Raw genomic sequence first — 72,089 nt, 5'->3', positions numbered from 1 at the left:
CCTGGTGTGCTGCGATTCATGGGATCGCAAAGAATCGGACACAACTGAGTGATTGAACTGAACTGAGCTGAACTGAACATATAAGCAGTTTAATTAAAATATGTCTAAGGAAATCAATACACAATAGTACAACTAGCATTCTTCAACTTATATGCTTATCTTTTAAGGGAAAGCTAAAAATTACCAGGGTTTTGTATGATTTATAAAGAAATAACCGATTAAAAATTAAAACTGGATGTATACATGTGTTCATTTTATTAAAATTCAATGAGATATAGAATTAGGACTTAGTAGTTTTCAGTTTATTTCAATAAAAAACTTTAAACATTTTTAAAATGCTGGAACTCAGCCTCTTAATTACATCGATCAATAATAAGGTTTCTGTTCAGAGGCCATTGAAAAATTAACCGTGTCACAAAATCACATTATATAAAGAACTTGTGGTGCTCATATTTGGATAGATGTTAAAGGGTATAGATAATGCCATAGAGCAGTGAAATTACTTGCAAATGGCAATTATGTTTCATATGCAAAATTATGCTGAGAAATTTAGGATCTCTCTGTTGGAAACATGAAAATAAAAAAATTTCAGAGATTTCAATAAAAAATCGTCACCATACACCATATTGCAAAGTCACTACCATACTTCAGCTTAACTAAAATGATGTTTTGGTGTTAAACAAGAAAAAAAACACAAAGGTTTAACCCACTTTGGGCTGGGTCCTTGGCAAAGTAAAGAGTCTCTCTGTTGGATAGCTTCTCTTTTTTAAAGGAGGCTTAGAGAGGGAGAAGAGACCCATAAATCATGTTTCAGGCATGTTTCTGGCCTCAGAAGGGCCTTTTACGAAAAGTAAAAAACCCTGTTATTACTAGCAGAGAGCAGAGATAGTGGAAAATTATGCCCACATACATTTGAGTCAATCTGGGAGGGCTATTCAACTCGGACTTTACCGTAAGTATGCACTATTTAAGACTGAAGATCTAGGGTGCTTTCAGTGTGGGACAAACATCCCCATCTCTCAGGCTCCTTTCTGCAGTGGGGTCCAGACCAGTTTGGGGACTTGAGGTCATCTCTGCAGTCATCAAGAGGGGCGCTATTGCCCCAATCTGTGCAGGAGTTCTGGTCTCTTTATCCTCTCTGGATGTATGTGTAGACCAGTAGCCGCTTTGGATTGTTGTGTGAATGGCAACAGACACCCTGAGGTTAATTATGCAATACACCATGACTGAGCATGCATCAGCAGTGATTAACCCCATCTCAAACTTGTGCTGGGAAATAAGAGGTGAGACTGATGGACTCGATGTCCTGAAAGTGAGTTAATATCCTCCAAGAGCTGAGGTCTAAAATGCTACCTCATGGCTGGTGACACATACGGGGAGAGGCCGCTTGGTGGCTATTTCACTTCATAAACACATTTGCAGGAAGTATAGCATGCATGCAAGACCTTCTTGGAACTAGAATGAGTGTGCAAATGATGTCACACTGCAACAACTTTGGTGATGCTTTTCCTGAACAGTAAGGAAGAGCGGGCATCTATTATTAAGCACAATATATGGATGAGGGTATGAGAAATTAAGCGCCTCAACCAAACATTACACGCCACTAAAAAGGAAACTAACTGAAGAGATGATGAATTCACAGAGAGCAGAGGTTCACATAGGTAGCAAGATGGTGCCTCCAGTTAGAAGTTAAAGGACAATGCAAAGCCAAAGACTGAAAGTTTATTTTTACAATAATGGAAACTTCTGAATGTAATTTGAGCAAATTGACCTAGTGTTTAAAGGGGTTACTCTTACAGCAAAGAACAAGATTGGGAGAGAGAAATTACTACCTATACAGGTAGTATAAAAACTGGCAGGTAAATACTCTTTGGGCAGTTACTATAGTCCAAAACCTCCACTGTGGACTTTGCATGTATTGCCTCCATGTTAGCTAAAAGGGGCTTCCCTGGTGGCTCAGCCATAAAGAATCTGTCTGCCAATGCAGGAGATGTGCATTCAGTTCCTGGGTCAGGAATATCCCCTGGAAAAGGAAGGAAATCCCCCACTCCAGTGTTCTTGCCTTGATGGACAGAGGAGTCTGGCGGGCTACATAGTTCATGGGGTTGCAAGAGCTGGACATGACTTAGCAACTAAACTACCACTATCAAGGTAAAAGGGAAGTGATACTGACTCCATTATATGAATAAAAAAAAATAAAATTATTGGCGAAAGGCTGTGCAAGGTCACCTTTAACTAAGTAGCAAAGCCTAGGCTTCAATCCACATCCACAGCTGTCCAGTGGTCATGCTTTAGTCTCCATGGGGTATTCTCACAAAGAGGAAGTAAAGTTGTTGAACTTGAATATAGCGACCACTTTAAATCATTTGTCTGGACTACCGAAGGAACTTTCTACCATTATTTCTGTTTTTACCTCCAACATTATCTATTGCTGTGCTGTGCTTCATTGCTCATTCATGTATGACTCTTTGAGACCCCATATACTGTAGCCTGCCAGGCTCCTCTGTCCATGGAACTCTCCAGGCAAGAAGAATGAGTGGTTAGCCATTCCCTTCTCCAGAGAATCTTCCTGGAGAACCCAGGGATTGAACCCAATTCTCCTGCATTGCAAGCAAATTCTTTACCATCTAACCCACCAGGGAAGCTCAAGAATACTTGAGTGGATAGCTGTTCCCTTCTCCAGGGGAACTTCCCAACCCAGGAATTGAACCAGGGTCTCCTGCATTACTTTGCCAACAAAGGTCCGTCTAGTCAAGGCTATGGTTTTTCCAGTGGTCATGTATGGATGTGAGAGTTGGACTGTGAAGAAAGCTGAGCACTGAAGAATTGATGCTTTTAAACTGTGGTGTTGGAGAAGACTCTTGAGAGTCCCTTGGACTGCAAGGAGATCCAACCAGCCCATTCTGGAGATCAGCCCTGGGATTTCTTTGGAAGGAATGATGCTAAAGCTGAAACTCCAGTACTTTGGCCACCTCATGCAAAGAGTTGACTCATTGGAAAAGACTCTGATGCTGGGAGGGATTGGGGGCAGGAGGAGAAGGGGACGACAGAGGATGAGATGGCTGGATGGCATCACCGACTTGATGGACGTGAGTCTGAGTGAACTGCGGGAGTTGGTGATGGACAGGGAGGCCTGGCGTGCTGTGATTCTTGGGGTTGCAAAGAGTCGGACACGACTGAGCGACTGAACTGAACTGAACTCCTGCATTGCAGGCAGATTCTTTACCAGCTGAGCTACCTGGGAAGCCCCTGTGTAACAAGTTATCCCAATTTTTAGCTGCTCAGAATGACAAACACTATCTCACACAGTTTCTGAGAGTCAGGAATCTGGGCGTCCCTAAGCTGGCTTGTTCTGGCTTTGAGTCATTGGATGTTGGCAGGGATCATCTAGAATCATCTGAAGGCTTGAGCATGGCTGGAGGATTTGCTCCCAGCCTTGGTTCCCTCACAAGGCTGTGGGAGGAGTTCCAGTTTCTTGCCTCAAGGTCTTAAGTTCCTTATAACACGGCAGCCGGCTTCCATCAGAGCAAACGATTAAAGAGCATGGTGGAGGCCACATTTTTTTTCTTGACCTAGCCTTAGAAGTGAAGCACTGTCACTCCCATTATGTCCTACTCTTTAGGAGAGAGTCACCAAGCCCATCCACACCCAAGGGAGGGAGAATTAAGCTCCATTTCCAGAAGCTGCTGCTAAGTCACCCCAGTCGTGTCCGACTCTGTGCCACCCCATAGACGGCAGCCCACCAGGCTCCCCTGTCCCTGGGATTCTCCAGGCAAGAACACTGGAGTGGGTTGCCATTTCCTTCTCCAATGCATGAAAGTGAAAAGTGAAAGTGAAGTCGCTCAGTCGTGTCCGACCCTCAGCGATCCCATGGACTGCAGCCTACCAGGCTCCTTCATCCATGGGGTTTTCCAGGCAAGAGTACTGGAGTGGGGTGCCATTGTCTTCTCCATCCAGAAGCAATGGGTATCAAAGAATTTGCAGACATACTTTAAAATGAGCTTATGCCCATCTTCAATAGATTTCTGTATGTTGCCATCATGATATTTTACTAACAAATTTCTTCCTTATTATTATTAACCTTTCAATGGTATCTCATTGATTTAAAGATAAAAACCCAACATCTTTGGTTCTATTTGATGTGGCCAGTGCCCCACCCTCCAAACCCCTCTAATGTCATCTCCTATTTTTTCTTTGCTCTCCATTTTCTGGTCACACTCTCTCACTTTGAGCTCCTCCAATATGCCAAATTCCTTTTGATTCAGGGCCTTTGCACATGTTATTCCTGCAACCCAGAATGATCACCATTTTGCACTCACTTCTTCATCATTCACTTCTTAGTCCATAGGATCCTTCCTGAGGTGAGCTTCTTTGACTCTTTAGCCTTTATCGGCCACCCAGCTACAGCTCTTGTGATAGCCTGGACTTTTCATCCATGGGGCTGATCACAGTTTATGACTACTCATTCATCTCACTATTTTCTATGGCTGTAACAGACTACAGCTGTGTTCACTATGGAATCCTAGCACTTGGTATAGGGTTTAGCCAGTGTTGTGTATGTGTGTGCATGCTCAGTTGCTCAGAAGTGTCTGACTCTCTGCGACCCCATGGACTGTAGCCTACCAGGCTTCCCTGTCCTTCACTATTTGCTCAAACTCGTGTCCATTGAGTCAGGGATGCCATTTAATCTTCTCATCCTCTATCACTCCCTCTCCTGCCCTCAATCTTTCCCAGCATCAGGGTCTTTGTGTCCAAAGTATTAATATGTCTTTATCTCAAAACTTAAATAAAAATCAAAAGAAAAGTGTACCATAAATGTGCATACAGTGGGATATACCAACCATGGGAACTCCAGCAAGGGAAGTACAATTACAGGAAGATAAGGAAGGGGTCTCGGAGAAGGCAATGGCACCCCACTCCAGTACTCTTGCCTAGAAAATCCCATGGACGGAGGAGCCTGGTAGGCTGCAGTCCATGGGGTCGCGAAGAGTTGGACACGACTGAGTGACTTCACTTTCACTTTTCACTTTCATGCATTGGAGAAGGAAATGGCAACCCACTCCAGTGTTCTTGCCTGGAGAATCCCAGGGACGGGGGAGCCTGGTGGGCTGCCATCTATGGGGTGGCACAGAGTCGGACACGACTGAAGCGACTTAGCAGCAGCAAGGAAGGGATCTATGTAATCAGAATTCTGCTGGCTAAATCATTAAAGAGATATAGCCCTAATCTTAATCACACTAAGATTAGGAACAGCTTTGGTTCTGAAATTTTAGCATATATATGCACACTTCAAGGTGATTCTGCAGGTAAGAGACTCATTATCCTTAGAAGTTTTATTCTGGTGTTTTCCCCCATCATCTGCTTGCAACTCCATCACCCACAAACTGATCTTAAAAGATACACATATGGCAGTGGTCTCTGAGCTGTAAGCTGTGGACAAGAATAGAGCCTAAAAAGCATTACTTCCCCAGTCTCATCCTCTCAGTTAACGTGACAAGGGTGAGATTACTGGATTAGAACTATTCCAAGTTTGGGAGTGTCTTTTGCAAGAGACTTTGCTTCATCTAGGTGAGAAAAGGCATCCACTGCTACTCATTGTGTTGTCAAACCCTTTGCACTCCTGGGGACTAGGGTGCTTGCCTTTCAGAGATCCATTCACAGAGCCTTGCAAGTGAGAAACAAAAACAGCTTGCTGGGAAATGAGTTCAGTCCCAGCAGCGCAGCTCTGAGCCGGCAGGGAGGACAAACAAAGCTGCTGCGAAGAATGAAAGCAAGTTCAGTGTCTCATTATGGTTTATCTTGCCCCAGCCTCTCAAAAGCTCTTCTATTGTGTCCAGGCCTAAAAACCTCCAGTGATCTGACTGAGCCTCTCTAATTGGGTGCTTGCAGTTCATCTTATTTTTTATTAAAAAAAATAAGCTCATCAGCACTGTAGCCCCAGGTGTCCACATGGAACATGTTTATAAAGAGGTTTGTGTGTTTATTAGCATTACACAAAGCCTATTACACAAAAGCCTCAGAAACGCATCAGACTCAGCAAGCTTCCAAACATGAATACTTGGTGTGACGAGCCCTAAGGCATTACTAGTGACGGGCACCCGGGGCCCTGAGAAGGCTCACCTTTCCCTCAGCCCAGGTGACTTGAGTCAAGGGACTTGGAAGGGGACATCTCTCTAAAAAGTCACAGCCCTTCCTTTTGGGTAGAGGCTGTAGGAAACACATTTCCTTCGAAGCAAAACTTATGAAGCACCTACTATGTATCTGGCATGGTGAGTGATGTGAACATGCTGGCATGTGGACGCTCCCTGAGCACCAAAATAATCTATGAAGTAGACGGAGTTTCTGGTCCCACTAAGTCATGCTCATGCTCAGTCACTCAGTTGAGTCTGATTCTTTGCAACCCCATGGACTGTAGCCCACCAGGCTCTTTCATCCATGGGATTTCCAGGCAACAAAACTGGAGTGGGTTGCCATTTCCTTCTCCAGGGGATTTTCCCAACCTAGGGATCAAACCCGCATTTCTTGCATTGGCAGGTGGAGTCTTTACCGCTGAGCCACCTAGGAAGCCCTTCAGTTCAGTTCAGTCTTTACAAAGTCACTAATGTACAAAAAGATGAATGACTTCTTCCAGGTCCTACAAATAAGAGGAGCCAAAATTAAAAAGTATGCAAAACCAGATCTATTAAATCACGGAGTCTCTCTTCCTCCTACCAGAATGTATAGCCTCTTAAGTATAAATCACTACTTGAACAACAGCCCCTTTGAGGGTCTCATCCCAAACTAGGGTAGAGTAGTACAAGGAGACCAAGCAGCCTGCAGACCAGAGATTTGGTTCATGATCTGCCGGATCACCTGCCAGACCACCTTGCTGGGTTGTTTCTTCATTGGGATCAGGTTGGCTGTCCCGCTGAAGGAAAACTTTCAGCACAAGTCATGCATCAAGTGGGCTTCCCAGGGGTTCAGATGGTAAAGGATCTGCCTGCAGTGCAGGAGACCTGGGTTCAATTCCTGGGTCTGGAAGAACCCCTGGAGAAGAAAATGGCAACCCACTGCAGTATTCTTGCCTGGAGAAGTCCACAGACAGAGAAGCCTGGTCAGATACTGAGTGACTCACACACACACACACACACACACACACATACACAAACACGCATCAAGTAACCAACACATCAAGAACTAAGAAGATATAATGTTCCACAAGGATAAGCACAGTAGGAAGAAAGCCAAATTAATTTCAACTGTTGCCAGGGGTGTGTGGGGCAGGGGCGGGGGTGGGAGCGGGTGGAGACATCTCAGCAATTGCTATCAAAGGCCAACTATTATGAGACAGAGCACAAGAGCAAGTGACTTCTGGTTAAACCTGATCAGACTGATTCATAGAAACCATCAGGTAATTGTCTACTAATAGCAGCCACCAGAAAGGCAGTGGAATGCTTGTAAAGAAGTCTCAGTTGTATCCAGCCCAAGCACTTTCCAACACCAGAAAGGAAAGAACAGATTTTGTGACTATGCTAAATCTATGTAATTCCCATTTTTAATTATGGCACACAAGGGTGGTTGATTTACATGTTCTTCTTGGTCTTTTCCTACTCCTCCTGCCACTAAGGTACGTAATAAATGTTGAAGCAAGGCAAGGGTGAAATGCAAATAAGCAAAGATTGTATGACAGGGGCATGGTGTCCCGCTTCCTAAGGCCAACTGAGCCCATTTCACTAAGATAGGAAAGAAACATTTTTACCAGTAAGGTGTAAGTGTGTTAGTTACACAATTATGTCAGACTCTTGGCCACCCCATGGACTGTAGCCCGCCAGGCTCCTCTGTCCATGGAATTCTCCAGGCAAGAATACTGGAATGAGTAGCCATTCCCTTCTCCAGGGTATCTTCCATACCCAGGGATCAAACCTGAGTCTCCTGCATTGCAGGCAGACTCTTTACCATTTGAGCCACCAGAAAACAAGACACAAACGGGAGCCTGATTAACCCAATGTTCACCAAAAACATGCTAAGGTATAAACCCATTCCTTGAATATTTCTTGCTAAATTGAGGTTCGGTTTTTTGCACTGCTTCTGCATAAATGAAATAAACATTTTTGAGTAGGCCACTACCATCGGTCATCCGTTTGCAATCAAAATAATTGGTACAGAGTCAAAATAGACTTTTCTTCATATTCCATATGCTAGTTGTATGTTAGCAAAAGCATTAGTCATTCAGTCGTGCCTGACTCCTTGGGATCCCATGGACTGTAGCCCGCCAGGCTCCTGTGTCCATGGGATTCTCTAGGCAAGAATACTGGAGTGGGTTGCCATTCCCTCTTAAGGGTATCTTCCCCACCCAGGGATCGAACCCAGGTCTCCCACATTGCAGGCAGATTCTTTACCATCTGAACCACCAGGGAAGCCCATATGTTAGGAGACCATCTGCAAATTAAGACGCTGGCAGCAGTCACTGCAGAGCAAAGCAGCAAATAATCAGCATAGGTGTCATTTTAAGGAGTCTAAATCCATTTGTTTGTTCCAAATGTGGGTTTGCCTTGGGAAAGACCCAAGGCATTTTTTTTTATTTTAAACCAAGATGGCAAAGTATAGCCCAAGGACCAAATAGAGCCCCCTTCATCTATTTTTATAAATAAAGTTTTATTGGGACAACAATGATACTCATTTGTTTTTGTAATATTATTATCTGTCTGCTTTCAAGCTATGAGAGCAGACTTGAGTAGTATTGAGAGAGATATGCAATGCTGAATGTATTTACTACCTAGTGCTTCATGAAAAAGTTTGTCTACTCCTAAACTATGCCCAATTCTGCTTCAAATTCTACATCATCAGTTCAGTTCAGTTCAGTCGCTCAGTTGTGTCCGACTCTTTGCGACCCCATGAATCGCAGCACGCCAGGCCTCCCTGTCCATCACCAACTCCCGGAGTTTACTCAGACTCATGTCCATCAAGTCAGTGATGCCATCCAGCCATCTCATCCTCTGTCATCCCCTTCTCCTCCTGCCCCCAATCCCTCCCAGCATCAGAGTCTTTTCCAATGAGTCAACTCTTCACATGAGGTGGCCAAAGTACTGGAGTTTTTCAGCTTTAGCATCATTCCTTCCAAAGAAATCCCAGGGCTGATCTTCAGAATGGACTACACCCAAACAAATAAACAAAGCTTACTGTTGTTGTTCAGTCAATTAGGTGTGTCAGACTCTGCAACTCCATGGACTGCAGCACGCCAGGCTTCCCTGTCCTTCACCATCTCCTGGAGCTTGCACAAACTCATATCCATCCAGTCAGTGATACCATCCAACCATCTCATCCTCTGTCATCCCCTTCTCCTCTGCCTTCAATCTTTCCCAGCATCCGGATCTTTTCCAAGGAGTCAGCTCTTCCCATCAGGTGGCCAAAGTATTGGAGCTTCAGCTTCAGCATCAGTCCTTCCAATGAATATTCAGGACTGATTTCCTTTAGGATGGACTGGTTTGATCGCCTTGCAGTCCAAGGGACTCTCAAGAGTCTTCTCCAACACCACAGTTCAAGAGCATCAATTCTCTGGTGCTCAGCCTTCTTTATGGTCCAAATCTCACATCCGTACATGACTACTGGAAAAACCACAGTTTTGATTATATGATCCTCTTATGGGCAAACTGATATGTTCACCTCTCACTGAGTCATGTTAGGTAGAATCTTCCCTGGTAACATCTAGCCAAGTAGAAATTACGAGGCTGGCTGCTTGCATAGCAGTTCCAGGGTCATGGCCAACACCACAATCTTTCATGCAGCAAATATGGACTCACAGCCCCTCTCCTATGGTTGTCTTCTCAGTGTTTTGGGCGATATATGACATATGAGGCTTAGTTCACATTATGACATAGCTGACATTCTGCCTGGACAAGACAGACTCATAAGAAACTAGTGCCTTCAAGATTTAAATTTTGGGATTAGCCATGCCAACAACCTATTCAGACTTACAAGTGTCTTGGGCTTAAAAAATATAACTATTATTTTGACTTGTCAGGCATTCTTTGCTTACAGTTACATGAAGACATGCCTACTTAAATGCTTTTCATACAGCAAGTTAATAATATATAAAATATATAAACAACTATTTGTATGTAAAATCAAGAGAATGTTCAAACATGTTTAGTCTATCTATAAATTTTCCAGAGTTGAGCGGAAAAGATGACAAACAAAAAGAAAACAGGTACTTTGAGATCCCAGAGTGACCGCTGGGCATACTCTGCTCTAATGCACTGTACATGTCAGAATTTAGAGCCCCAGAATATTTGCTTTTTAACAAAGAAATTATTTAGTATTAGGGTATAGGCTTCCCTGGTGGCCCAGGGGGAAAAATTCCACCTGCAATGTAGGAGATGCGTGTTCGATCCCAGGGTTGGGAAGATCCCCTGGAGAAGGAAATGGCAACCCACTCCAGTATCCCTGCCTGGGAAATCCTATGGACAGAGGAGACTGGAGAGCTACAATCCACAGGGTCGCAAAGTGTCAGACCTGACTTAGCGGCTAAGCACACATGCAGAGCTGATTAACAATGCTGTGATAGTGTTAGGCGAACAGCAATGGGGCCTCAGCCACACATATACATGTGTCCACTCTACCCCAAACTCCCCTCTATTCAGGCTGTCATATAGCATTGATCAGAGTTCCATGTGCCATCTAGTAGGTCCTTGTTGGTTATCTATTTTAAATATAGCAGTGTGTACATGTCCATTTCAAACTCCCAAGCTATCCCTTCCCTTCAATCCTTACTCCCCACCCTTCAGCAACTGTAAGTCGGTTCTCTAAGTCTCTGAGTTTCTTTCTTCTTGGTAAGTTCATTTTTCTCATTTCTTCTTAGATTCTACATATAAAGGATGTCATACAATATTTCTCTGTCTGACTTACTTCACTCAGTTTTCACAATCTCTAGGTCCATCTTTGTTGCCATGTGTAAATGGCATTACATCTGGAATGATTGTGTTTTGAATGATACCTTCATTACTAGGAAACGCTTACAACCAAGCAGGATATGACCAATGCTTCATATAATATTTTGACTTCTCTGTAATATTCTGATTGCACATTCGTAAGAAGATAAGGGCTCTTGTTCACTGAGAAAAAAAGAAACACGTTTAAAACGTGGCATGTTTCTGGCAGTAAGAATTCTACAAGGGTTCATGACATTTCCATGAAGCTGTCTATAAAGCATCACCTGTAAACCTCTTTGACACTATCTACATCCAAACATCCCAAAGGCAGTCAGAGGTGAAGGCTCTGGAGTCTCATTAACCGGACAGTGTCAGGTTTTCAAATTCTCTCCAACCTGAATATCCTAGGAAATTTCATGCATTCATTAATTCAACAAATATTTATAACATTTAAGGCAATGTTATGGATACAGAAATGGCTGGGAACAGGTCCTTGCCTCCAAGCACCTCAAAATCTATTTGTTTCATAAGGGCTAATTTGAGCTGTGGGTTGAAAAATTCAGAACCTTTCTGTAGGAAATCAAATTGAACTGATCAGAAAATCATTTCCTAGGTGAAAAGGATTTTCCTAGATGTAAAGAGATTTTGTGCTATTTTGAAAAGGCTGCAGTTTGTTTTTTGACCAATCTTCCTGAAATATGCAAGTTTAACATTTTTCATGATAAATTTCTTATTGATTTCAAATAGTTCAGCCTAATGCAAGAATTTAATACTACTTTTTAAAAATGATAGGAAGATATTAATAGCTTTTGATAATTGTGAAAGATCAAAGCTTTTAATAGTAATGCTGTGTTATTTAAAGACAAAGAGGGAAAAGCAAAAATTCATAGCCCCTAAATGCAAGTGGATCCCGGAAGAGAAAAAGGTCATTAGTGAAATAATTAGGGAAATCTGAATGAAGTCTGTAGTTTAATAGTATTGTACCAATGTTAATTTCTTAGTTTTGATAAATGTACCATGATTATGTAAAATGTAGGCATCAGGGGAAACTAGATGATAGAGTATATGTGTTAGTCGCTTAGTCATGCCTGACTCTTTGCGACCCCATGGACTGCAGCCCAGTAGGATCCTTTGTCCATGGGATTCTCCAGACAAGGATACTGGAGTGATTTGCCCTTTCCTTTTCCAAGAGTATATGGGAACTGTTCTATTTTTGCAACTCTAGGTAAATCTGAAATTATTTTAAAACAAAACTACTGAAGAATAGTGTCAAGTTGTTGTTCAAAGTTATTTAGATTTTCTCATACTTTAGAATAGATGTGACAGAACTTTAACAGGAGCACCTGAAATTGGCCAGATAGATAAGGCATGATCTGGACTTTTTTTTAAAGTCAGAGTATGGAAGTATAGGTCTCCAGGGCTCTTTCAAATGTAGAATATACTACTCTTCTATGAGATTTAGAGACAAAAGCATAAACTAGAGGGATCCTTTGGTTTATTCCAGTGCTTCTCAATTTATCCATCAATACATTCCTTATGGCCAGAGTTCACGTGCACCTCAGAGGGTATGGAGGTTGCCAGAAATGATACACCTCCAGACAGAAACTGTATTCGCCCAACTCAGGTTTAACTTCAAAAATTCATGAAACATATTATATTTTATATTATTTACTTATTTAACTGTTCTCTTGAAGTTCTTATAAAATTGATGCTCCAAAAAACCAAAACCAAAAGTTGATTCTCTTATATATATATTAAAAAAAGCTGATTCTATCATGTTGATCCAATGATATCATTTAATCTTTGCTTTACATGAAATTTGGTGAGGGCTGAGAGTGGGAAGAGGGGTGGACTACAGTTTCAAAAGCCTAGAGTTCCTGGCCTAATTGAGGTCATGCAATTTGCTAAACCTCCATCACCTGAATGAACACCGGCAATGGTTTGTGCATGTGGCTGTGCATGTGGGTCTGGGCCATGGAATGCCACACTCACTTTTCTAGTCACAAGATCCTTCAGTCAGGGAAGCTTCCATCCCAGATGGTCCCTCAGGAACTTTCCCTTTTTATGTCCCCTGCCCTTTTTATCATCTCTATTATTTTCCCCACAGGGAAAAGGGGAGGGCCTTTTTCAATACATCAGATTCAGTCAGTTGAGCAGTCCAGGGGACTGCCTTGCATTTATAAAATGTTTTTCTTTCATCTTGTTTCACTGTAAGACCATGGTTATGGGATCTGAAACGCTGAATGGAAACAGGTGCCCTCCAGAGTCCCACTTCTGTCGGGTCTCTGTGGAACAAGGGGAAGTGAATTCAACTGGATGACTTCAAGCAGTGATGATTTGCGTGCAGGACGTCCCTGCTCGTTCAGTGATTAAGGATCACCCTGTCAAAGCAGGGGACACGGGTTCAATCCCTAGTCTGGGAAGATCCCACATGCCATGGGGGCAGCTAAGCCGGAGCGCTGCAACTGCTGAGGCCTGCGCACCTAAAGCCTGTGCTCAGCTACAAGAGAAACCACCACAATGAGAAGCCAGCACACCGCAACTAGAGAGGAGTCCCTGCTCGCCGCAACTAGAGAAAGCCCGTGTGCAACAGTGAAGACTGAGTGCAACCAAAACTAAAAATTGAAAAATAATAAGATTAGAGTGAAACTCTGATTTGAGAAAATCAGTCCCTAAATTCCATTTATATAATTAAAGGCAAGCCAGCTTGAATTATTTAGATAATCCCCCAATTTATGGATTGGATTGGCTTAATCACGTGATCTGAGATTTATTTCTCAGAGACCGTTTCCATAATCACTCAGGAAGTTCAAGGTTTGCCAGTTTTTCTCTTCAATTTTGTTGGTGCCTGAAATTAGTATAGAAATATTCTACCTAGTACTCTGTCAATTAATTAGAACCGCAATACCATGTACATGGATATAAACTGCAATTAACCCGAAGAACTAAGCATCTTAAATAGTAAATTGTACATCTATGTTCTAAAAAGTACAACAGGAAATCTAACACCCTATTTTCTGGCATATGGTTAATTTTGTAACCACAGTTCCAAAAAGTAGGTTTTATTTTTCTTTTCTCTTTAGGGAGAACTGAAACAAACAAACAAACAAAACAAACAAGTCAGCCCATGCGGGAAAATCAAATCAGTCAACTCCACCTGTTCCCATGTAATTATACAAGTGATACCAAATCTGATCCTCAGATCAAACTTACAAGAAACTTTATACAGACACATTCAGGAGGGGCATGTTAATAAAAGTCATGAAAGAGGTGTTGGTGATATGGCACCGCACCATTTTAGAAGTGTCATTTATTTCCTGTTTTGTCACAAAGTAAGAGTGTTTCCTCTATTTTTCCACTGATGCCCTTCTGAATTCATTTTTAAACATCTTTTAGAAATTGGAAAAGGTATTTGCCAAGTTTACAATTTAATCATTTTCATGGGTTGTAAGTTTAAACCACAACTGTTTTTTCTACATGATATTATTCTAATCCTAGCACATAGTTGAAAGGAAATTGTTAGATTTATCTATCCCCAGGATTCATGGAATATTAATGCATTGGATTTGTCCTCTGTGGTTTTTCTTAAGTTTGTAGGAAAAGCAATGTGAATTTTAATTGGATCACATCATGTAGGAGATACAAAAGTTTTTTAACATTTCATGCTATTCGGTAGAGTTTATGCTTGTTTTGCTGGTGATAACATCTAAAATTGCTTTTGGAAGCATAAATGCAAAATAAAAATCTCTCACTTGATTTTTAAAACTCACCCTACAAAAGACTACAGTTTATCTTCTGGAATCTGAAGATGAGAAAAAATGTCGCCCCAAATTGAAGCTAAACCATAACACATAAAACTTGATTTTGTAGTCCAGATATTCCTTCTCTCCTTTGCCACACACATATCCCTAATTGTATTAGCTGAGGATCTCCAAAAAAAACAAGTAATAATTATATATATAGTGTGTATATATATATACACACTAAGTCATTTTAGTCGTGTCTGACTCTTTGTGACCCTCTGGACTGTAGCCCGTCAGGCTCTTCTGTCCATGGGATTCTCCAGGCAAGAATACTGGAATGGGGTGCTGTGCCCTCCTCCAGGGGGTCTTCCGGACCCAGGGATTGAACCTGGATCTCTTATGTCTCTTATATTGGCAGGCAGGTTCTTTACCACTAGTGCCAGCTGGGAAGCCTATACATACATTACACATATTCATAGAGGGTAGGGCAGTGCTCATGGGATTATGGAGTCTAAGAAGTCCCAAGATCTGCAGTTGGCAGTCTGGAGACCTAGGAGATCCAACGAACCCAGAAGCACTGAAGGCTGAAGGAGATGTCCCAGCTAAAAGACAGTCAAGCAGAAAGAATGAATTTTTTCTTATTCTGCTTTTTGTTCTATTCCAGCCTTCAACAGATTGGATGAGGCCCACTGACATTGGGGAGGGCAATCTGCTTTCATTCAGTGAATATGTTTAGGCCAATATCTGTGCACCCTATGGCCCAGTCAAGTTGACATTTAAAATTAACAATTCTACTGATCAAATCATGGTAGGATATTGTTGTCAAAGGTTGTCAGAGAGCTTGGAAGCTACCTTGATATCTAGTCTCAGAAGAGCTCTAATGAAAGACAACTCATGTAAAAAACTATAGCATCTATCATTTCTATAGTTTAGCATACTTACCTCCTGCTGTCCTCTGATTCCTTGGAAAATACTTTCTGCACTCTATCTGCTTCTGATGGGATATCAGTTATGCTTTAGTAATGGTCAGCCTCAGTACTCCATTCTCCTGGGCACACTGAGTATAAACAGAAGCCTATTTTGAGAACAGGACCAAGGAGAGTCTTGCCTGGGATAGACACACATGTATAGAGAAAAATGTTGCTTTCTTTCTACTGGCTCTCAAACCAGGATGGTGTGAAGCTGTGGTTGCAAGTAGCCATCTTCTCTGGTCACATGGAAGAAACTGTAACAAAAAGTAAAGAGACTCTCATGCAGAGATAAGAAGAGACAAACAGAAACATGACATGGAGGGGAAGACAAACTATTCTGTCTGTCGTCCCCTCTTCTTGCAAGAGGAGATTTGAAACTCTGGGTACACTTGGGCCTGAAGGCATCATTCCTGGACTTTTTTGTTAAGTGAGCTAATAATTTTTTTGTTTAAGTTCATTTGAATTGTGATCAAGAGAACCCTGATGAATATAAACTCTGCTTCTATGCTTCTATAAAAAATTCTTTATATTGATGCTGATACCCACATCCTGAGGATCGTCTGTCATTTAGTAGATTGCCCTTGTTGACCCAGCATACAGCTTTGGGTGGTGAGAACTGAGAGCCACAGGAGAGCATTATGATACTTGATCTTCCAGCAGAATTGGTCTTGGAGAACAGTGGAATGGCATTGCCACAGCCCAGTTACCCCCTCCCAATAATAAGTCAACAAGCAACAAGACCATAGGAAGGTTGCCTGTAACTAACACGATTTGAACTGCCGACATTTAAAGGCTGTAAGCCAATGGATAAACCATTCATACTTCAGGAGGAATGATACCGAATCATTTCATACAAGGTAGCAGTTTTAGGACACAAATACTAACTAGATTTCTAGTAAGACTCCTCGCTACAAGAGGTCTAAAAGAGCATCACAGTGCCCCTGCTAAGTGTGATGAAAGATAAAATGCAAAAGGTGATTAGAGGCAAACAAACTTGAAGGCACTGTTGAGATCCTTTATGAACTCAGACCTCCACCAACATCTGAGATATAAATCAACATCTGATTCCATAGCTATATGCTATTCCAGGGCTGAGACTACATGTTTTGTAAGCAAAGGTGTTACAATAGTTCTTTTGCTAATTAAAAGTATTTTGTTAAAAAGAGGTTTCAAAAGGCACAGGATGTCATCTGGGTCCCACGGATGGGTCACCGCCTCCTGCCTTCTGTCCCCCACCCCACATACCCTGCATCACAGCATAGCCTTTCATTAGAGCACACATTCCTCAGTGTCCCAATTATAACATCAGCCACACAGCACAGTGTTCTGCAAATGGTGGGCTGGTTGGATTGTGTTGTCAGCAATTTAATATAAGAAAATACATAGAAATGGCTGTATAATCTGGAGGAGGGAGTCACTCTCTTTTGTTATAGTATAAAAACTGAAAAAATATTCTCAAGATAGATATTAAAAAGGAAAACGAGGAACCTCACTTCTTGGAATGACCATCTTCCCATTACAGATTTTGCTCTCTTATCCTTTTCAAACTTATTCCATATCTTTGCCCAAAAGGTCCCTGTGTAGTCAGACTAAGGAAGTCAAAGCTTGTCCATCTTCTAGAGAATCCTAGTCAGTAAATATAATGACATAAAAGTCATCATTAAAAGTCAGATTTGGGTCAACATTTTTTTTTCCCCATGACTCATATATTTTCTCGGATGCTCCGGATCCACAGAATAACCCCAAATACTACATCTCTCAGTCATGGCGTATGAATGGTACTAGCACAATTAGCAATCATCAACCCACGCTCAATTCATTCATTACAGCTGAACTCCCTATACAGATAGATGTTACGCTGAACAATGGCTTCACATATTCCATCAGCTCTTCCACAGCACAGAGCTCTGGCAATTCACTCCCTCCAATGAGGTCCTCAGTGCAACACAGATAGTCTACCAGACTAGGACTCTGAAGGAATGCTTCCTCACGGATTCACTGTAAGTGATTTGAGAAGAGGTTCCTTCTGAAAATGGGAAGATACATCTCCAAAAGAATTCACTTCCCTTTCTGTAAACCTCAGGATTTTCATGTGGAAATAATCCATACAGATTTAATGTCCTCAGCATTTATTCATGTCTGTGGATTTCCTTCCAACACCCACACACATTTCCCACATCCTGCTTCTCTGGAAAAGCAGAATATTCTAGGTCTGCTCAGAGTGGAGCATAATGGAGTAATTGTTTCACGGTTTCCATCAGTTCAGTTCAGTTCAGTTGCTCAGTTGTGTCTGACTCTTTGTGACCCCATGAACTGCAGCATTCCAGGCCTCCCTGTCCATCATCAACTCCCGGAGTTTACTCAAACTCATGTCCATTGAGTCGGTGATGCCATCCAGCCATCTCATCCTCTGTCGTCCCCTTCTCCTCCTGCCCTCAATCTTTCCCAGCATCAGGGTCCTTTCCAATGAGTCAGCTCTTCGCATCAGGTGGCCAAAGTACTGGCATTTCAGTTTCAACATCAGTCCTTCCAATGAACACCCAGGACTGATCTCCTTTAGGATGGACTGGTTGGATTTCCTTGCAAGGGACTCTCAAGAGTCTTCTCCAACACCACAGTTCAAAAGCATCAATTCTTTGGTGTTCAGCTTTCTTTATAGTCCAACTCTCACATCCATATATGACTACTGGAAAAACCATAGCCTTGACTAGATGGACATTTGTTGGCAAAGTAATGTCTCTGTTTTTGAATATGCTATCTAGGTTGGTCATAACTTTCCTTCCAAGGAGCAAGTGTCTTTTAATTTCATGGCTGCAATCACCATCTGCAGTGATTTTGGAGCCCAAAAAAAATACAGTCAGTCACTGTTTCCCCATCTATTTGCCATGAAGTGATGGGACCAGATGCCATGATCTTAGTTTTCTGAATGTTGACCTTTAAGCCAACTTTTTCACTCTCCACTTTCACTTTCATCAAGAGGCTCTTTAGTTCTTCTTCACTTTCTGCCACTCAGGATGTACTCTGCATATAAATTAAATAAGCAGGGTGACAATATACAGCTTCAACGTACTCGTTTTCCTATTTGGAACCAGTCTGTTGTTCCATGTCCAATTCTAACTGTTGCTTCCTGACCTGCATACAGGTTTCTCAAGAGGCAGGTCAGGTGGTCCGGTATTCCCATCTCTTTCAGAATTGTCCACAGTTTATTGTGATCCACACAGTCAAAGGCTTTGGAATAGTCAATAAAGCAGAAATAGATGTTTTTTTCTGGAGCTCTCTTGCTTTTTCGAAGATCCAGCAGATGTTGGCAATTTGATCCCTGGTTCCTCTGCCTTTTCTAAAACCAGCTTGAATATCTGGAAGTTCATGGTTCACGTGTTGCTGAAGCCTGGTTTGGAGAATTTTGAGCATTACTTTACTAGCGTGTGAGATGAGTGCAATTGTGTGGTAGTTTGAGCATCTTTGGCATTGCCTTTCTTTGGGATTGGAATGAAAACTGACCTTTTCCAGTCCTTTGGCCACTGCTGAGTTTTCCAAATTTGCTGGCATATTGAGTGCAGCACTTTCACAGCATCGTCTTTCAGGATTTGAAATAGCTCAACTGGAATTCCATCACTTCCACTAGCTTTGTTCATAGTGATGCTTCCTAAGGCCAACTTGACTTCACATTCCAGGATGTCTGGCTCTAGGTCAGTGATCACACCATCGTGATTATCTGGGTTGTGAAGATCTTTATTGTACACTTCTTCTGTGTATTCTTGCCACCTCTTCTTAATATCTTCTGCTTCTGTTAGGTCCCTACCATTTCTGTCTTTTATTGAGCCCATCTTTGCATGAAATGTTCCCTTGGTATCTCTAATTTTCTTGAAGAGATCTCTAGTCTTTTTTCCTCTATGTCTTTGCATTCATCCCTGAGGAAGGCTTTCTTATCTCTCCTTGCTATTCTTTGGAACTCTGCATTTAAATGGGTATATCTTTCCTTTTCTCCTTTGCTTTTTGCTTTTCTTCTTTTCACAGCTATTTGTAAGGCCTCCTCAGACAGCCATTTTGCTTTTTTGCATTTCTTTTTCTTGGGGATGGTCTTGCTCCCTGTATCCTTACAATGTCATGAACCTCCATTTATAGTTCTTCAGGCACTCTGTCTATCAGATCTAGCCCCTTAAATCTATTTCTCACTTCCACTGTATAGTCATAAGGGATTTGATTTATGTCATAGCTGAATGGTCTAGTGGTTTTCTCCACTGTCTTCAATTTCAGTCTGAATTTGGCAATAAGGAGTTCATGATCTGAGCCACAGTCAGCTCCCGGTCTGGTTTTTGCTGACTGTATAGAGCTTCTCCATTTTTGGCTGCAAAAAATATAATCAATCTGATATCGGTGTCGACCATCTGATGGTGATATCCAGTTCCTATAGACTCTGCTTTCCAGTGGGCCCTCCAGCCCACTCTGCCCTTCCACCAAGTGGTGGCTTGCACTCTCTTGTAGTCCAATTGGACTCAGGTTCTTCCTCCCTTCCTCTCATATGGCTGGGTGCCTAGACCCTGACCCCTGCCACTTCTGTTTCCTCTTTCTCTTTTCTTATATGAATACCTTCCCATTGTTCCTTATGCTTTATGTCCTTTTTTTTTTTTAAAATTTATTGTGTTTTTTGGCTGTGCTGGGGCATCGTTGCTGCATGGGCTTTTCTCCAGTTGCAGTGAGTGGGGACTGCTCCCTGTTGCAGTGTGTGGGCTTCTCAATGCCGTAGCTTCTCTTGTTGTGGAACATGGACTTTAGGGCACACAGGCTTCAGTAGTTGTGGCTCCCAGACCTTAGAGTATGGGGCTCAGCAGTTGTGGCACACAAGCTTAGTTGCTCCTCGGCATGTGGAATCTTCCAGAACCAGGAATCGAACCCATGACTCCTATATTGGCAGGCAGACTGTTTACCATTGAGCCACCAGGGAAGCCCCTGTTTTGATCATCTGCCAGTTCATCACACATGGTTGAATTCTAATCCTCTCCAGAGTTAAACTAATAAATGTGTTCTCTCTTTTACCACAGAAGATAAATTATTTTTGCCTTGACATCAAATGCCTTAAATAGCTACTTCAGAAACCCAAAGGGATAAAAGTAAGAACCTAAGCCAAGAAAACCCACCAAAACCACTCCCCACCAAAACAACCCAGAAACACTGTTACAAAGGGTCAAAATGTTGTCTCTCTCCTACTGAAACTTATTTTTCTATTTTCTCATATATTTGAATCTGATTTTTTCCCCTCAAGAGGTGGGCGAGCTTTCTACACTTTGAATTTACTTCTAAAGTATTAAAGTCAATATTACCAAACATTTTAAGGCTTGCTTTATAAACATTACTGAATTTAGTATACACATATGATTCAAAAGTACTTAAGTAGACCCCAGATAAATATTCATTTATTCAACAAAATATGCCCTTACACCAGAGGAAGGGATACTGACAAAAGGCCAGCAATTTTTGAATATTCTATGGGAAATGGATGCTATGGTGCAAGAAGGGATATGTATAAGACAGAAAGCTGGAATGGTATAAGTATGGAGTGGCATGGTCTAGATATAATGGTGGTGGAGGACAAGAGGAGAGGGATTTGAGAGTGGGTGTAAAATCAACAGCCTATGTTGATGGACAGGATCTTGGGTTTGGGCAGGATATAATTTCAAAAGTGTGAGGTGTCAAGGAACTGGAAGTTTCTGGATGTGTTAACTGGATGGTGAAAGTACTGTTCCTGAAATTAGGAAAGGGTGGAAGAGAGCATTTAGGGGAAGTAGGTTAGGAGTTTGGTTTTAGACAGGTTGAGTTTGAGATTCAGCCTCAATTCATCCCAAAGGAGATATCAGACAGGCAGTTGGATGGATGTACACGTCTGGAAGTCAGTTGAGTGGTCTGTGCTGGAAATACAAATGTGGAAGTTGCCACTGTGTGGTTGTTAAGACCATGAAAATAGATGTGGCCATCTGGAGTGGAGTTGTAGAATGACAAGAGTCCCTGGGAAAGTGCTTCTGGAAGGAGAAACTATCAAAAGGGATGAAGAAGCTAGGGCCACACAGCTAGAAGGCATTGGGGGAGATTGCAATAAAACAGATAATAAAACAGATGCTCTAAATATAAAAGCAATGCAAATATGGCTAATGATACTACAAAGTCACATAAAAGCTCTTTGTACTTATGGACATGGACTTAAAAGCTGTTTCTGTGCCTAGGTGATTGAAGTTACAGGAAACTGGAAGGGAGGTATGGAGAGCAGAGTGGTTGACATTATCCCAGTGCTTTAGAGACCTCACTGTATTTAACCCTCACAGTAACTCTAACGAATGAGGATGCTAACATTCAGGGAGGTAGACTAGAGGACTCACCCAAGTTCACACAGTGCTGGGAGGCAGCAAGAGCTAGAACTCAACACCCAAGGTTAGCGAGAACGGACTGAATTTTGTTGTCGATAATATTTTCCTTAAAAATGAATGATGAAAATACTCTTTTTAAAAGTGGCCTCAATAAATTTGCAAGTCACCTCCGAAATAATCAAAATAAAGAAATAACACATGATCATCTTCAGTTAAAGACATATTTTACTGATGTATGAACTATTTTGAAGGGCCGTTATAAAAACACCTGGGCTTCCCTGGTGGCTCAGAGGGTAAAGCGTCTGCCTGCAATGCAGGAGACCTGGGTTTGATCCCTGGGTCAGGAAGATCCCCTGGAGAAGGGAATGGCAACCCATTCCAGTACTCTTGCCTGGAAAATCCCATGGACAGAGAAGCCTGGTTGACAACAGTCCATGGGATCACTGAGTCAGACACGACTGAGCAACTTCACTTCACTATAAAAACACCTATACCCTTCCACGTGGTCGCCCTGCTTCCACTTTGCAGAGCCGTCACTTTGAACGCTTTCAGCTGTATGATTGCTCTTGGTTATGCTGTTGTATTTATTTTCATATTTCTAAATGATATGTGGGTGGATACAGCCCAGTTACAGATGCTCATTGCCCCTCTCTTCCTAACCAATACAATTATATCATGATTTTATAGAAAACCATGTTATATATCACCATAACTTAGTATTTACTGTTCATTAGAGACAGATGTAACATATTTATATTTTCTCTTCAGTTAATAACTGCCTCATTTAACTTGCATGCTTTTTAAGAAACCAATTCCTTTTTTAAGTCTTTATTGGATTTGTTACAGTATTGCTTCTGTCTTTACGTTTTGGTGTTTTGGCCCCAAGGCATGAGGGATCTTAGTTCCCAGACCAGGGATTAAACTTGCACCCCCCTGAATTGGAAGGCAAGCTGTCAACCACTGGACCATCAGGGAGGTGCCTTAATACACCCATGCTTAATTTCCCAGCCTAATTACCTCCTTGGTGTTGCTGTAAGCCAATGACTCGTTGTTTCAAAACACTGAAGCTTTTCAGCTAAGTCCTGTTCCCCAGCACTTTCATGCCTTGTTATGTTTTTATTCTCCTCTATTCACCTTCTGTCTCCTAGGTTTTCCTGGAGGGGTGCTCTTCTCTTAGGCTCTCACTGCATCCTCTTTCAAATGGAATCTATTATCAGAGGATGGAAAGCAATCTGATACCTGTCCAGAGTCATTGACACTTTGAGCACTGGTTCCCTCAGCTGTGAAATGTAAGACTTGTTTCCTGCAGCAGGCAGGTGAATAAAGGACAGAGGGATCCTATTTGCACCTTGAAATCAGTCTAAGAGGCCATCGTGTGTCACCGTGGGTGTTGGAGTGTTGCCTTGTCACTCTCATAAGCACTGGCATCTTGATTTAAGACAATAACTTAACTTTCCACAAGGACCTTCCCTCCAAAAGACGGGTACCAGAGTCATTCCTAGCTACCGAAATATTCAAGTGAAACTGACTTCAAAACCATCTGTAAACTCTATATATTATGAATCTTTTATTAAACCAAATCATTCCTTAAAATGTAATTTATGTTCAGTAAGTTGTTTTTCCTAGTTGTTTAAAGCACATTATTAAATATTTTATAAGCGACTGCTGTCACTATGTCAGAAATATAACATCAGGGGATTTTACATTCATCCTTAGGAAAATCATTACACAGTAAGTTTTGGAGCCAAGCAAACTGGTTTACAGTCACTATTCATTCATCTTTGAAAGGACCGTTGTGACTTTAGAAAAATCAAGCAATTTTAACTACGTAAACTGAAAAGATGTGTTTAGATTGGATTTCAATTGGATTGTTCAATCTAATTGTCAATCACTCTAATAGAGATCTAGGCCGGACTTTATAAGGGAGCACATTGTCTTGATCTAAAGACAGTGACAATCTCTGGCTAAGGATGGCACACAGGCCACAGAAGAGTAGGTGGATAAAGACTAAGTTGTCAGATCTCTTCTGATCAAATTCTACTGACAGAAATTCCCTGGCCTACCCGTAGGCTAGGTCAGTTACTCTCACACTGAGGTCCCAGCCCTGGCAGCATCAGAATCTCTTAAGAATTTGGTGGGAAAGTTCTGAGGCCCCACTGGAGACCTCCTAAGTCAGAAATTCTGTGAGCAGGGCCTGGAGCCTTCATTCTCAAATTTTAGTACATGGCATCATCTGGACACCCGTTGCAGGGATTGACCCTAATGCAATAGTTCCAAGGCGACACTGGAGCTGCTGGGTCTGGGGACCACACTTTTTGAACTGATGTCCTAGACAAACCAAATACCATATGAATTAAATGGGTTACTAAATGCAAGATGACTCTCTTTGTCCCATGAGTTTGTCAGGGGAACTTATCTGATTTCCTTTGGATGTGTGCGCACTTAGGGAAGAAAAGGGGAGAGTCAATCCTGGAACACACACTTATATGACACCTACTCTGTGGCAAGCACGAGACAGACAAGGACCATATCCTGGAGTTCACACACCAGCAGGGGACAACGACTATATATATATATATATATATATACACACATACAAACAATACAACAATACATTTCTTTTACTTTTCATTTTATATTGGAGTATGGCTGATTAACAATGTTGTGACAGTTTCAGGTGTACACTGCAGGGACTCAGTCATACGTATACATGGATCCATTCTCCCCCAAACTCCCCTCCCATCCAGGCTGCCACTAACATTGAACAGGCTTCCCTGTGCTATACAGCAGGTCCTTGTTGGTTATCCAGTTAAAATACAGCAGTGTGTACATGGCCATCCCAAACTCCCTAACTATCCCTTCTCCCCATTCTTTCCCCCATGGCAACCATAAGTTTGTAAAACAATACATTTTAGTTATGGCTATTTTACAAGCTTCAGGGTGTCAAAATGAATAAGTGTTGTGCTAATGCGGTGTCTAAGAGGGGAGCCTGGCCATCTGGAGAACAGACTTATAAGCATGACTGTGGTGAGGAGGAAGGAGAGGGTGGGAAGTGTGGAGAGAGCCACATGGAAACACACATCATCATATGTAGAACAGATAGCAAATGGGAATTTGCTGTATGACTCAGGGAACTCAAACAGTGGCTCAGTAGCAACCTAGAGGGGTGAGATGGGGAGGGAAGTGGGAGAGTAAACTATGACTGATTCCTGTTGGTGTTCGGTAGAAACCATCACATAATGTTTTATTGTACAGTTCCTTAGGATAGAATTGCCACATGGATCTCACAAGATAAAAATCAAAGCATTAGCAGAACTCGACAAGACAAGACTCTACACATGGCCATCACCAGATGGTCAACACCAAAATCAGATTGATTATATTCTTTGCAGTCAAAGATGGAGAAGCTCTATACAGTCAACAAAAACAAGACCAGGAGCTGACTGTGGCTCAGATCATGAACTGCTTATTGCCAAATTCAGACTTAAACTGAAGAAAGTAGGGAAAACCACTGGACCATTCAGGTATGACCTAGATCAAATCCCTTATGATTATACAGTGGAGGTGACAAATAGATTTAAGGGACCAGATCTGATAGAGTGCCTGATGAACTATGGACGGAGGTTTGTGACATTGTACAGGGGACAGGGATCAAGACCATCCCCATGGAAAAGAAATGCAAAAAAGCAAAATGGCTGTCTGAGGAGGCCTTACAAATAGCTGTGAAAGAAGAGAAGTGAAAAGCAAAGGAGAAAAGGAAAGATACAAGCATCTGAATGCAGAGTTCCAAAGAATAGCAAGAAGAGATAAGAAAAACTTCCTCAGTGATCAATGCAAAGAAACAGAGGAAAACAACAGAATGGGAAAGACTAGAGATCTCTTCAAGAAAATTAGAGATACCAACGGAACATTTCATGCAATGATGGACTCAATAAAGGACAGAAATGGTACAGACCTAACAGAAGCAGTAGATATTAAGAAGAGGTGGCAGGAATACACAGAAGAACTGTTCAAAAAAGATCTTCATGACCAAGATAATCATGATGGTGTGATCACTCACCTAGAGCCAGACATCCTGGAATGTGAAGTCAAGTGGGCCTTAGGAAGCATCACTACAAACAAAGCTACTGGAGGTGATGGAATTCCAGTTGACTTATTTCAAATCCTAAGAGATGATGCTGTGAAAGTGCTGCACTCAATATGCCAGCAAATTTGGAAAACTCAGCAGTGGCCACAGGACTGGAAAAGGTCCGTTTTCATTCCAATCCCCAAAAAAGGCAATGCCAAACAATGCTCAAACTACTTCACAATTGCACTCATCTCACACGCTAGTAAAGTAATGCTCAAAATTCTCCAAGCCAGGCTTCAGCAATACGTGAACCGTGAACTTCCAGATGTTCAAGCTGGTTCTAGAAAAGGCAGAGGAACCAGAGACTAAATTGCCAACATCCGCTGGATCATCAAAAAAGCAAGAGAATTCCAGAAAAACATCTATTTCTGGTTTATTGACTATGCCAACGCCTTTGACTGTGTGGATCACAATAAACTGTGGAAAATTCTGAAAGAGATGGGAATACCAGACCACCTGACCTGCCTCTTGAGAAACCTATATGCAGGTCAGGAAGCAACAGTTAGAATTGGACATGGAACAACAGACTGGTTCCAAATGGGAAAAGGAGTAGGTCAAGGCTATATTGTCACCCTGTCTATTTAACTTAAATGCAGAGTGCATCATGAGAAACGCTGAGCTGGAAGAAGCACAAGCTGGAATCAAGATTGCCAGGAGAAATATCAATAACCTCAGATATGCAGATGACACCACCCTTATGGCAGAAAGTGAAGAGGAACTAAAAAGCCTCTTGATGAAAGTGAAAGTGGAGAGTGAAAAAGTTGGCTTAAAGCTCAACAGTCAGAAAACGAATATCATGGCATCTGATCCCATCACTTCATGGGAAATAGATGGGGAAACAGTGTCAGACTTTATTTTTTGGGGCTCCAAAATCACTACAGATGGTGACTGCAGCCATGAAATTAAAAGACGCTTACTTCTTGGAAGGAAAGTTATGACCAACCTAGATAGCATATTAAAAAACAGAGACATTACTTTGCCAACAAAGGTCCACCTAGTCAAGGCTATGGTTTTTCCAGTGGTCATGTATAGATATGAGAGTTGGATTGTGAAGAAAGCTGAGCGCTGAAGAATTGATGCTTTTGAACTGTGGTGTTGGAGAAGACTCTTGAGAGTCCCTTGGACTGCAAGGATATCCAACCAGTCCATTCTGAAGGAGATCAGCCCTGGGATTTCTTTGGAAGGAATGATGCTAAAGCTGAAACTCCAGTACTTTGGCCACCTCATGCGAAGAGTTGACTCATTGGAAAAGACTCTGATGCTGGGAGGGATTGGGGGCAGGAGGAGAAGGGGATGACAGAGGATGAAATGGCTGGATGGCATCACTGACTCAATGGACATGAGTCTGAGTGAACTCCGGGAGTTGGTGATGGACAGGGAGGCCTGCTGCTGCTGCTGCTAAGTCGCTTCAGTTGTGTCCGAATCTGTGCGACCCCATGGACTGCAGCCCACCAGGCTCCTCTATCCATGGGATTCTCCAGGCAAGAGTACTGGAGTGGGGTGCCATTGCCTTCTCCGACAGGGAGGCCTGGTCTGCTGCAATTCATGGGTCACAAAGAGTCAGACACGACTGAGCAACTGAACTGAACTGAACTCTTCCCTGGAGGCTCTAAGAGAATCTGCATCCTCACCCTTCTCAGCTCCCAGAAGCTGTGCTCATCCTTGACTCACAGCTCCCTCCCTCTGGAGTCAACACCAACAACACTGTATCCTATGCGTGTGCCTTTCTTTAAGGTCTCATTGTCCTCTGACTCTCCTCTTTCTCCTCCTTCATCCACTCTTAAGGATCCTTCAGATTACACTGGGCCCACGTGGATAATCCAGGTTAATTAAGGTCAGTTGATCAGCAACTGTATTCTATCTGCACTTATACCCTTAAGTGCACACGAGTACACACACACACGCACACACGCACACACACACACACACACACACACACACACAAGTTCTGGAGGTTAAGAATGTTGTCCTTTAGTTGCTAAGTCATGTCAGACTCTTGCAGCTCCATGGACTCTAGCCCGCCAGGCTCCTCTGTCATTGGAATTCTCCAAGGCAAGAACACTGGAGTGGGTCGCCATTTCCTTCTCCAGGGGTCTTCCTGACCCAGGGATCTAACCCGCGTCTCCTGCATCATCAGGTAGATTCTTTACCAGGGAAGCCTGGAAGTGAGGATACTGTCATTTTGAATGAATGACATTTTGCTTACTACAGACGGCATGAACTTAGCAGAGGTAAAAGAACAGAAAGAACACTCTAAACACGTGTTGTTCCATAAACAACATATGCAGGTGGAGACCCAGGGCATGACAGGAGCATGGCATTTAAAAAGGTGAGCCAACTACAGTGGGATCTGAGTAAGAAAGTGAAGGAGAATATGGTGAAAGAGGAGGATGGCATTCAGGAGACAGGGTCGCCAGAAGACACATATTTGTAAACAAATAAATTATAATCGTAATTTTGACAGAGGAGATGAATGAAAACAAAAATAAGCCACAAATATATGCTGGGATCATATTAAAACGAACATCCTCCAAAACTTTTAAACAGGTAATGGGCAGACATACCCAACTCTCAAAGTGTACATTTCACTTCCTAATAATGATTTATCTATTGCTGGGAATACTTACAGTTAGACTGAGGTTTCCAAGATTTCTGCCAGAAATATCAATAGAAGAAAGGTCACTATGCTTGAAAGCTACATGATAGATGAAGAGCTTTTAGTAGGAGAAAGGAAAGTTTCCATGTTATTTTTCTTACCCAGGCAAACTACTTTTTATCTATTTGATATGATAATAATTTTTAAAGGATAATTTATCATTATGAGCAAACATTACACAGAAATTGCAATGCAGAAATATTTCCTCTCTGGCATCTAAAATGTTCTGAAAGACACCCAGGAAGATCACTGGTACATAAGATAACTTGTCTAGTTTGCCCTTGGGAAGACTCTAGAAGGGACTACTATTTGGGGTTTAAATGCAGTTCTCTGAGCTAGTGCAGAGGTTCTCAGACAGCCTGAAATTCCTGACATTACCTGAAAAGTTAATGTCCATGTAAGTCCATTTTCCAGGTCCATTGTTTTGAGAGAAGGAGATTGTGGCTTTAATCAAAGAATTCTCACTTTAAAAAGCATAAGCTTCTTCAGGCAGTAAAACTGTATGATAGTGAGCTAATTCCTAGGCAGACTGATAAGAAGTCTGGGGTCCCCCGAGGAGGAGAAAGGGGTCTGGGGCTCTAGAAGTGGAGATAGGGGTCTGGGATTCTCAAGGAGGAAGAAAGGACAAAATCTTTTTTTTTTTCCCCCCTCTACATTCCTTAGTCTTAGTCACATAAAACGTTTTTTCTTTAAACCCAGAACTGATGATTACACAACAAACAACTCAGTTTAAACTCTGTACTGCTGCTGCTGCTGCTAAGTCGCTTCAGTCGTGTCTGACTCTGTGCGACCCCATAGATGGCAGCCCACTAGGCTCCTCTGTCCCTGGGATTCTCCAGGCAAGAACACTGGAGTGGATTGCCATTTCCTTCTCCAATGCATGAAAGTGAAAAGTGAAAGTGAAGTCGCTCAGTCGTGCCCGACTCTTAGCGACCCCATGGACTGCAGCCCACCAGGCTCCTCCATCCATGGGATTTTCCAGGCAAGAGTCCTGGAGTGGGGTGCCACTGTACTAGGTATTATATAATAACAATGTATCCTGCTTGAGGACAGTTTCTCCTTCCTGAAAACCTTCTGACTAATCCTGATGTCTTAAAATGTATATTATGGGAGTGGGTCTGGTAAAATTTTCACAAACTTGAGACTTTCTTTTCATTTATTGTAAAAATCAAAATCTTTATGACTCCTTGGCTAACACTAGCGAGGGGGCACTCTCCGTTCCCCTTCTGATATCTGTGTCAGAAGCTTTCTCTGTCCCCTTTTATACTTTAATAAAACTCTGCTACACAAAAGCTCTTAAGTGATCAAGCCTGGTCCTTGGTCCAGAAGCTAAATCTTCTTCTTCGGAGATCACCAAACTGACATTGTACACCATAAGCATCGATAGTATAGTGGCGGATCCATGTCATCATACATGTGTCCAAGCCTACAGACTGTACAACACCAAGAGTGAACTCTAATGTATGTTATAGACTTTGGGTGATAATGATGTGTTGCTGGAAGTTCAAAGAGGTACAAGCATGAAAGCAGGAACACCATCACAACTGAGAATCACCATACACATTTTGGTAAATATCTTTCAGATTCTTACATCTCTCTTTCTATCTCTATACACACTCACGTGTACACACACATACACAGAGGTGGTGGTCGTTCAGTTGCTCAGTCACGTCTGATTCTTTGAGACCCCACGGACTGCAGCATACCAGGCTTCCCTGTCCTTTACCATTTCCTGGAGCTTGCTCAAACTCATGTCCATTGAGTCTGTGATGCTATCCAACCATCTCATCCTCTGTTGCCCACTTCTCTTCCTGCCTTCAATCTTTTCCAGCATTGGGGTCTTTTCCAATGAGTTGGCTTTTCACATCACATGGCCAGAGTATTGGAGCTTCAGCTTTAGCATCAGTCCTTCCAATGAATATTCAGGGTTGATTTCCTTTAGGATGGACTGGTTTGATCTCTTTGCAGTCCAAGGGATTCTCAAGAGTCTTCTCCAGCACCGATTCGAAAGCATAAATTCTTTGGTGCTCAGCCTTCTTTATGGTCCAACTTTCACATCCATACAGGTTAAATGTATATATTTACATAAGAATAACTTTTCATAGAAAGAATACTCAAAATATGTTATAAATAAAATTTTATGATACTGGTATGATTTATATATGGTTGGTCTCACTAATGTTATTTTCTGTTGACTTTTTAAAAAAAATGATAAAATGAACATTATAGTGGCTACATCATTTTACAGTCATTTTTTCCTTCGGAAAAAATGTCAGGATGTTATTTCTGCTTCAACGTATAAAATCACGGGGACTTCCTCGGTTGTCCAGTGGTTAAGACTCCTCTCTCCCAATGCAGGGGGACCAGGTTCGATCCCTAGTCAGGGAACTAAATCCCCTATGTCATAACTAAGAGCCCAAATAATGGAACTAAGACCTGGTGCAGTCAAATAAAAAAAAATAGAAGTATAAAATCATTAATCAACATCATATATCAATATCAATAGCATGTTTCTGTTGGACATTTAACCACCAGCCACTTGCATTAAATTTTTTTTTGATAATCTCATAGGTTTTATACCAGACCCTGTTCTTAATACATGATATTAATCTCAATAGTTAGTTTGAACATCATTGTTAACTTAAAAATGCCTTCTTTTGATAAGTGCCTCTATTCTAATCTTTATTGAAATATTTCTTTTATTAATTGAATTTCAAGGCTCATTTCAAATTATAGCAAGTTATATATTCTGACAACATATATTTTCCATTTATAACTTTAACCTTACATTTTAGCTAGTATAGACTAAATCATTCTAACAACTAGATCTCTAAACTTATAATGGCTCTCCAGTGAAGTGATTTTGGGACCTAGATGCTTGGATCCTGTGACTTTACCGTCAGAAAAAGACCCAAGCATCTGTGACATCCACCTTAGCATCATCTACCTCCAGCTGAGGTGGGAAGAAAGCATGGGGCAAGTACACTGGCCTTTCACGATTCTTGGCCCAGAAATCAGCATGCATTGCTTTCACTTATATTTCACTGACCACATTTAGTGGCAAATGTGATGGGGAAATTTAGTCCCTGATTGGGCTGTTACATTCCATGTACAACTGTATACTATAGAAAGGATGAATAAAATTTAGGAAAACAGATACAATTTCTTTAAATTTTTATTTATTTATTTACATTTCTAAATTTTTGGCCACACTGGGTCTTTGTTGCTTTGAGCGGATTTTCTCTAGTTGCAGCAAGCAGGGGTTGTTCTCTAGTTGCAGGGAGCAAGCTTCTTATTGAGCCTCATGGGATTCTCTACTGTGGAACATGTGCTCTAGGCACACACGCTTCAGTAGTTGTAGAGCACAGACTCAGCAGTTCCGGTTTGCACCCTCTAGGGCTCAAGGGCTTAGTAGCTGTGGAACACAGCATGTGGAATCTTCCCAGACCAGGAATCAAACTCGTGTGCCCTGCATTGGCAGGCAGACTCTTATCCACTGTGCCACCAGGGAAGTTCCATAGATACAATTTCTGATATAACTCACTTGAACTATTTTGGCAAGCAGAAGTTTCAAAGTTTTATGAAGTTAAATCAATCATTCTTTTTCTTTGCAAATTATTTTCAGATTCACTGCATGGGAGCATGGAGACTGAGCCAAAAGTGGTAACCTAGAACTTGCAACGGTTTTCTCTCTCACTGGGCTGGGGAGACAGTAATTGGAGTTCAGAGCCTTTCAGGGCAATCAGGACTTGAAAGATCGAGATCCCAGGAAAAAAGGGAACCTACAGAAGAGGAAGTCCACCCTTCTTTAGATATCCTGCCCTCAGTGCATTTACTGACACCTTAACCAGTAAAAGCATGGTGAGAGGCTCTGAGAAACCACGCAGAAAACAGCTTCTTAAAGGCTAATCCTTTAAGCAAAGAACACAGTGATTAGATGGTTCCAGGAAGATGGAATTTTGAGCTCACCAGGGAGCAATGGCCCAGGTCCAGAAGGAATGAGAGCCTGAAGGGCCTATCGCTAGAAGTAATAGCAGATCTAAAACAGAGGAGCTTATCCAGCTATAACTGCCTACCAGAATAAAATTAAATTTCTTAAAATTAATATCTGGTAATTCCATGGAAAGCTCTCCATATCTATTTATGACTAGAGAGATAAACTGGTTACAGGGAACCAGGAATGATTCAATACTTTCCTTTCTCCTTCCTTCAATTTTTGGTTTTACTTGGAACACTGAAAGAATGCTGGCTAACTGCCTTGGAGATGTAAGGTTATTTGTTTTTGCTTATTTTTTTTATTTTCCAGAGGACATGATTTGCTTGTCCTACTCTGAGTTAAGCAGCCTGTGTGTATTGCATGCACTCCCCCCCACCCCAAAAAAGTGTTCTTTCTTCCTTTTTACCTTTTGTGGGCCCCAGAGACCCTACAATTCTGGGACAGTTGGTGGATCACATTTGATTTGGTTCTGGTTATAAATTGGAATTTTTACAAATAAAGAATTTATTACTGCCATTTAAAAACAAATTGTAAAACAATTATTTAGATGTTTGCAACTGGTTTAGGTATTTGATATGAAAATATAGTCCCATTCCTTTATTTTAATGCTACTATATAACTGGGGGCAAAAATGCATTCTCCTCAACTCTACATGTTCCACACTTGCTTTTTGTCATTAACACTAAATGTGCTAACTCTCTTGTTTTTAAATCACAGTTTTACTTTAAAAAGCTTATTTTTGTTATATTCTACAAATACCTTCCATTTACATGTTTTAGAAAAAAATCTGAAGAGGGTAAAAGCCATGGAAGCTGAAACCTTTTCTACTTCTAACAAATAAGCAGGGAATAAGTCTGCTTGTAGAAGGTGTTTTTGGAAAAAAAATTAATTTCTAATTACACCTCGGTAAATCAACTTTATTTCTTCAGCAAAATGGGTTTTTAAGAAATATAATAATGTGAGATTCTGGAAATGGAAGGCATGACAAAAAGTGCCAGGCCCTTTCTACACTGTATTGCCATCCTATTGTATTTCAGCTTGTGTACAGCGTGTTAGAATTACATTGTATGAATGCTGAACGAAAAGTAAGAGTCAATTTAAAATTTAAGGTCATTAGTGGTATCAAAACAAATTGTCTGGTCTAAAATAGAGTCCTCCATCTTCTCCCACACATACAGAAATTAAATGCATGTCAAATACAACTGAAAATAGCTGGACATTTCGGTAAACATAAAAACTGTGTCCTATAAAAGTGAACTAAACCCTGTGGGGCTGCTGGGGGACAAAATAACTACTTTTGAGTTTACTTTTGTCTTAAGGATTTTCATGAAAGAGGTTTTTTTAAATTTTGTATTTATTTGAAACATTTCATAGTTAGTTCCTAAACAGAACTGTTTGACTCACCATAAAGTAGAGAAAATAAATACATTTTTAAGGTGTGGATTTCTGTTCTATTTAGATTTTAAAAGTTTAAGGAAAGTTTGCTAATTTCACCCCCATTCTTTTTGCAACAGAACCAATTCAGAAATTTGTGGTGGATCAGTTTGAGAATCATTTTATTTTACTAGTACAGATTTCAATTTTATGGATATTTTACTTTTCAAATGTATAATAGATATGCTCTGTCTTTATACTAACTCATTCCATTTTAATTTTTACTGAGATTCTCATCTGTTTATCTAAATCTTTGATGCTTCAAGCCCATGCATATTTCCAAAGCAGAATTCATTTTGTGCTTTAAAAGCATTGAACAAACCAGAAAATGCATCACACCATATTCTGAGATGAAAAAGGCTGAATTAGTGTGATTTTTTTTCCAGTAAAAATATTTAAAATTTTATGAAGTGACATTACATATATTCTACAATTCAATTAAGAATTAATAGATATGCTAACAAGACCTGTGACTAAAAACAAAGAGAAAAAAGGGAATATAAACAGACCCACAGGTGATTCAGATATTGAACCCATGCATTAGTAACCCATAATAAATATTTTCAAGAAAACAGGTAAAAAATCATCAGATATTAATGATTTCACAATGACTTCTTCCAAATATGTGAGGAATTAGGCTCGCTTTGACAATAAAACCTGACAAGTCATAACTAGAAAGGAAAATTCCAGGCAAATTTTTCTCATAAAGATATATAAATTTTTAACAAATATTGTCAAAGTAAATTGTATATGAAAAAATAATACTATATCATGATCAAATTGGTTTTATTCTGGGAATGCAGAGTTGGTTTAACATTTAAAAATTAATTTAATTCACCACATTAAAAGAAGAACTCAAAAAGCTGATCATCTCAAAAAACTCAGAAAAAGAATATAGTAAAATTCTACAGCCATTAATGATTAAAAAAAAAATTGGGGTAATAGGAATATAAAATTCTTGAATCTGACAAAGCATTTATAAAAGGTATCTAAGAAAACATTTATATGCAAAGTTATAATACTGAAAGTCGTCACCGTGACTTTGGACATAAGTTCAACACTGTACTGGAGATCCTAACCAATAGAAAAAAGAAAAAATAGGGAAAGAGAAAGGATTAGGGATTGTAAATAAACAAATAAAATATCTACTTTTTATAGACGATGTAATTGTCTGAAGCAGTGGGTAATCTATCAGAATAACTTTATTGCATTTCTATACACTAGCAACAATTAGACATGAAATTCTTAAGAAAGATAGCATTCATAATAACATCAAAAATATCAATACATAGGGATGTATCTAGCAAAAATTTTTTGAAATGTCTACACAGAAAGCTATAGAACATTCTTGTTTGAAATTAAGGAAACTCAATATTATTAGAAAAGCACATCGCATTTAAGAACTGGAAAACTCAATGTTGACAATATCATTGTTCCCCCACTGTAATGCAAGCTCAGTCAAAATACCAATAGGATATTTTAAAATGAAACTTGACAAGTTGTTTCTAAAACTTACATGGAAATGCAAAGGGTTCTTAGTTAAAACATCCTCGATGAAGAAGAACATTGCAGGAGGACTTATTTTTATTGACTTCAAGAAGGCATTGGCACCCCACTCCAGTACTCTTGCCTGGAAAATCCCATGGATGGAAGAGCCTGGTAGGCTGCAGTCCATGGGATTGCTAAGAGTCGGACACGACTGAGCGACTTTACTTTCACTTTTCACTTCCATGCATTGGAGAAGGAAATGGCAACCCACTCCAGTGTTCTTGCCTGGAGAATCCCAGGGACGGAGGAGCCTGGTGGGCTGCCGTCTATGGGGTCACACAGAGTCGGACACGACTGAAGCGACTTAGCAGCAGCATCAGCAAGTCTTATTATAAAGCTATTTAAGAGAGTGTGTTCTCACTCCCAGTGCAGAGGGCCTGGGTTCTATGCTGATCAGGGAATCAGGTCCCTCATACCATAACTAAAGATCCTCCATGCCCCAGCTAAAACCCAGCTCAGCCAAATAAACAAATAAATACATATTTCTAAAAAAAGAGAGAATGTGTTGCTGAAGCAAGGATAAAAGAACAGGTCAAAGGAATAAATAGATAGCTGTATAAAAAGGCTACAGGAATAGGGGTGTTTGGTTTATGAGAAGGAACTGGGGGGGATGGGAAAAGAACAGTGTTTGTAATAATAATGATAATGGAAAAATCAGGTATCCATATAGGAAAAAAACGAACTTGATTACTATCTCATACCATACACAAAACTAATTACAGTTAAAGTAGAGATATGTGAATGACAAAACACTAATAATTTACAATGCCAGAAAGATTCAGATGTCTATTACATTGTTTCTCAAAACCGTGACTACTGAAGACCATACACAGCTACCACTTTCCGGGCATCTTCAGATAACTTCAGGGAAACTCAAACATAACTCTCCACCTCTCCCCCTAATAAATCCTGCAGAATTCATCAACTGCCATTACATAGTGGTAAGCCAGGAATTCCATGGCAGTCCAGTGGTTAGGACTCTGAGCTTTCGCTGCAGGGGACCCAGGTTCCATCCCTGGTCTGGGAACTAAGAATCCACAAACCATCCAGTTCAGACAAAAAAAAAAAAAACGGTAGAGGGAACAGTTGTAAGACAAAATTAGAGTCTGGACGTTTAAGTCTGATGTGTTTGAAGGGAGTGGACGTGAAAGCAAGGAAATGAAGAAGCCCTAGCAAGAGGTGTTTGAAATTTTAAATAATGTTGTTAGTTTTGAAATGGAGAGAAAGGTGCACACCAAAAAGACATTTCAAGAGGACTTGGCCATTGGGTTGATAGTGTTGGCAGAGTGGGGAAAAGTCATAGTGACTCAGAGGTTCTGAGGCTTAATGATATCATTAACAAGGGCAGAAAATCAGAAAGGCAAGCTGCTTTGGGGTAGATACTGATTGAGTTTGAGTTGATGGTGGGATATCCAAAGAGAAATGCTCAAAACGATGGTAGAAATAAGTTACTGGAAGTGAAGAAAGGGGCCAGGTCTAGAGTGATAGAGTAGAATGTCAGTAATGTCTGCAGATAAATGACACATGGCTGGCTACTCACTGTCTGTCCCAATTCTCTCCCATCCATTCACTGAGTGATGATTGTGGTGTCATCTGCGTAAGACCAGCTGGTTTTGGAGAGGAAGCGAAAGCTGCTGCTGCTGCTGCTAGGTCACTTCAGTCGTGTCCGACTCTGTGCGACCCCATAGATGGCAGCCCACCAGGCTCCCCCGTCCCTGGGATTCTCCAGGCAAGAACACTGGAGTGGGGTGCCATTTCCTTCTCCAATAAGTGAAAGCTAGTGCTGGTCAAAACGGAAACAGATAATTCTTCAGAAGGCTGCCTGTGAGTAACTCTTAAGTCCCACAGATACTGAGCAAAATTTTGAACTGACCTTGTCTTAAGGCCTTCCAGATAAAGAGATGTATTAATAGACTGGCAAACTACTCCATTATTCCACTAGCATTAGAGTCTGTCACGTGCTTTCTTTCAACAGTTAAGCTAACCCTCACCCAGCAGAATATTAACGGATGAAGCTTCACCTGTGATTCCCAGGTGGTACAGGGGTAAAGAACCCGCCTGCCAGTGCAGGAAATGCAAGAGACCTGGGTTCGATCCCTGGGTCAGAAAGAGCCCCTGTAGGAGGAAATAGCAACCCACTCCAGTATTCTTCCCTGAGAAATTCCATGGACACTGGAGCCTTGTGGGTTTCAGTCCATGGGGTCTCAAAGGGTTGGACACAACTGAGCATGCATCTTTTACCTTTATGAAGGCTTACCTGAAGATGGATCCACTTAGTTTCTTCAGTTGAGCTGGTCATCTGGTGTGGAAGAAAAGCTTCTTTGTAACTCCTCTTTCCCTATCCTCTCTGGTACAGGCATAAGGCACTAGATAAATATTCATAGCCATGCATAATGGATGTCATTGGTCACTAGCTAATGGATGGCACCTGTAGCAAAAAAAAAGTCATTATTTAATGGAAGAAAGTTCTAAATGCTCCAGATATCAGAGGACTGCATAATCATGAATATTTATGTAACACTATCATTTAGAAACACTTTTAAAAATCTCTCAAACTTTTCTAATTGAGCTAGAAAAAGTCACAGTAGCCTACAACTAGACATCCAGGCTAAAGGCTCAGAAGTGCCATATTCACAGTTTAATAAAGTTTGAGGTGTTGGGGGCTGTGAAGGCAAATTCTCTCTCCCTTGTTTCTACGAAATCAATTTTTCTAATTTTCTCTGTAAGAATTGTTATTTCCACATAATTCCTTGCTAATAGTTATTGTTCAGATTATGTTTTTGACCTTGAGGCCCTATTTATAGAGAGTTTTAAAGTAGGCAGTGGAGGGAGGCCTTTGGCAAGAGAAAAAATAAAATTCTTAACATCTCCCATAAAGATCTGCTTCAAACAAGATCAGGTCTTTATCCTTGCCTCCCAAGAGAAGATGGTCTTCTAATTGCAATAAAGAAAATTCAACAACATAAGATAAACAGGAGTGAAAGCATGTGGCCAAACACGTCTGGGTTCAGAACACAAATCATCACCCTAACTAACGAACCATAACTTTCATGGCCAGTTTATGATAGCGATAAAGGCCTCAGTGATGTGAGTGAGCACCTAGCCCTAAGCTATTCCATGAAACCTGTTTATTACTCAGAACAGAGATGAACAGCTGTTACACAAGTCCTCAAACCACACACATGCTTTAATGTATTAAGAAATAACCTTTCCCCCTACCCCCGCTTGCACTTGGAGAATCTGCTCTGCCCAAAATACTGGAATCCCTAACACTCAGCATCAACTGCTTGGACCAACCAGGGAGAGACCCCTTATCCATGGTTGACCAATCAGATTTTCTCTTCCAGAAAACTGGGACTGAGAATACTGTGGTACAGGGATCAAACTGGACCATCAAAGAGACATGATGCAGAGGCTTTTGTTCTATAACAGTTAAAGGAATCCAATGTTCAAAGAGAAGAGTAAACTAGGTGAGAGATACAGAGAGGAGGCACCACATAGCCCCAGAGGGACAAAATAAGCTGCATCTGGTCTTTCCACAAAGAAATTAGGTTGTACTTTGTGCAGCTGGATTCCAAAATGTCCACCTTGAAATTCTGTTTTCCTACCTGTCCCCAAATACAAAAAGCAAAAAACCCTGCAAAAAATATAACATCATGCCAACTTTACTCACTGTTAACTTTACTGTCCATTAAAAAATACTACCTTGTAAAGCAATTTGTAAGTTAGATACTCTGGTTTCTAACTTTGAGACATAATGCAGAGTCTTTTGAAACATACATTGATATTTTCTAAGCAATAGAAATTAAATCTATCATCTTTAACCTAAAACACTGTTTTATAAATGTTAAGAATGTCTCTAAAATTGGACTATCATAAGGGCAGCCTATGCAAAGTGCCATTTGAAATTTAGCTCTGCTTTGGGTCCAGATATTCAGGAAAAAATAAATCAAAGCTACTGATTCACTGACATTAAGGAAGGAGTCATTTCCCAGAATGAGGTCTTAGTAATACATCAGAATTGCTGGACGATTGAAATATCTCAGAGTGAAACATGAGAAAAAGTCTTATCTCTGCAATCACACTCTATCCTTCATGTTCTCTGATATCATGCCCACCATGATAAAAAATTTTTCTACTGCCTATACCCACCAAGTCACATGAAATTCACTCTCCTACGGTTCATTATCCACTTAAGACAAAAGCCAACCCAGCGGGTGGTTTGGGAAAATGGTGGAACTTACAACCCCTTCCATTCCTTCGTTCCTTTTGCTTGGGGCATCACATACTCTATTTTCTCATTTCCCTGAAAATTTCACTTCTCAGTTATGTCACCTTGATCAGTGTTTGTAATGGAAACACAAAAGACCCTGAATAGCCAAAGCAACCTTAAGAAAGAAAAATGGAGCTGGAGGAATCAACCTTCCTGATTTCAGACTATACCACAAAGCTATAGTCATCAAGATAGTATGGTACTGGAACAAAAACAGAAATACAGATGGAACAAGGTAGGAAGCCCACATATAAACCTATGCATCTTTGGGCACCTTATCTTTGACAAAAGACACAAGAATATACAATGGAGAAGACAGCTTCTTCAATAAGTGGTGATGGGAAAACTGGACAGCTACATGTAAAAGAATGAAATTAGAACACCTCCTAACATCACACAAAAATAGTCCCTGTATGGATGTGTATGTCCTCTATATTGCCTCACTCTCTTCCTTTTCATTTACCAATTCTGTCCCCATTACCTTGGAAGATTTATCTCCGCAGACAAGGGCCAGTGCAATATACATGTTTATCATTCCTTGCCATCTCATTCACATGTAACATACATGGCGCCCCATGAGCACAAAATGCCAGGACCCATAATGCATGAAAGTTCAGCAAAACTCACTTTAAAGTGAATACAGTGTGTTAAGTCCATGATTGAATAAGTGTGGGCCTTGACAACCCTGAAAGAGCACATGAACCAGAATTCTTTTGCAGAAAGGAGAAAGTAACCATTTGGATTTTTAGGTCACCAGCTCAATAAAAACCAGCTTTGCCTGTCTGACATTATATTCTTAGTACCTTTCATTATTTTATTTTTTCTCCCTTTTACATTTTATTATTATATCTCCCTATCAAGTAGGGGCAGGGGGCTTCCCTGGTAGCTCAGTTGGTAAAGAATCTGCCTGCAATGCAGGAAAACCCTGGTTCAATTCCTGAGTCAAAAAGTTATCCTGGAGAATGGATAGGTTACCCACTCCAGTATTCTTGGGCTTCCCTGGTGGCTCAGATGGTAAAAAATTTGCCTGCAATGAAGGAGACTCGGGTTGGATTCCTGTGTTGGGCAGATCCCCTGGAGGAGGGCATGGAAACCCACTCTAGTATTCTTGCCTGGAGAATCCCATGGAGAGAGGAGTCTGGCAGGCTATAGTCCATGGGGTTGCGAAGAGTTGGACACAACTGAGCAACTAAACCTAGCACAGTACCATGTAGGGGAAGCAGTTTTTAAGAGGATAAGTACTTTTGTAATTTAAACAGTCTGCTTTGGTAAACTTAACGCTCGATTTAAAAAGTTACATTAGCATAAGAAAGCTTTCTAAGTAAGATGATTTTTCTGACATGTTTTGATTATAGAACACATGTACTTCTTACAAAAGAAGGAACTGTCACAGACTGTAAGATAAAATGCCATCATTTCTCTTATTGAAAATTCAGTGTTTATTTGGAATAACTATTTCTGATAAAATCTTCATTTAATTCTCGTGTTTTTAGAGAATGGTTGTATAATTTTATGAAGACTGTTTTCCTCTCAAAACATTATTGGATTAAGCTTATTTCCCAGGTTAATAACTTTTATTAAAAATTGGCTTTTCTGACATGTACACAGTTTAAATCCATATATTTAAAATGGATAACCAACAAGGACCTACTGTATATCACTGGGAATTCTGCTCAACATGTGGCAGGCTGAATGCGAGGGAGCCTGGGGGAGAACAGACACAAGTATATGTATGGCTGAGTCACTTTGCTGTGTACCTCAACTATCACAACATTGTTAATTAGCTGTATTTCAATATAAAATAAAGTTTCAAAAAATGGTTTTGTGTGTGTTTTAAAAAAACAACCTTAGGGCAGAGACTCACTCTGCCACTACTATAGTCAATGTTCCTATTGAGAAACTATAAGGGAACACATGGAACAACAGACTGGTTCCAAATAGGAAAAGGAGTACCTCAAGGCTGCATACTGTCACCCTGCTTATTTAACTTATATGCAGAGTACATCACGAGAAACGCTGGGCTGGAAGAAGCACAAGCTGGAATCAAGCTTGCCAGGAGAAATATCAATAACCTCAGATATGCAGATGACATGACCCTTATAGCTGAAAGTGAAGAACTAAAGAGCCTCTTGATGAAAGTGAAAGAGGACAGTGAAAAAGTTGGCTTAAAGGTCAACATTTAGAAAACTAAGATCATGGCATCTGGTCCCATCACTTCATGGCAAATAGATGGGGACACAGTGGAAACAGTGGCTGACTTTAATTTTTGGGCTCCAAAATCACTGCAGATGGTGATTGCAGCCATGAAATTAAAAGACGCTTACTCCTTGGAAGGAAAATTATGACTAACCTGGACAGCATATTAAAAAGCAGAGACATTACTTTGTCAACAAAGGTCCGTCTATTCAAGGCTATGATTTTCCCAGTCGTCATGTATGGATGTGAGGGTTGGACTGTGAAGAAAGCTGAGTGCTGAAGAATTGATGCTTTTGAACTGTGGTGTTGGAGAAGACTCTTGAGAGTCCCTTGGACTGCAAGGAGATCCAACCAGTCTATTCTAAAGATCAGTCCTGGGTGTGCATTGGAAGGACTGATGTTGAAGCTGAAACTCCAATACTTTGGCCACCTGATGGCAAGAGCTGACTCATTTGCAAAGACCCTGATGCTGGGAAAGATTAAGGGCAAGAGGAGAAGGGGACGACAGAGGATGAGATGGTTGGATGGCATCATTGACTCAGTGGACATGGGTTTGGGTAGACTCCGGGAGCTGGTGATGGACAGGGAGGCCTGGCGCCCTGTGGTTCATGAGATTACAAAGAGTCAGGCATGACTGAGCAACTGAACTGAACTGAACTGACTGAAGTGATCAGAGATTTCCTTCTCAGAACTCTCTAATACAGAGATTATCTCACTGTCATACAGCAGCAATGATAAAACCGCAAGGATCCAATGCCTTTGTTCATGTACTGTGTATCAGATTCTTTTTTTAATTTCTCATTCAATCCTCACCATAATCCTCTGAGGTACAATGACATTCTAGGAATAACCACCATTCCAGTACTACTCCGCCTCCACCAACAAGCTTATAAACTCTTTAAATTGGCACCTTCAGTTCAGTTCAGTCGCTCAGTCGTGTCCGACTCTTTGCGACCCCATGAATCACAGCACACCAGGCCTCCCTGTCCATCACCAACTCCCGGAGTTCACTCAGACTCATGTCCATCGAGTCGGTGATGCCATCCAGCCATCTCATCCTCTGTCGTCCCCTTCTCCTCCTGCCCCCAATCCCTCCCAGCATCAGAGTCTTTTCCAATGAGTGAATTCTTCGCACGAGGTGGCCAAAGTACTGGAGTTTCAGCTTTAGCATCATTCCTTCCAAAGAAATCCCAGGGCTGATCTCCTTCAGAATGGACTGGTTGGATCTCCTTGCACTCCAAGGGACTCTCAGGAGTCTTCTCCAACACCACAGTTCAAAAGCATCAATTCTTTGGCGCTCAGCCTTCTTCACAGTCCAACTCTCACATCCATATATGACCACTGGAAAAACCATAGCCTTGACTAGACGGATTTTGGTATCCTTTGTCTAAGTTTAAAAGATCTAAGTAGGGGGATGTTTAACGGTCTTTCAGTCCCTTAACTAATGACTGTGATTCTTTCTAGAAATGCAACCAACTCAGTAAAGGAAATGAAACCTCCACTGCCTCTGAGGAGACCCAGTTACTAATTTGATTGACTAGTTCAATGGAGCAGGATCCTAGTACTAGGGGCTTGGTTTTACTCTACACCACTGGGTGACCCGGGCACCAACTGACTACCCCTCTTCCGTCCCTTCAATGGCTCTTAGATTACTTATGTGTGAGACCAGAAACTTGGATAAAGTTTTCTTTGACTTTACCTGAACTAACTCGTGGTGACAGGCAGTGAGAGGCGGAATCAGGAAAGAGAAGTTAACCATCCTCTCATGGTCTGGGAAGGACAGATGTACTGATTTAAATTCGGGGTCCGGCAGCTGAGAGAAAGAGCCAGTCCAGGAGCGGAGATCCAGCGTCCCAGGTCCGGAGTCTGAGTCCCAGGTCCTGAGTGGCAGCTGAAGCAGCACACGCCCCTTTGCCGGAAGCCCCGCCCACTTCTTCACCGGGTTCACTCCAAGTCTCGGCCTCGGCGGCGAACTATATTTCCCAGAATGCCGTTCAAGCCGCTGCGCAGGGCGCCAGTAAGCGCCTTGGGTGACGCCATCAGCCAGCGCGGTGTTTAGAGTCTACTGATGTCGTGGCGCACTGGTGGAAGAAGTTGCTGTTTCGCCGGGCCCTGGTCCTGAGGACGCGGTCCAGGTGGTCCCTGGCCTCTTCCTACCCACCCCTCTGCCCGCCTTTTCCCCCGCTCCTCTGGCAGGATGAGGCGTGCAGGCCTGGGTAAGAAGAGGCTGAGATTCGAAGTTCCGGGACCCTAGAACTGGTAGTGCTGGGCGCAGGGGCGCGGGGGGGAAATCGGACTGGCCCCTTGTCTCTGGAACCTGAGGCAGAGAGCAGGGTGTATGGAGGAGTCTTTGGAAGTGGTGTCAAGTGGAAACACCACCGCTTGTTCCAGATCCTAGGGGGTTCCTTAAGTTTGGTTCTGTCTCAAGTTACGGATGGTAGGTTTAGATGGAATAGTGGAGAACTAGGGGTGAGGTATGTACAGGTACCAACGCAGTGAGGAGTTTTTTTTTGTAGTGTTACTGACTGAGCGCGGTTATGGAAATTGGTGAGTTTCCATAGTTGCTGAAGTCTGTCTTCGCTTCTGTCTACTGGACCTAATGTTAGTTTCTTCAGAAGTGAAGTTTGAAGAGTGTTGCAAAGCACACTGATAATAATCGTATTAGCCTGGTAACAGTGAGTTTCACAGGTAAACCCAAGTGTCATTTTTGTTAAAGGCCGTGATGTGGATCTTCGGAGTCAAAGGCCATTTTACCCAGAACATTTCTTATCTGACCCTTGTTCCACTGGTAAGACGGTAGAATGTAGTAATACCTGGTGACTTAGCATTTGTTCTTGACTTTTGGCCTAGGAAGTAGTTCACCAAGCAGCAGAACAAATTTAGGCACAAGAATTTACAGTGGGCTGTTATAGCACAAATCCATTAAAACAGCATTTTCTGGTTCTGGAACTATTAAGAGATGACTGGGAAAAAAGAAAAGAAACATGCCATATTAATATACAGTATACCTGAGAAAATATATGAAATACTTGAAAAAGGATAGTGTTTGTTACCTTTTTCAATTCTTATAATTCGATGGAAAAAAAGTTTTTCAAAAGTGTCAGGTATTTAAAGTTAGTGAAAGTTGCCAGTAACGCTAGGCATGTAGATTGATTAGTACATTGTAGTATGAGAAAAAGCTCTTGAAAAATGTAGTTTTTGTGAATACTTGGGTCATAAAAGGAAAATTGGCTGGGTAAGTTGTAGAGAAAAAAATAACTCGTTTTGAACAAGTTTAGTTTGATATGCCTAAATGAGTTTCCTTTTTATCATTAATGATAACAAACATTTATTGTGTATTTGCATAAGCTCTAGGTATACAGTCCTTTGTGGCTTCCCTGTGGCTTAGTGGTAGAGAACCCACCTGCCAGTGCTGGAGGTGTACACGAGATGCAGGTTCGATCCCTGCGTCAGGATGATCCCCTGAAGAAAGAACCCACTCCAGTATTCTTGCCTGGAGAATCCCATGGACAGAAGAGCCTGGCGGGCTACAGTCCATGGGGTCACAAAGAGTCGGTCAGGACTGAGCACTCACAGGCAGTCCTGTGTAGCTCTGTTCATGCTCCCCAAGCTTCTCATCTAGTTGAGGAGTAGAAATATGTACAAAGATAAATTATAGTACAAGGTGGTAGCCATACAACAAAATACCAAATACGTTCTATAGGCCGTGAATGTCCCAGGGATTTCACAGAGAGCGCTTGGTAATTTGTGTGGACATAGAAGCCTCAACTGCAGCTTAAATAGCAAAGTGTAGGAGAGTTTGTTTCCAGTTGGAAGGGTGACCCTCTCCTTGTACCAAAACAATTGTAGGACTAGAATCTAGAATTATGATTGATGTGTTTAAGGGATTATGATTAAACCAATTCGGTTGAAGTAGGAGACATAGAACCAGAACCAACCACATTGTGGAGACCTTTGAGTACCAGGTCAAAGAATTTGGATCTCATCAGTAGGTCTTTGGGCCTTTTTGAAAGTTTTGTGCAGCAGTATGCTGTGAAAGTGCAGAGAGAGGAACTTGAGAGATGGTGGTTCTGAGCCCTGACTGTACACTAGAATCACCTAGAGAGCTTTTAAGGCTTGAATACCTGGACCCCAGCCCAGACCAACTAAGTTAGAATCTCAAGGATAGAGTGTTTTGGTTTTTTTTAGTTTGTTTTTAAACTCCCCTGTAGTTGAGAGGAGGAAAGATGATTCCTTAGGTGTCTGTTGTTGTAAATTACATTGGAGAGATGTGACATAATGTGACAAGAGCTTTTTTTCTAAGTATCAATGTGTATTGGGGTCATTAATCTGATAAATATTCATGTAGAGAAGCCCCCCCGCACTTCATCTGCATGCTTGGTGCCTCAGTCGGGCCTACTCTTTGTGACCCCAAGTCATATAGCCTGCCAGACTCCTCTGTCCAGGGAATTTTCCAGGCAAGGATACTGGACTGGGTTGCCATTTCCCTCTGCAGGCCCACAGTTCACATGACTGTCTAAGTGACTCGGTTCATTTATGATACAAACTATGCAGAAGAAGCATTTGTTTATGGACACAGTGTGAGGATTATCTTTGACACCCATTAGCTTTCCTACAAATTTTCATGCCAGTAAGTCACACAAAACAAGTGGCTAAACTTGGAATAACAACTCCTAACTTTTGATTTTTTTTTTTTTTAAATACTGGGAATGGATGATAGTGTGGGGTAAGATTAACTCTTTAATAGGAGAAGGTGCTTTGAAAGCTTTCTGGACAATAAATAAAATGGGAATTTCACTTTTAATAGTGGAACAGTGCAGAAGAACTCTAAAAATAAAAATAAGATATGCAAAAATAATAATGAAGGAAATGGAAACCAATAGCCACTAATTTAAAACTGAATTCCTTGGGGAAGTTGTCAAGTGGTTAATTCAACCAGTCAGTAATGACTTACTGGGTGAACATTATTTATGTAGCATATTAATCATGTAAAATATGAAGAGATTTTTATTTCCTTTAAGGATTTTGGTCTTTATTGAAGTAGACTTTGTATAGCATATCATTGGTGAATAGGATGAGAATGCATTTTTTAAATGATTCTTTTAATTGTTGAGTAGAGGGAAATATTATGTGTCGTCACTTGTCTTTACGTTGTACAATGGCACACTTAGAGAACTTTGTAGATGATGGATCAGCAATTGGAAATTTGAGGAAGGCAACTCTTTCTCCTCAGTAATATACTTGTTTAACATTTTGTTGTGGGTTTTGTGGTGGTAGAGATTGTGTGTCTCCTGCTTGAAGTACTTGTTAGATACAGGGATACAGAAACAGGCTGAGATGCCGCTTTTGTCCTCAAAGAAGCTTATGACCCCACTGTTGACAAAGGAAGACACATTCAAAGCTGAATAACTGAATTCAGATTCTGTTCATTAATTAGTTCATTTACAAGTATTTACTGGCTATGCCTTACTGTGTATATATGTTTGGGAGGGATCTATAGCCATGAGCAGAACAAATTTAGTTTCTGCCCTTGGAGTGCAGTCCAGAGCATGATATTAGTGTTATGTATAGTCAGAACTGTAAGAATTCAAAAGAGGGTTTTGCTTTTTAGAGAAAGTGAGAGTTTTACTATGCCTGGAAAGAGCTTTCTGTTCACTTTCCGACACTTCCATCAGTCACCAGTGTTGCCTGCTACTTTCTGCCCTTCCATCTTACTGTCAGCGCCACTTCATTCACTCTGAGTAGACGGAGGCCTCTAGTCTCTATTATCCCTTTCCTCCATAGAGCCGGGCTTCCATTGCCAGTACAATCCTTGTCCAGTCTAGTCCCCAGAATCCATATATATCACCTACTCTTTTGACAAGGAATCTCAACGTCTTGGGGCTCTGTTCTTCAGCAGCCCCAACACTGCACTCCAACTCTTGTTTCAGTCCAACCCTCCAGGTTCTCATGGGCTGATATAGGTTGATCAGTTTTTCTGCAGAAAAGTCACACATCCAGGTGAAAAATCACACTACAGTATAATTGCCTCAGCCACAATTGCTTTACCCCTGTAGTAATCCTGTACAACCCCAGTTATTTTCCTCCATTATTCTCTACAGTTTTTTTCCCCCAAAAGATCACCATTCTTCAAAGACAGGCTTTTCTCTTATTTCATTGAGAAAATTGTCAACAGTTTTTTTTTTTTTTTCTTTTAAATGCAGTTAGATAATACCCTCAGCTATGCTTTCCTTTCTCAGTCCTCCAACGTGTTAGTACATGTATTCATCGTTCAAGGCTCACTCCACCAGTTGGAGTGCCTGATGAATATCAAGTTATATTGGGCAGTGCCTGGGACTGTTGTCCTGTATCCCAATGCTCTTCCCTAGAAGAAGAGCTCTGAAAAGTATTGATAGCACCTAAAAAAAAAAAGGGATCTGATGCATGATAGTTTATCAAGTATTTGTTGAAGAATGAATGAGTCTTCCTCTTAAATCTGAGTTAATATTCTCCGTAAGTTATTTTCGCTCTCTTCTGTTTATAAGAGCTGCCCATAAAGGACCCTCCCTCTGCCATTAACTCCGTCCCGTTGTATTATCCTGTCTCTGCCTTTCCCTGCACAGCCAAGCTTCTTCCATAGGTAGTTGATGTTACTAATTTTAGGGGTGTGTGTGTGTGTGTGTGTGTGTTTAATGGTATAGTTCTAGAGAACAGGAAATACGTCCAGAATACCCTTATATATCAGTGTGTATTTCACAGTCTTGTGGGCAATCAGTAAGCAGTCAACAAATGGCGTATTGAGCTGAATTCAGTATCCTTTGCTTAAGAGAGGTTATTAGAGTTGTTCTGAACTCTATTTGGTTATTAATTTTTAAAGTTCATTTGGAGTGTGAGTATTACAGACATACCTGGTCTGTCTGCCAGCGGCCTCCAGGGGTCTTTTTCAGTTCTTTCTAGTCAGGGTTTCAGAAGGGACTTGTTTTTGCTACAACTCTGCTTGGGACTGATCCTTGCAGGTGAAGGAGTACCCCCTGGCAACTATGGGAACTATGGCTATCCTAATAGTGGGTATAGTGCCTGTGAAGAGGAGAACGAGAGACTCACGGAAAGTCTGAGAAACAAAGTAACTGCGATAAAATCTGTAAGTATATAACATGTACTTTTTAGTTTGTACATTACATGTACACGCTGCTATATTTAAAATGGATAACCAAAAAGGACTTACTGTATAGTACAGGGAACTCTGCTCAATGTGTGTGGCAGCCTGGATGAGAGGGTTGTATGGAGGAGAACGGATACATGTGTATCCATTGAGTCCCTTGGCAGTTCACCTGCAACTATCACAATATTGTTAATTGACTGTACTCCAGTACAAAATAAAACAGTTTAAAAATGTTTATTTTTACTGGCATAGGGGATTTATTCCACAAAATGTATAGTTCAGTGATATGAGCTTTCCCCCTAGATTTAACAATTCAGGGATAATAAAGCACCTAGATAGCCCAAATCACCTAAATTCAGTTCAGTTCAGTCACTCAGTCGTGTCCGACTCTTTGTGACGCCATGGACTGCAGCACGCCAGGCCTCCCTGTCCATCACCAACTCGTGGGGTTTACCCAAACTCATGTCCATTGAGTCGGTGATGCCATCCAGCCATCTTATCCTCTGTCATCCCCTTCTGCTCCCGCCCTTAATCTTTCCCAGCATCAGGGTCTTTGCAAATGAGTCGGCTCTTTGCATCAGGTGGCAAAAGTATTGGATTTTCAGCTTCAACATCAGTCCTTCTGATGAACAGCCAGGACTGATCTCCTTTAGGATGGACTGGTTGGATCTCCTTGAGAGTCTCCAAGGGACTCTCAAGAGTCTTCTCCAACACCACAGTTCAAAAGCATCAATTCTTCGGTGCTCAGCTTTCTTTACAGTCCAACTCTCACATCCATACATGACCACTGGAAAAACCATAGACTTGACTAGACGGACCTTTGTTGACAAAGTGATATCTCTGCTTTTTAATATGCTGTCGAGGTTGGTCATAACTTTCCTTCCAGGGAGTAAGTGTCCTTTAATTTCATGGCTGCAGTCACCATCTGCAGTGATTTTGGAGCCCAGAAATTAAAGTCAGCCACTGTTGCCATTGTGTCCCCATATATTTGCCATGAAGTGATGGGACTGGATGCCATGATCTTAGTTTTCTGACTGTTGAGCTTTAAGCCAACTTTTTCGCTCTCCTCTGTCACTTTCATCAAGAGGCTGTCTAGTTCCTCTTCACTTTCTGCCATAAGGGTGGTGTCATCTGCATATCTGAGGTTACTGATATTTCTCCCAGCAGTCTTGATTCCAGCTTGTGCTTCTTCCAACCCAGCGCTTCTCATGATGTACTCTGCATATAAGTTAAATAAGCAGGGTGACAATATACAGCCTTGACATACTCCTTTTTCCTATTTAGAACCAGTCTGTTGTTCATGTCCAGTTCTAACTTGCTTCTTGATCTGTATACAGATTTCACAGGAGGCAGATTAGGCGGTCTGGTATTCTCATCTCTTTCAAAATTTTCCACAGTTTATTGTGATCCACACAGTCAAAGACTTTGGCATAGTCAATAAAGCAGAAATAGATGTTTTTCTGGAACTCTCTTGCTTTTTCAATTATCCAACAGATGTTGGCCATTTGATCCCTGGTTCCTCTGCCTTTTCCAAATGCTACTTGAACATCTGGAAGTTCAGGGTCCACATATTGCTGAAGCCTGGTTTGGAGAATTTTGAACATTACTTTGCTAGCGTGTGAGATGAGTGCAATTGTGTGGTAGTTTGAGCATTCTTTGGCATTGCCTTTTTTTGCGATTGGAATGAGAATGAACCTTTTCCAGTCCTGTGGCCACTGCTGAGTTTTCCAAATTTACTGGCTTATTGAGTGCAGCACTTCACAGCATCATCTTTTAGGATGTGAAATAGCTTAACTTGAGTTCCATCACCTCCACTAGCTTTGTTCGTAGTGATGCTTCCTAAGGCCCACTTGATTTCACATCCCAGGATGTCTGGCTCTAGGTGAGTGATCACACCATCATGATTATCTGGGTCATAAAGATCTTTTCTGAACAGTTCTTCTGTGTATTCTTGCCACCTCTTCTTAATATCTTCTGCTTCTGTTAGGTCCATACCATTTCTGTCCTTTATTGAGCCCATCTTTACATGAAAAGTTCCCTTGGTATCTCTAATTTTTTTGAAGAGATCTCTAGTCTTTCTCAGTCTAAAGTTTTCCTCTATTTCTTTGCACTGATCACTGAGGAAGGCTTTCTTATCTCTCCTTGCTATTCTTTGGAACTCTGGATTCAAATGGGTATATCTTTCCTTGTCTTCTTTGCTTTTCGCTTCCCTTCTTTTCACAGCTATTTGTAAGGCCTCCTCAGACAGCCATTTTGCTTTTTTGCATTTCTTTTTCTTTGGGATGGTCTTAATTCCCTTCTCCTATACAATGTCACGAACCTCTGTCTGTAGTTCTTCAGGCACTCTATCAGATCTAGTCCCTTAAATCTTTTTCTCACTTCCACTGTATAATCATAAGGGATTTGATTTAGGTTATACCTGAATGGTCTAGTGGTTTTCCATACTTTCTTCAATTTCAGTCTGAATTTGGCAATAAGGAGTTCATGATCTGAGCCACAGTCAGCTCCCGGTCTTGTTTTTGCTGACTGTATAGAGCATCTCTTGCTGCAAAGAATAAAATCAGTCTGATTTTGGTGTTGACCATCTGGTGATGTCCATATGTAGAGTCTTCTCTTGTGTTGTTGGAAGAGGGTGTTTGCTGTATCCAGTGCGTTCTCTTGGCATAACTCCATTAGCCTTTGCCCTGCCTTATTCTATACTCCAAGGCCAAATTTGCCTGTTACTCCAGGTGTTTCTTGACTTCCTACTTTTGCATTCCAGTCCCCTATAATGAAAAGGACATCTTTTTTGGTTGTTAGTTCTAAAAGGCCTTGTAGGTCTTCATAGAACTGTTCTGCTTCAGCTACTTCAGTTTCTTCAGCGTTACTGGTCGGGGCATAGACTTTGATTGCTATGATATTGAATGGTTTGCCTTCTAAGCAAACAGAGATCATTCTGTTGTTTTTGTGATTGCATCCAAGTACTGTACTTTCTTTAATACAACTGTCATTTATTCCAGTGAAAGAAATTTCCATGAGGAAAAACCTTTCTTTTAATAAGGAGCCTAAATTATCAATATTGGTATTAAAACTCAATTAATTCTTAATTTCATCCAAATGTTGTATTTTCTAAATTATTAATATTATATGATATTGCTTAGTTCAATAATCGATTCCTATTGATTTATAAAGACCTTGAAAATAATACTCATTTCAGAATGTAACAGTTTCCAGGCTGAATACAGTTTTACTTTTCAAAAACTAATGAAATATCAGTTAAGTTTTAGCAACGTGACTCAAAATTTAAACACAATCTGAGTACAGGTTAGAAAATGTCAAAACTTATGGTGTGTGTATATATATATATATATATATTTTTTTTTTTTTTTTTTTTTTTTTTTTTTTTTTTTTAAAGCTTCAGCTTTTTTTGGTAGTTAAATCTTAAATACTGCTTGTAGTGTTTTACAATACTACAATACAATTACAATGTAGTAATATCTCAGAGCATTCCACCTTCAACTCCCCAGCAGCTCATCTTCTGACTTTTCTTCTTCTAGTTTCAAAGCTACAAATCTCAGTCTTTTCTGTTTCTGCCTTTGAACCTCGTGTCAGTCACCAAGTCCTATGTTCTTTCTCTCTATTGTTCCTATGTTGACCTTCCTGTTTCTAATACTATGCCCGGGTTTTCTTCAGTGGACTATTGCGAAAGCCTTTTAACCTATCTGTTTCCCATTTTTCGTATTTTTTGGTCTGAGCTACACCCAGTAGTCATCACAGTCATCTTTTTGGTTTTCAGAGTATTTTTTAAATTGCATTCTACACTCCCAGAAGTCTTCAGTGGCCTCCCATGATGTAAGAAATGAAGTTCCCACTCTGTAGCTTGATGAGACAGGTTCTGCAGATTGTCCCCAGCTTTAGACCTCACCTCCTGCGCTCAGAATGTGTGTGTGCTGCCGCCAGATGGATTTGCACGTCCCTCGTACCCTGTGCGCACTGTCGCCCTCCCACTCCTGCATCTTGGGTCATGCAGTCCCCTTGCCTAGGGCACCCTCTCCCTCCTGACCCTGGCTGAAGTCTTGCCCATCTGAAAGGCTCCATCTCTTCATCTTCTCTCCTCCAGGCTTCACTTGCTCACCACATAAACCTAACCTTTTCCTTGTGAACGTAAGATCATTTGTACCATTTCTGTAGCACTTGTTGCATAATGATCTGCATTGGAATTATTTGTATGTAAAAGAAATTTATCAGAATACAGCGTTTTCTATTGTAGTTTTACATTCTGCATAGCACCTAACATATTTCCTTCTAGTGTATTGAGTTAATATGTATTAAATAAAGGAATTACAAAAAGATAGTTTTGATTATGCCTTAAAATAAACATGTGTGGTACACTTATAGAGCATTCATTGGAAGCTTATGTTGCCAAAACTTAATTGATAGTTCATTAGTCTTTGGAAAATTGAATTGTATTTCAGCCTAGAGACTGTTATCTCCTGAAATGAGTATTGTTTTCAAGGTCTAATTAAATCACAAGGAGTTGATCTATGAACTAAGCAATATTGTATAATGTTAATAACTTAGAAAATACAACATTTTGGAGGAAATTAAGAATTAAATGATTTTTTTTTTAATTCCAATATTGATATTTTAGGCTCCTTGTTAGAAGAAAGCCTTTTTCTCATGCATTTTTCTTTCCCTGGCATGAATGACAGTTGTAAAAATAGGCGATTTGGGCTGGCTAGTTTCACAGTTGCTTTATTATTTCTGAATTGTTAAAATTTGTGGAAAAGCTTATATTCCGATCTATAGAATCCTAGAATGATTTTGTGTTGATATTACCCCAGATACTTACAAAATAAGTTGAGGACAATATTTGCAGTGGTTTACCATGATTTTTAGTAGTTTCCAAGATTTAGTAGTAGTGTGTGTATTCAGCTATTTTAGAAGTGAAGTCTTGGATGAATTTATCATATGAAGTATTAGGTTTTGATTTGAATAGCAGCTGTAGTCACTTATACTTCATTCGGACTCGGCCTCTTCTCTGCAGAGCTTCATGCTGTGGGTAACACTAACTTGTAAATTTTTTCCAATTTGTTATCAAATTTTAAGGAAACAACACCTTTACAATCTAAAGAAATAATGAATTTAGGCTTATAGTCAAAGTAATGTCACATTCATTAGGAAAATATTACTTACATCTGAACTTAATATGGGAACTTAGATAACATTTTTAAAATGTAAATGAAGAAATATACAAACAAATGCTATTGCGTGAATGATATAAAGAGAGAAAAAAGAATTCAAGGATAAGAGGACAGGAAAGAAACATGTACCTAAATTAAAAGATGGAATTGAATATTAAGTTTAAATCAAAATGAAGAACAGAGAGACAATGTCTATAGTTGAGAAGGAATAGAGATTCTAAATTGGTTTTCTTTTTAATTATGAAACTAAGGTAACTTTATAGGAGACTTGGAAAATACAGAATGAATAATATTTCCACTATATATTACAATTAATTATGTAGATTAAGATTTTTAGTTGAATTTTCACTATCAAACTCTCAAAAATGAATAGAATGAATAGACAGAAAAGTAGAACGATATAGTAGACTTGAAAACACTGTGAGCCAATTCAGTATAATTAAGATTTATACAGTTTTCACATATCAGGATACAAATTCTATTAAGTTCCCATAGACTATAAACTAGGAGACACTGAAGCATATCCAGAGGATAAGACCAAGTGCAAAAACTTGATGGCCTAAAGGTATTGAAATCATACAGTGTCTGTTCTCTTACCACTGTGGAATTATGTTAGAGATCAGTATCAAAAGATATTTGAAAATAACCCACATATTTTCAAGTGCAATGTGACATTTCCCAAGAGCAATCTTTGACTTGGCCATTGAAAGCCTCAACAAAGTTAAAAGATCGAAAAAACAGGGTGATTGCAGACAGCAAAGCATTTAAATGTGAAGTTAATATCAAACTGAGAACTTAATATCAAAGATACTTTAAAAACCCCATATATACTATGTTTAAAAAAAAAAGGAAATTAACATATGATACAGTGTTATTAACTACAGCTTTTATCCAAATTTCACAAAATTTTATGCTGGTGTTCATTATTTGTTTTCATCCCTTATTCAAGATTCCATATTGAATTTAATTGCATTGATCAGCTTCAGCTGCATGCAACAAATTCTGATAAATTCTCTTCACTTTTATTCTGCTACAGATATTTTCTAATTTTCTTTGTTATGGCTTCTTAGATACACCCATCATTTAAAAGTGGACATTTAATTTCTAAGTTAGTTTTTATTAATTTCAGTGGGAAAAATAACCAAAGAATAAAGTATATTTTATATTTTTAAGACAGTTTTATTTGAGAAAACATTTATGCTTAGAATGGCATTGTTGTTTTTACTTTATAACACTTAAAAACATTTAGGTAAGTAATAATGTTTATGCTTTCTTCTTTGTAGCTTTCCATTGAAATAGGGCATGAAGTTAAACATCAAAATAAATTATTAGCTGAAATGGTAAGTGGTAATGATTTTAACTTTAAGAAACTTGACTGGATATTCTCAAATTTGGCTTGGAATAACTCTAAGAGTTGTTTCTGCCCTATTTTTACATTTTTCATCTCGCCTAACCCACATGAGTAGGAGGAGGAGGTAGGAGTGAGTGTATATTTTGTCTTGTATTTAGAACACTGTTAGAGACTCGGGACAATGACTATTTCAAGCCGTCTTTAAGATCTCAGAGGATATAGACTGCCAAGTAAATGCTTTATATCCAGTCAACCAAATGTCTTTCACTTAATGTAAACCTGTCTTCTGCTTGATCTCCTAAGGATCACTGTGAACGAGTCAATAAGATTGACTATAGTAACATCCCCAAGCCTTTTCTCTCTAAACAAGCTCAGTAAGGTATGCCTTTTCTTGCTAGAGGCTCTTTTTATTCCTTACTGTTCATTTTGGACGTCAAACTCCTCTGGACCGTCCCTAGTTTCTTCAAATGCTTTTAAAATTGTACTATTTAAAAATGAATATTGCACTGAAAATTTTCTAGTGAAGGTTGTACATTAGAATCACTTGAGGAACTTTGAAAATATCCATGCCTGGTTCTCACTTGAAATATACTGATTCAGAATTTTAGGGAGGGGGGCGTCGCTCGGTATATGTATTTTGATAATATTTTAAATCCCAGATGATTTTGTTGCATAGCCCTAGTGAAGAACTATTAATGTAAAGTGCTTAAGCTGCCCAGAACCTGAACTGTACAAAGGCTATCGTTATGTCAGGACCTTACATCCCAGGTTATTGAGATTTCTAAAAAAGTGCAGTCTTTCCAAATCATACGTAGTTCTCTCACCTTCAGGACTTTTCTAGCTGTGTTTTAATGTGGCAGTTTTTCCCCATCCATATTTGAAGTCTTTACCACAGTTTACTACCGCTGCATGATAGGCTCTTAACTTTTAATAGATTCTGCTGACCTTCGAAGTCAGCCTCCTAAACAAAAGGGTCTTAAAAGTAAAGGTAGATTTAACTGCTAACCATATTCAGTGGATAAATTGCTGTACTGGGAATTTAACCTTGGAGAGTGATACCTCCAACAAAATGAGGGGGAAACCTGTGTGATGGTAGATGAACCTCTTCTATTGTTAATGTTTTTTAATCCACATAATTGGAATAAGACCTAAATACTTGGGATTTTGAATTACTCTGGAGCTGAAAAAATGTTTATTGGATAATGAAAGAGCTTATTTATTGAGAAAATTATTTTGCATGGAGTAATCAGGTTGATTATCCAAGTTATACACAGGCTCCAGAATATGTCATTAAAAGTGTATTCTAATAACTGTATATTAAATTACTCAAATATGCATATGTAGAATGTTAGAATCCAACCATTATGTTTTCCTTTTTTCCTCACAGGATTCACAGTTTGATTCTACAACTGGATTTCTAGGTAAAACTATGGGAAAACTGAAGCTTTTATCCAGAGGAAGCCAAACGAAGTTGCTGTGCTATATGATGCTGTTCTCATTGTTTGTCTTTTTTGTCATTTACTGGATTATTAAACTGAGGTGATGCGAGTCAGTGTGAGTTTGGAATTTGTTCCAACTTAACAGCTTGGAGTACCACATCAGTAAAAAAAAAAAAAAATCAGCATCAAAACATTCCTAAATTTCAGCTTCTATGGCTCTTCCCATCAAAGAGTACTGAATCTTGTTTTATAAATCACACCAGATAATACAGTGCTCTTTGGATACTGTTTCTTAATGATTCACTTTTTGCCCCTATTTTCAGGGGTACTGAGATGTTCTGAGGTTCACTCTGGCCCTAACAATTTTTTCCTGTTTTTTGCTGTGAGATGAAAGAGCAGTTATAAAATTCTGTTGTGACCATAAATGTAGGTTTCTGTTGCACATAAAGAAACTTACTGGGAGAGTAGCAGTGCCTAAAGAGCCTGGTGCTGTGCTCTTGAGGTGGGAGCAAGTCTGGGATGGACGGGGAATGTGTTTTCCTGAATTGTCATCGCCCCAATGTTGTACTCTTCTTTCCTCCTTTATTTTGCTTAAATTGTAGGCTGATTTTTTTTTTTTAACCTTCAGTTTTCCTAATAATTTTTGATGATATGACTCTTCTTCCCCCTCTGTACGCAAGGACCTCAGTCTTGACTAAAACTTGTCATTTTGGCATATTTCTAGTAGGACCCAAAACAAGTGTGTGCCAGTACAGTTGACATTTTGTATTAACTTTATGTATATATAACATTGACTTGGCTTATAATAGTTTTATGATTTTAGCCACTTACATAGGCCATTTGGTTATCATTTATGACAGAATAATGTGAAGCTAAAGTAATTGCTGAGCTCTGAATGGAAATAAAATGTTCAGGAAAAGTAATTGCCTCTGCTTTATTATGTGCTCAAAATAAATACTCAGACATTGAACTTGGGGTTAAGGGCACAGTTGTTTTAATCCAGTGTATTTGTTTATAGGAAACATTTGCAAAAATGGACTGCTAAGTAGATGTCAAAATGTTGTGAAATTGTCTGTATTGCTACTGTTTTGGAATTTGCTCATTGATGGGCTTCAAAAATAAAATTTTTAATAAAATATATTAATTGACTTTGTTGCTTCTTTGTTCAAGTCTTTTTTTTCCCCCACAAACCAAGAAGTGGTTCTGAAAACTCACAATAAACTCAGGAAAGCTTAATGTATTATTTCACTACTTGGTTCAAACAAACGAGATAAATCATGACAACAATTTCAAAAATCTATTTAATTCTTTCTTCCTTCTGCTTGGGGACCCCTAAGAAAAAGTACTTCCAGAAATAAAATTTTGGGAAAACATCAAATATGGGAAAGTTCTAATATTTTTATAATCCTTTACAAACTCATTGCTAAATCTGAAAAGGACTTTATTGCTCTTGGTGTCTGGGAGGTTGATTGTAATAACTGAATAAGCAAAATATTCATGTTATTATTTTTATTTAAACGTGAGACTTGTAGGTGTTTGGTGGGTGATACACTGTAAACCCTGTGCTTTAAATGATAAAAGAAGCTTCAGAAAAATCTCAAGTCTCTAGATTTTTTCTGAAAAATATCTAGTTATTTCACTAGGAGTTGGTCCAAATGGTAGAAACTTTAATTTACCTGCCCCATCCCCTATGGATACCAGGCATGAAAGTGAAGTCACTCAGTCATGTCTGACTTTTTGCAACCCAATGGACTGTAGCCCACCAGGCTCCTCCGTCCATGGGATTTTCCAGGCAAGAATACTGGAGTGGCTTGCCATTTTCTTCTCCAGGGACTCTTCCCTGACCCAGGGATCAAACCAGGTCTCCTGCATTACAGGCAGACTCTACGGTCAGAGCCACCAGGGAATCCCCTATACCAGGCATAGGTTTCCACAATGAGGAAAGAGAGAATTATACATAATACTGATAGACTTTAAATTGTATACTACTTAAGCAGAGAAGAGTTGTTAAATCTTGAGTAGGCAACATTTTAAACATCAGAATTCTGGAGCAGAAAACTATAGCACCTGCACCCATAAAAACCATCTATTTCCATCAACCTAGTTTCCCTGATTTTTCAGTGCTCTTAAATTTCTCATTTTGTGTCTTGAGTTTGCATCCTTGTAGAAAACGTGGGGAAAGTGCTTGATAATTTGGGTTCATTAAATCAGTAAATAACTTTATCAGGCCATATTGATGAACAAACTTTGACTCAGTATTTACTGGGAAACACAAAAGCATAGTAAGACTGAAAGCTATGCAGTCACACTGCCTGAGCGTAAATCCTGGCTCCCCTATTCATGTCATAACTGATTTGATGACCTCTCCACCTCAGTTACTTTATTTGTAAAGCAAAAATAATCGTATATAGGTAGAAGTAATACATTCATAGAGTTATTGTGATAAATAAATGATATTCCTTGTAAAGAACTTCAAATGGGTTCCTGGCACTCAGTGATGGCTGTTGCCTTTGTGGATCTATGGACAGGTGCTTGGGAATTTTAATGTCACACTAGCCCACATGTGGCTGATAAATTTTGGCTGCTTTCTCTCCCATAATCCCACCAGGGATATAAGCAGCTGTTTGTCTTTTCTGGGAAGGGTCATCATTTTCTGGAATTTAGGTTTTTTTTAATGTTTGTATCTTCAGCAATCTGATGGGATTTCGTTTTTAAAAAACCTTGAGTTATTGGAGTGAGAACAACAAACTTTTCAGCTTTCTGGAAACAGAAGTTTGAAGGGAGAGAACTTAGAAGGTTTTCTACTTGGTAAAAAGTTATAAACATTTCATTTCTTTTTACTTTTTCTATATATATTTAACTTTCTTCTATTTTGAAATGTTGAGGTAAGGGGCACAAATGATTTTATTTTTAATTTATGAAACACCAATTAGTTATTCCCACAGTAAATATTAACACCTTTCTCTCCTTATATGTTATTGTGGTTAGATGACAGAGTCATTTTCTTGTGTATGTATAATATTTTGCTCTACTCAATTTTTTTATACTTGTACCAATACCACACTATTTTCGTCATTGTGGTTTCATAGTATTTTAATAGACAACACATACCAATTTATTCTTTTTTCTTATTTATTTATTTCACATTTATTCCTTTTTCATATTCTATTCAATTTATTATTTCCAATGAACTTCAGTGTAGTCTGGTAGTATTTTAATAAAACATAGTGGATTTTGATAAACACGTTCATATTTTATAATCTTCACTGGAAAAAAAAAAAGAAAACAAATGTTTCCCTATTGAAATGTTATATTTTGACTCCAAGCAAATTTAACATTTTTTCACTTTATGTTTGTATTTAATGATATATAGTGGTAAACCAGCTCCTTGCAGTTAGTGGTAGGGTACTGAGCTTTAGTAACTTTTAATTTCTATGGTATAAATATTTCCACCACCCTTGATTTGAAGCTACAGAATGGAACAGCACTGAACACAGAATTATGAAAACATATGGATAGTTGGCTCTAATAAGCTGGTACAAACTGGCTGTAGTATACCACTAGTTATATTGATGATAAATATTCTTTTTAAAAGTGTAGAAGTCAGGGCTTCCCTGGTGGCTCAGTGGTAAACAATCTGCCTACCACAGTAGCAGATGTGGGTTCAGTCCCTGGTCAGGGAAGATCCCACATGCCATGGGGCACCTAAGCCCATGTGCCACAGCTCCTGAGCCCACATGCCCGAGAGCTTGTGCTCCACAGCAATGAGAAGCTGTGCACTCAACTGGAGAATGGCCCCTGCTCACTGCAACTAGAGAAAAGCCCACAGAGCAATGACGACCCAGCACAACTAAAAATTAGTTTTATTTTAATTGGAGGTTAATTACTTTATAATATTGTATTGGTTTTGCCATACATCAACACAAATCCACCACGGGTGTACACATGTTCCCCATCCTGGACCCCCCTCCCTCCTCCCTCCCTGTACCATTAAAAAAAAAAAAATTAGTTTTAAAAGCCATTTTTTAAATGTAGAAGTTATTTGTTCCTTAAATGAGAATCTCTTGCTTAAATTTTAATAGACAAAAGCTCAGGCAACATAAACTGATAGATTAACCAGAATAATGTTTTTTAAATGGCATATGTCGCCTTCTTTTCTCAATATTTATGGGTAAATGCATGCTACATATATTGATCTCCCATCTTCCGGTAGTTAAAATACTGTATACAAATTATATATTGTAAAGGTAGATGATTATTGTTATTCTCTATGGTTTTCCCTCCAATTAATTGCCCAGAGTGTAGGGATTGTACTGGATATTTTATAAAGATTTCTCTTTATAGATGCAGGTTATCTTAGCTGAGGAGTTCAAATCTTACGTGTTTGCCTTTTGAGAAGTTTTTCACAAGAAAAACTCTTGTGAAAACTCTTTCAACTCACCATATAAATTGAAGAGAGCTGCAAAGAGGTCTTAGAATAATCTTTCCTAGTCTTCAATGTGAACAGAAAGATCAAAATGCACATAAAATATTTTGGACCAAAAAAAAAAAAAAAACTCCATATATTTGGTATTAAACTTGAAAATTCACAGAAGTTTAATTAATCATCCATAGCTTTAGTAGTAAAGGGAAATGCAAAATATAACCACATTATCCATTGTAAGTATTCTACCAAGGCGTTTATGATATTTAAAAGAAAAACTAGCAGAGACATCTGCAACATTGTAAAGCAATTATCCTCCGGTTTAAAAAATTGGTGAGAACTGAATGCCAAGGACATGGCATCTACTTTATGATGCACACTAGAATTTTCCCTCAAGCACTTGGCAGAGCAGGAGATCTCAAGAAGCATTTGGTAAATAAGTTGATGTTTCCTATTAGAAGACATATCTTTTTTTTTATTATCTCTCACTAAAATTTCAGTGCTGATATCATAGAAAACCTTCAATAAAAATGTGCAATGTAAGTAGTAACATTATAAGCCCAGTTACGAGCTAAGCTTCTCTGAATATTGGAGACACGATACTGTAGCCATTCAATTAATTAGGGGCCAAAAATCATCACTAATGTAAAATTCTTCTTTTGTTTTTCACTTTATAACGCTGAAGCCCATTCTATTTTATGGGCTAAAATAGAATGCTCTGCCTAAAACGTCAAGAACAGATGACACCGAATCAGACCCAAGTAGCAGAGGAGCTGAGGAAAGCCACTTAATATTCCTTTTCTTCCATCCATCACCAATCACATTTTGAAACAGAAGAGGTTTCCATTCTCCCCCAAACTCCCCTCCCACCTAGGCCGCCACATAACATTGAGCAGAGTTCCCTGTGCTGTACAGTAGGTCCTTGTTGGTTATCCATTGTAAATATAGCAGTGTGTACACGTCCATCCCAACTCCCTAACTATCCCTTCCTTCGCTATTCACCTGTAACTATCACAGCATGGTTTGTTAATTGGATATACCCCAATACAAAAATAGCAAGTTTAAAAAATAAATTGAAAAAACAGAAGAGGTTTATCAACGTCTCTGACCCAAGTTGATCAGGTGGGTAAGGCATTCTATTCCACAAAACCTAGTGTTTTCAAGAATCTTTTTTTTTTTCTGTCTCAGAGTAATTTAGACTTGACTTCTATCCTTAGCCAAGATGTATGCATATCACTCAAAGCCCTACAACAAGATATGTAACCCAGTTAGTCATTGTAAGTGGTGGGAACTTCGTTGGCACACAGATCAAGGTCAGAGAGTGGGACATTATATACTCGTGGAGGAAGCTGTCCAATTAAGACAGCGTTCTTGGGTTGCCTACACTTTGTTACCATGGACAATACAGTCATCACATCCGCTCTCTTAATATCTGCTGAAAAAGGAAATCAGAGGAAATAGAAGCTTTATTTTATATCTTTCAGGACAGGCAGTCCATTCTTATTCAGTAAAGGCAAGTGATAAATATTAGCAACTTATCCCAGGGACGGGGGAGCTTGGTGGGATGCCGTCTATGGGGTCGCACAGAGTCGGACATGACTGAAGGCGACTTAGCAGCAGCAGCAGCAGTAACTCTGCTCTTTCAGTCTGTCATGAATTTTCAGAGCTAAAAATTTATGGTCTGGTCACAGGATTATAGAATTTATCGTGATTTGTAAAATGAGAATTCCAACATGTATCTAAAAGTCCCAAAGGGAAAATGGCCAAAATGGAAATGAGCCAAGTTTTGAAGAGACAATGAGTGAAAATTCTCCAGAATTGAAAAAAATTACATGAGTTCTTTGATCAATATGCCACACTACAGTGCAAAGAGATTATAAAGAAAAAAGAAGAAAATAAAAGAAGCAAAACCTCACAGGCACAGCATATTAAAAATGCAAAACATTAAAGATGAAGAAAATAAGTTTTAAATGCATTTCTTTAATAAGAGGACAATTGGACATAGAATTAAGATGAACATAAGAGGAATATTTTAAAGACAAAAAGGTACCTGATTTTTCAGGCCATCTTCTTGCCAGTGTGGACTGAACTGTTCCTTCTGTTCCTTGCCCTATTCTCAGATCTTACAGAGTAAAAAAAAAAGGGTGGGGGGGTGGGGGGAATGGCTTGTGAATAAAATCACTTCAATCTATAGAATTTCCATAATGGAGACTGAAATAGTATCACTCCTGACACACAGGTGAGAACTAATGGGAACAGGGGTCAGGGAAGAAGTAAGCTTAAATGCCCCAAATTCATGCAATTACATCACACCTGCTCTTGTACAGGAAGATAATACGGCCTCAAGAGCACTGCTTCTTTTCAGAGCCTCATACCCACTAATGCAAAGAATAAGATCCTTAAAAACAGTAATAAACATAGTTGGAAAGGCAAATCTGGGAAAAACACGTAGGATTATGGTAATTTAAGAAGACTTGTTTCACTCAGTTTTAACATCAGAAGCTCTACCAGTTTCATAGCTGCCCAGATAAGAAGTAAACTCCCCAGCAGTGGATGGAAATGACTCTGCAGTGTTTTACTCCCACGCCTGAGGCTGAAGGGTCTAAGGAACACAGGATTAAAGCTGGACAGAGTAGTAGAAGTAGTGTTGGCCACTCAGTCTTGTCTGACTCTTTGCAATCCCATGGACTGTAGCCCACCAGGCTCCTCTGTCCATGGCATTCTCCAGGCCAGAATACTGGAGTGGGTAGCCATTCCCTTCTCCAGAGGATCTTCCCAACCCAGGAATCGAACCCAGGTCTCCTGCATTACAGGCAGATTTTTTACTGTTTGAGCTACAGGGAAGACCAAAACTGGACATAATTATAAGCAAAGGAAATAATCAGTTCCATGAGAATCAGGGTTGATTGCTGTGTGCCCTGGTCTATTCCCAGTGCCCAGGTGCTCCAGAAATATTTACTGAGTGAGAGAATGAAGGCAATCTGAAACACAAAGTGAGATATAAATTTAACATGCAATTGAGATCACTCCAAAATGCATCATACTTTCTCAAGACAGTATTTAAAATAAGCAGAATCTAACTACTGATTTTTTGTGTAATCATAATTAGAAGAGGACAAGTTTATGAAAATTAAGAGATCATGTTAGGCTGAACTTCATTAATTTATGACATGCCACTTAAGGGAAAAGACTACTATTTTCAGATGAATAATAAGAACATGTTTTTAAGTAGTAATATTTATAATGCACCTTTCAGTTGGTTGTATGTCCTTCCTATTGCATTGAAAATTGATACAGGTAGGCTTTCCTGGTGGACATTGGTTGTTTTATGTAACCAGCACCCAGGGACTGCCTATCGTGGGGTGTTCTCAACTTATGTAAGTGTGGCTTCCTGGTTCAGAAGCCAAAGTGACTGAAGATACTCTCTTCCTGCCCTTCTGGTAACTCGGCCATAGGCTCAGAATCCAAGCTTGACCAACCAAGATTTCAAAAGATGCAAGCAGCTGAGAAACTATTAATGGCAGAAGCCTCCGCCTCAACTGTCTAACAGAGATCAATGTGCAGTCCAAAGGCAGCAACCTGATTGTCCCATGTTGAATGGTCTGGCAGGGACAGTAAAAAAACCAGCCTTGGTATCTACAAGTGGCAATGCCATTGGCCACCAACCAGGGTGTTCATGAGTTGTGATTAGACATGCTTCCTGCTCTCTAGCCAGCCTTCATTTATTTGTCCATATCCACTTTCTGTTCTTGATCCCCTGGACTTCAGCACGATTATATGGGCAAACTGCAACCAGGTTCATTTTCTCATCAAGTTAGCCCAGGATATTTTCTTGGCATAAAACTTACTGATATACCTCACTGTTTGTGGCACAGATCCATGTATGACAATAATTTTAGTATTACTGAGAGAAAACACACAAAATGGACACGTGGTCTCTTACATATTTGCCACCTTAACTTACAGAGAAGAAAAAGTTCTGATAATTGTGCAGTGAGTTAATTAATTTGTTAGGCAGTAATCCTGATATGTCTTGGTTCTACATAAACTATTATCTATATAGACAGCAATGCAGACCATAACAGCTGCAAATGACTCTTCATATTTGACTCAAAATCTGACTATGCCATATCATACACTGTCTTTCAGATAATTCTTTCCTATTACGAAGGCATGTTTCATTTTTAACCAGGTAACTTACTTCTTGGGAGTATGATATTGATGATGTTTCTAATCTATACATTGATGCTATTTGCCTTAAAGTTATAAGTAATTAAGCAGCTGATTAGTAACATGCCGATCTGATTCATCATTTGAATATCCTTCTGAGTTATACATAAACATAAAAAAAAAAACTAACTTGTACATGCTAAAGTAATTTAAAAATCTCATATTCTCATAGAGGTCTAGAAAAGAAAACTGAATACTTTTCCAAAAGATCTAACTTTCTGACTTTGCTGAAGGAGAGAAAAAAAAAAAAGAATTACATACATAAATGTATATGTTCTATTACATAAACATATTCTAATTCTACAAATACTCTCAATGGTGAGTTTTTGAAAAGAAATTTATTTTCACTCATTCATTAAGATATCATCATATCAAGAGGAATTTAAACTTTAACAATGAAAAAATAAACAAAAACTTCTCAATCCTAAATGGAAGGAAGATGTAATCAAATAAATGTTTATTTTTCAAAGGACCCAAATTAAAAATATTGACCTTGATTCCTATTGGCAACAGCATAGGATTTTTGTCATACAGAAGACTTCTTGTTCCACAGACTATGAGGTCTAAGAGTTCCTTTCTGAGAGGGGGTCACATGGGAAGGTGCTACCTGCCAAACCTTCTATAAGCCTGAATAATGTAAGATGATGACTTTACTTCTGCTGTTTCTTTGAAAAAAAATTCCTTATTATAACTAGATTCTCAGTCTACCTTTATGAATTAGGAATTTCAGGTGCTAACAGAGAAGAGAATGTCTTTTCCTTAACCAAGGAAGAATTCATTGTTAACTGGCTTCAGCACTCTATCTAAAGCATGTAGGCTCTGTCTCTGATTTCTCCTTAATTGCCCTTCATCAGTTATTAAACTTCTGCACAATTCCTACCATGCAAAAGCCCTTATCCGCTTAATTGGAGCTATTTTATATCACTTATGCATAATGATTTGACAGTACAATTAAAAAAATAATTGGCACATAGAAACAACTGGTTAAGATCTGTTTGGGAAATGGGGTACTATAACATACCAAGATGTTGTAAATGGCTAGATGAATGTTTTCAAGATTGATGATATCCAATAAACCTTACTATCTGGATAAAGTGAAAGTGTTAGTCATTCAGTCATGTCTGTTTGCAGCCCATGGACTATAGCCCGCCAGCCTCCTATGGTCATGGAATTCTCCAGATAAGAATACTGGAGTGGAAATTCCCTTCTCCAGGGGATTTTCCTGACCCAGGGGTCGAACCCAGGTCCCCTGCATTGCAGACAGATTCTTTACCATCTGAGCCACCAGAGAAGCCAAATTGCTTCTTAAAAGTTAAAAACTGTAAAATATGTGGGCAATTTATTAAACTTTTTAATTCATAGGATAGATATATTTAATAAGTAGAATATCAACATTTAAAATTTTGAAGTCTATAACCACATAAACTATTTCATGAAAAGATATGTCATTAAGAATAATTAAATCCACAGTAAATATTTATGCTATAAGAATTAAACTTTAAATTATTATTTCTGACATCTGCCTCCTCCTATTAAAATAAACAGTAAAAAAATGCACTTAAAAAAAAAGCTAATGGTTGTGAAAGAAATTTCAGAGTCAATGGGATCCAAACCACCAGAATCTGATTTAAGTTAGATCATCACATGATTTGAGTTGCCAGATCCCAGAGGTAGGTAGGTGGTGGCAGAATTGAAACTAGATCTGGTTACCTTTTAACCAAGTGCTTGGACCCATATCACCACCTAGACTCCCCCTCAGCCATGTGGTTTTCAGGCACTTCTGTCATGTGGATGAAATACAGTGAACAGCAGGCTTCTCTGTTGGTTTAAAAATAAAAACATACACACTAGGTAAGACAGGCTTGATGATGCTTAACGAACCACAGGAAGTTCTCAGGGGCTCAAAAGGCCAAGATCCATCTCTTGCCCTTGCCACATGCCCGTTACAGGTTGTCTAGGGAGCTCTGCTCTATGTTATCCTCTGCGCTTAAGCTGGGGTAGGCCCCATCTCTGAGCTTCATAATCACTGAGGGAAGAAAACCGGGATGTGCAAACAGTTCTTTATTCTGGGTCCAGCAGTGACATGTGACATTCTGTTCACACATCCCTGCCAAAGCCTAACCCAAATATCAGCAGGCAGAGAGGGAAATCTTACTATATGCCTGGAAAAAAGAACAATATTTGGTGAGCAGCAGTGATGATTACATTATATATATATATATACACACACACACACACACACACACACACAAATATATGTGCTATGTGTAGCCACTCAGTCGTATCCAGCTCTTTCCAACCCCATGGACCGTATGCCAGGCTCCTCTGTCCATGGGGATTTTCCAGGCAAGAATACTGGAGTGGGTTGCCAAGCCCTCCTGCAGGGGATCTTCCCAACCAGGGATCAAACCTAGGTCTCCCATATTGTAGGCGGATTCTTTTTTTTTTTTTTTTTGTAGGCGGATTCTTTACTATCTGAGCCACCAGGGAAGGCTATATATATATATATATATATATATATATATATACATACATATATATACATAGTGGTGGTTTAGTTGCTAAGTCATGTTCTGACTCTTGCGACCCCATGGACTGCACCCACCAGGCTCGCCTGTCCATGGGATTTCCCAGGCAATAATACTGGAGTGGGTTGCCATTTCCCTGTCCAATATATATATACATATTCCTCTGAGCTTTGCAGGGAAAATATTCACTTTATTATACATTATACATACTGAATAATTCCTATATCTGTAAAAATGCTACTGCTGCTGAGTCACTTCAGTCGTGTCCGACTCTCTGCGACCCCATAGATGGCAGCCCACCAGGATGCCCCATCCCTGGGATTCTCCAGGCAAGAACACTGGAGTAGGTTGCCATTTCCTTCTCCAATGCATGAAAGTGAAAAGTGAAAGTGAAGTCGCTCAGTCATGTCTCACCCTCAGCAACTCCATGAACTGCAGCCTTCCAGGCTCCTCCATCCATGGGATTTTCCAGGCAAGAGTACTGGAGTGGGGTGCCATTGCCTTCTCTGAAAAAAATGCTACTAGCTAATGAAATTTGATACCTGATTATACCTACTTGCTTCATGAAATATGTTATTAAATAGATGTTTTTTAATGGATAACATATAAGACGTAACAACTAGAATTTTAAACCAGTTTTTAAAAACCCATATGATTTGAAGATTCAGTTTCTTCAGAAACACACTTGTTTATTTACTAGACAAACACTTTGCACATAAATGCTACGTTTCCCCTCAATTCAGTTTTACCCATTTAATAATGAAGTAGGGCAGACAATTTATGCCATAGGTATTTTTTCTGTTTTAATGGATGTGAGTTTGAGCAAGCTCCAGGAGATGGTGAAGGAAGGGAAACCCGGTGTGCTGCAGTCCATGGGGTCACAAAGAGTTGGACTTGACTGAGGGATTGAACAACAACAATTGGAAACTCACCATGGCTTCAGGGAAGTACCTGGAGAAAAAATGAAATAGCCTTGGTGTAGAGAAGATCTAAACATTTGAATGGGAATATCAAGATTGTCACTAAAAGCACTAAATATTTTTAGGGGAAAGAAAGCCAAATAAATTGTTCCTTGGTTGCTTAAACTGCATGTGCTGTTAGCTTATTTAAACATTAACTTTTTTTCAGGTGCTGTGCAGCTTATATGAGGTTAACATAGGAGCACAATTGCCTGCACAAAGAGTAATAATATTATGACAATTAAAAGAATGTCATTTACCCAAAGGTCTTAAAAGCCAAATAATTGAAGCTTTAATGGAGCAGGAAAAAGTTCTGAGTCAGAAACACTTATGTTTAAATTTTAGCTTTTCCATTTTTAGCTGTGTGGCAAGTCGCATAATCTCTCTGGCACTGTTTCCTCTTCTGTGAACTGAGGGTACCTTTATCTCCGTCCCAGGACTGTTGAAGGATCTGTCGTTCATTTGCTTAGCAAAATACTGAATAAGCCACTTTTGCGTGCCATGCACCTTGCTGGACGTTAGGGATGCAATATAGCACAGAGCAGGCAAGAGAGAAGCTAAATCCATGGATAATAAAAATAAACATATTTTGATAAAGAAGCAAATAAATCGGGTAATTAGAGTGAGAATTACTGGGGATGCCACTTTAGAGGGCATGGGCAGAGACCGTCTCACTGAAAAGCTGAGGTTGGGAGATCAGAGATGAGTCCAGTGGAGCAAAGAGCTTAGGGTTAAGACCACAGGAGCTGCAGACATAGAATTGCAGTGGTGGGAGGCTGACTCACAGAGATGCTGTGTAAAAAGCATCCACAGACGATCCAACACTTCTGCCTCACCTCCCCCTTACCCACACCCTCTTGTATTAACAGTCCTGCTTTGCACACGAACACTTGATTGGACACAAACACTTGTACGGTAACAGGTATAGTGAGTTCCAAAGGCATAAAGTCTAGTGAGTAAAATAGCAACTCATGAAAGCTTGTGGAAAAAAATCCATAATTAGTCTAACTATAACACCTTAAGCATAGTTGCCTGCTGCTGCTGCTAAGTCGCTTCTGTCGTGTTCCACTCTGCGTGACCCCATAGACGGCAGCCCACCAGGCTCCTCTGTCCCTGGATTCTCCAGGCAAGAACACTGGAGTGGGTTGCCATTTCCTTCCCCAATGCATGAAAGTGAAAAGTGAAAGTGAAGTTGCTCAGTCTTGTCTGACTCTTAGCAACCCCGTGGATGGTAGCCTACCATAGTTGCCTGAGATATTTTCAAAGAGGAGAAAAAATAATTTTGAATACAGTTGTTTAGGAATGTGTAATTTCAGAATGGGTCATCAATTCTAAAACACTCAAAGAAAAACAAGTGGGATGTTTTCTTTCTACAATTTAATTAAGTGGTTAGTCATTCTGTATGAAATCATTAGCAAAATACATATTCTGACAGTGTATTCCTGGTAGTCTCAATAACATTCAAATTCACTTACATGATCTCAGAGGGTGGTAGACAAAGTTGCTAAATTATCTAGGATGAGCTGAACAAATATCTTGCTTATAAAAGTTTTCACCTTGATGCCCCTTGAGGTGTTCCTGTATTTTTCATGTCTTGTTACTTTTACTGAAAAATTGCTCTGAGCAAAAGAGGCCAGCCAAATAAAACAGACCATTCAAATAAAACTGACTTTAAAAGATTCAGTAACAAAGCTCTACCACTAAACTCCTTCTATAAGTTTCATCACGTATCCCTGTCCATTTCAGGCAATAAGGTCCTAACTCAACCTACATAAAATTCAAACTTTTGAGAAAAATCACATATTAAAGACAAGACACACCCCAACTACCATCCTACTGTCTATTAAAGCAGATTCTAAGTCACTATCAAGCGGAATTACTCCATCACCTTTGAGCTGAAAGTCCTATGAAAAACGGACTTTTTTTTTTTTTTTGGCTTGTCTATGCACTATTTTGGGCTTCTTTTTTAATTTTTAATTTATGAAAATATGATAACACATTTAGAGGAGACTTGGAAAATACAGAATGAAGTTACATACAGTTCCACTGTATATTACAATTATTTCTTAAGTAGATACATTAAGATTTTCAGTTGGAATTTCAATATCAAACTGTCAGGTTAATAGAATGAGTAGACAGAAAAGTAGAAGGACATAGCAGACTTGAAAACACCATGAACCAATTCAACATAATTAAGATTTATAGACTTTTCACACAACAGCAGGATATAAACTCTATTCAAGTTCCCATAGACTATAAACTAGGAGACCCTGAAACATATCCAGGTGCAAAAATTTGATGGTCTAAAAGTATTGAAATCACACAGAGTTTGTTCTCTTATCACTGTGGAATAATGTTAGAGATAAATATCAAAAGATATTTGAAAAAAACCCACATAGTTTCAAATGCAATGTGACATTCCCCAAGAGAGATCTTTAACTTAGCCATTGAAAGCTTCAATAAAGATAGAAGACTGGAAAGCTGGAGGGTAATTGCAGAGAAGAAAGCATTTAATTGAGAAATTAAAATCAAAATGAAAAATTAACATCAGAGATACTGTAAAAATCCCATGTATTTGGAAATTAAATGTCCACTTTAAATGATAGGTGTATCCAAGAAGCC

At 39.8% G+C, this 72,089-nt stretch overlaps 1 protein-coding gene and 1 long non-coding RNA gene across 3 annotated transcripts; one reads left to right on the top strand and one right to left on the bottom strand.

Moving 5' to 3' along the window:
- Positions 1-15,017: 15,017 nt before the first annotated feature.
- On the bottom strand, positions 15,018-44,134 carry LOC123334642. 2 transcript variants are annotated; one of them, XR_006552626.2, is made up of 3 exons: positions 43,913-44,134; positions 38,002-38,172; positions 15,018-15,875 (listed from the first exon to the last, which is right to left on the bottom strand). It is a non-coding gene; the product is annotated as an uncharacterized LOC123334642 (long non-coding RNA). The 2 variants fall into 2 exon arrangements; XR_006552625.2 differs by lacking the exon at positions 15,018-15,875 and adding an exon at positions 34,977-35,270.
- Positions 44,135-44,264: 130 nt separating this feature from the next.
- On the top strand, positions 44,265-58,467 carry BET1 (Bet1 golgi vesicular membrane trafficking protein). The gene is made up of 4 exons (XM_006053949.4): positions 44,265-44,429; positions 49,209-49,333; positions 55,821-55,877; positions 57,276-58,467. The coding sequence occupies exons 1-4, from the start codon at positions 44,411-44,413 to the stop codon at positions 57,429-57,431; spliced, it is 357 nt and encodes a 118-aa protein (XP_006054011.1). The 5' UTR covers positions 44,265-44,410; the 3' UTR covers positions 57,432-58,467.
- Positions 58,468-72,089: the final 13,622 nt, after the last annotated feature.

The sequence above is a fragment of the Bubalus bubalis genome, chromosome 8 (genome assembly GCF_019923935.1).
Source record: "Bubalus bubalis isolate 160015118507 breed Murrah chromosome 8, NDDB_SH_1, whole genome shotgun sequence".
Lineage (NCBI taxonomy): Eukaryota > Metazoa > Chordata > Mammalia > Artiodactyla > Bovidae > Bubalus > Bubalus bubalis.
This window is presented reverse-complemented; position numbering and strand designations above follow the sequence as displayed.

Coding starts and splice junctions, on each gene's coding strand:
- BET1 (XM_006053949.4), top strand. Junction 49,334..55,820: donor AAGTAACTGCGATAAAATCT/GTAAGTATATAA, acceptor TCTTCTTTGTAG/CTTTCCATTGAAATAGGGCA. Junction 55,878..57,275: donor ATAAATTATTAGCTGAAATG/GTAAGTGGTAAT, acceptor TTTTCCTCACAG/GATTCACAGTTTGATTCTAC.